This window comes from Ascaphus truei, chromosome 5, assembly GCF_040206685.1.
Source record: "Ascaphus truei isolate aAscTru1 chromosome 5, aAscTru1.hap1, whole genome shotgun sequence".
NCBI lineage: Eukaryota > Metazoa > Chordata > Amphibia > Anura > Ascaphidae > Ascaphus > Ascaphus truei.
In genome coordinates, this window is record NC_134487.1 from 158,738,932 (window position 1) to 158,811,020 (window position 72,089).

A 72,089-nucleotide genomic window follows, 5' to 3' on the forward strand; every position below is an offset into this window, starting at 1 on the left:
TTCATTTCAACCACTTCCACTATAGTTCAGTGCAATGGGACAAGTGCTGTACCCGTAGTAAATTAAACCCCTTAACTGTGATGGTCCGCCTATGCGTTTCTGGTCGGACCGGCTGGGTGGGCCCGAGTACTCACGGTTGCTGTGGGGTCGAGTTCGGCATCCGGGGGTGAGGTCGGGGAGACCTTCAGGTGCCGGGAACCGTTGAGGCGCTCATTAGGTACGTGGGTCCCCTTTCTCTCACCTTATTACGGCAGGGCACTTGACTTAAGGGGAAAAGGCCGATCAGCAGCAACGAGGGGGGAAGGAGAGGGGGGAGGCGAAAACCGAGCGCTCACCCTTCCTCCCTTCTATGGGGCCCCCGTTCATGGGGTCAAATCCTCCCGCCCCCCTCCCCCCCTGTTCAAAAAGCAGCGATCCTCTGGTTTCCTCACGGGGGTTCTCTAGGCGGCTGAGCATGGTTGGCATGGAGGGTTTGGGTGCGTCGTTCCTCCATCTGACAGCTCCCTTCCTCGCGGCGATGTTCTGATGGTGACTGCAGTCAGGTTTGTTTCTTTTGCTTCTCCTGCGCCGTCTCTGTAAACGATGGGGCTGTTCTTTAACTTGAGGGTTCCAACTTCAACTGGGTGTGGGGTGAAGCTCCAGAAACGTGTGGGACAGCATTTTTATATATTTCCTTTGCTGTCTCTGGCCCGCCAGTCATTCTGAGGCCCTGATCGGTGGCTCCTCTGTGTCAGTTCCTTGTGATCTGGGGGGGTCAGATTTCCAGCTACAGGGTGGGTTGAGTCCCAGTGCCCGGGCAAATTGCTCCATGTCCTCAGGGTGTCTAATGGTCAGGAACTTGCCATTTCTCTGGACCAGGAGTTTGAATGGGAACCCCCACTTGTATTTGACTTCGTTGTCACGTAGAAGGAGGGTTAAGGGCCTCAATTCCTTGCGGCGATTGACTGTGACTTTTGACAGGTCATTAAAGATTTGCAAGGGATCATCCTTAAATTTAAGGGGTTCTTTGGCTCGGCAGGCCTCCATTATTTTCTCCTTTATGGAGTATCTGTGTAGGCGGACAATTACATCCCGCGTCCTGTTAGGATCATCAGACCGAGGTCCCAGCGCACGGTGTTCTCTGTCCATCTCTAAATCTTTGTGGTCCAGATCTCCACAGATTGAGACAAAGAAGTCGAGCAGGTAAGTTTTTATTTGGCCTGGGGGGACTGATTCCGGAATGCCACGTATTCTAATATTTTGCCGCCGGTCGCGGTTCTCGTGGTCTTCCAGGGTGTCACGGAGACTGTTAATTTCTGCCCCTAGTCGGTAGATCTCTGTGTCTGCCGCTTCTTGGGCTTGCTGGGCGTCTGCCATTTGGTTCTCCAGGGCTGATGTCCACTCTGTGAGGCCTGTGATTTCTTGCTTAAGCTCCGTGACTGCAGCTCTCAGGTCTGCTTGGAGCGATGCATGGAGCTTATCCAGCATTGAGGCCATGAGCTCTTGCATGTATTCTCTCGTTACACCGGTTTCAGGGGGCAAGGGCTCGTCTGATCGATCCCGATCTGTCGCTGTGCTTTTGGCGCCACGTGCGCTGCTCATGCCGGCGCCATCTTGGCACCTTGAGGTTGCCTCTGTGCTCCGCGGCGAGGGGGAAAAATATTTCGTGACCCCATGGGTCTGTTGGGCCTTCGGTCTGCCCGTCATTGCTCCAGGGATTGTGGGTTAAGGGGAGAGTGTTTGGGGAGTGGAATTTGGGGGGGAAATGCGTCTTTGCACTGTTTCTATGCAGGGGTCTGAGGAGCTCCTCTCTCACTCAACCATCTCCGTCGGCGTCCTGGCCACGCCCCCCATATAACTATATTTTTATTCATTTATTTTTTAATTCTTATGTTTAAATGTTGTTATTAATATATGTACTTGTGTTGATATGTTTATATATCTATACGTGTACTGCTATGCAATTGAGGTTTTTTTCCACTATATCCTCCTCATTATTGTTATTATTGATGACTCAGGTGTCATTTGTATGTTTATTGGCTGCTGGAATTTTCTATATCATTTATATCAGTAATTTTATTATTTTGGTTTTATTTTGTAATTTCTATGGTCTTATTTTAGTAGTTTATCCTTCCTATTATGTGCCTTCTATTACTTTTATCTGTTTACCTGTGCCAGTGATTACCTAATTCACCTAATATGGGACCTTTAGTCTCAGCTAGAATTTAACAGGTTAATATATCCTTCGTCAATTATGGGTTGCTAGGCAACCAACTGGCTATAAGTATACAGATTCTCTGTCCATTCACAATCAGACCTTTGAGAAAGTCGCCCTCTTGTGACGAAACGCGTCTGGGAATCCGATTGCGCCATTACGTCATCACGACGCTGCGCACGCGCACGAGGCCGCACTGAGCGCGGGACTATTCTGCGGCCATTCAAGTTTAAGAGGCAATCTCTGGGACCTTCATAGACTGATTTCCAGTCGGCGAACTACACCTCTGGCCTCCTGTGAACAGTACCATCTTCACGTAGCCCTGAGGGAGCTTTCATTTGCGGACGTTTGCAGTTTAGAGACCGGATGGTGGTGATTTATTCACAAATTGCTTTATTGAATTTTACTCTTGTGAGTGCATTTCTTTCCCCCCTCCCTTCCCTCCCTTTTAACATTAAATGTACCATTTTACGCTATGGGGCGTGCGCTCTCTCTTCTTTTTCTCCTCTAGGTATCCCTTGGATGTGGTTCATCCAATCTGAGAGCAGCCGGAGACCCCCATACCAGCACCAATTATCTAATATATTCATGGACTAAATCAAAAGGACTGGTTGGACCTTTTACCTCTTTTTCACATTTTTTGCACTTACACACCTTTTTTTCATTATTTTGCATTATGCATTTTTGTTAATATTGATTGTGCATTATAGATATAGTTATACTTCGCATATTTTACACAGTTTAGTTCATTCATTCACTTTAGTCACCATTAGGGTTTATTATAATCATTACTCTGGCGCTACAATTTCTGTTTCCTTTTTATATATATATATATATATAAGGCAATATGTTGATTACCATCTTCAACCTTTTGCAGCAAAGCTCAGGTCTCATATTAGGGACACGCTCCACGTCATCGATTCCACCTCGAGTCTAAAATGGAAATCCACCTATCTATGGGCCACATGTGATGTGGTCTCGTTGTATACTTGCATTGACCATTTCAGGGGTATTGAAGCATTAAAATACTGGTTGGACAAGGATTTGTGTATCCCGAGGAAACATAAAAATTTCATTTTGGATAGTGTTAGATTTATTTTAAATCATAATTATTTTTTGTTTGAAGATTTGTATTATTTATAGATCTGTGGAACGGCCATGGGCTAGAGGTTCGCCCCCAGCTACGCAAATCTTTTCATGGGTTTTTGGGAGGAGAGGTTTGTGTGGCAAAATGAACAACTTGGGGCGGGCCTCGTGTACTATGGTCGTTTCATAGATGACATTGTATTAATTTGGGATGGAGAGGAGGCTGACTTATTCAATATTTTGAACTCATTTGATAATAATCCTTTAGGATTTAAATTTACATTTAAAATAGATGCAGTTTCTATTGTTTTTCTGGATCTTTTGCTTGCTTTTGATGCAGATTCAAATATTGTGACATCCACCCATTTTAAAGTTTCTATTAATAATTATGTACACGCGTCAAGTAACCATCATCAACTATGGTTGCACAATATTCCTCTGGGACAGTTCCACCGTATTAGGAGGAACTGTACCAGAGATAATGACTTTGTTCAGCAGTCGGAACGGCTTAGCCTTAAATTTCAATATAAAGGTTATAGTGAATCTTTGGTTTCTGAGTCTTATAGGAAAGTAAGTTCCTTGGATAGGTCCAAATTACTCTCTAGATCAAGGAATAATCGGAAGGGGTGACGTCTGGGGTATAGCTCTCCGGCTATTATGGGAAATACTGATGGTTGCCATTTAAGATTTGTAACCACCTGCAACCAGTCTTTTAGAGCTATTCAAAGAATTATTAGCAACCATTGGGGAGTTCTCAGATGTGATCCCCATTTGAAAGGCATCCTTCCGGACAGGGCCTCGGTTGTCTGCAGGAAAGCTAGAAATATGAAGAGTATTTTGGCGCCTACTAGACTTAGAACAGTGGATGTGTCCGCTTCGTCCGTTGCCATTGGTCCTAATGGTAACCATAGGTGCGGACGTAGTCGGTGCATCACCTGTAGACACCTGGAGACCAGGTCCGACTTTAGTTCTCCCAATAGAGATACTACAGTATCTATCAGGTAAAGAATTATATAAATTGTCAGAGTTCTTTCATAGTGTACTGCATCCAGTGTGGTTGCGGTCTACGTTATATAGGCCGCCCCACGCGTCGTCTCTGCACTCGCTTCATGGAGCAAAGGAGAAGTGTTATAAAAGGAACCATTTCTAATAGCATTTCTCGTCATTTCAAATCTGCACACAAGGATCCAAGTAATAGGTCTAGAACACATTTCTCCTTGTGCTCTGGGGGGCGATCGTTTTAAGATCTTATGCCGATAGGAAACTTTTTGAATCCACCAGTTTGGAACTTTAACCCCTGGTGGACTCAATGAGTGTCTGGATGTTAGTACACTGGTTTGACTTCTTTCTTTCTTTGACTCTCCTCGCTCTATAGGGATGTTGTTTCTGTTTCTGTTAGTCCCTTCCCCTTTTCCCTTATAGTATCCATTCCCCACCCTTACATTCCCTTTTCCCTCCATTCCTTCCCTATTCTTCCCTTCCCCTTCCCTTTTCCCCCTTCCCCTCCCCTCCCCCATCCCCATCATCTATATATAGTATGCTGTTATGTAATGCAGCCTAAATATAAAGGATATGTCTATATCAGCTTTATTTCATCTATATTTTAGTATACAATGTTTTTTATACATATATTCCCCATATTGGGGTCTATTTCATCCTATATGTGTCTGTCATTAGTGGAGACTTCTTCTCTCTCTCTTTCTCAAACTCTTGGCCTCTTTGATAAATCAATATATTAGGGCTTTTTTGGTGTATATACACATTTTTTGCCAAATTATTGAAAAAATGTTTGTTTTTTGGACTGTCTTGGGATAGTTATATGCATGTGTATGTGCATATATTTGTGTATATATTTTTTTAATATGTGTTCATATATACAGGTAATTCCGTTATAACGCAACCCGTTATAACGCGAATCGGTTATAACGCGGTTTTCACGTGGTTCCCGTGTTTTTTTGCACACTGCACACACTGCACACTCTCACTGCACACACTGCACACACTGCTCACTAATCACTGCACACACTGTTCACTGCACACACTCTCACTGCACACACTCACTGCACACACTCTCACTGCACACACTGCACACACTGCATACACTGCACACACACTGCTCACAGCACACTGCACACACTCCCAGCACTCACTGCACACACTCCCAGCACTCACTCTACACTGCACACACAGCACACACTCTACACTGCACGCACACACTCTACACTGCACGCACACACTCTACACTGCACGCACACACTCTACACTGCACGCACACACTCCCACTGCACGCACACACTCCCACTGCACGCACACACTCCCACTGCACGCACACACTCCCACTGCACGCACACACTCCCACTGCACGCACACACTCCCACTGCACGCACACAGTCCCACTGCACGCACACAGTCCCACTCCCACTGCACACAGTCCCACTCCCACTGCACACAGTCCCACTCCCACTGCACACTCCCACTGCACACTCCCCCACTGCACACTCCCCCACTGCACACTCCCCCACTGCACACACTCCCACTGCACACACTCCCACTGCACACACTCCCACTGCACACACTCCCACTGCACACACTCCCACTGCACACTGCACACACCAGACACTCCCAGCATGCACTGCACACACTCTCACTGCACACACTCTCACTGCGCACACTCTCACTGCACACACTCTCACTGCACACACTCTCACTGCACACACTCTCACTGCTCACAGCACACAGCTCTCACAGCACTCAGCTCTCACAATACACTCACATGTCAGCAGCCCACCCCTCCCCTCACATGTCAGCAGCCCACCCCCCTCACATGTCAGCAGCCCACCCCCCCCTCACATGTCAGCAGCCCACCCCCCCTCACATGTCAGCAGCCCACCCCCCCCTCACATGTCAGCAGACCACCCCTCCCTCACATGTCAGCAGCCCACCCCCCTCACATGTCAGCAGCAAACCCCCCCTCACATGTCAGCAGCCCACCCCCCCCTCACATGTCAGCAGCCCACCCCCCCTCACATGTCAGCAGCCCACCCCCGCCTAACATGTCAGCAGCCCACCCCCCCCTCACATGTCAGCAGCCCACCCCCCCTCACATGTCAGCAGCCCACCCCCCCTCACATGTCAGCAGCCCACCCCCCCTCACATGTCAGCAGCCCACCCCCCCTCACATGTCAGCAGCCCACCCCCCTCACATGTCAGCAGCCCCCCCCTCACATGTCAGCAGCCCACCCCCCCCCTCACATGTCAGCAGCCCACCCCCCACCAGCCCGTTTTTCTCTCTCTCTCTTACACACACACACACACACACACACACACACACACACACACACACACACACACACACACACACACACACACACACACACACACACACACACACACACACACACACACACACACACACACACACACACACACACACACACACACACACACACACACCCTACCTTAGATCAGTTCAGCACATCCTCTCTCCCCGGTACTAAGCCTAAGCCCCGCCCCCTCATGCTCTGACCTCTCTGGAAGAAGAAAAAAACACACGGCTGCTGGGAGGGAGAGGGAGGGGGCTGGGAGGGAGAGGGAGGGGGCTGGGAGGGAGGGAGGAGGGATGAATCGCCACCGTTTTTTTAAACTTTTTTTTTTAAATTTATTTAATTAACTGGCACCCGGCCAGAGTCATCGCGGGCCCCACAGAGAGGCCAGATGGGCCGCATGTTGTGCAGGCCTCTTCCTTCCTTCCCTCCTCACTCCCTCCCTCCCGATCAGGCGCGCGGCGGCCATTTTTTTTTAAATTAGCGCAACCCCATTACTAACGCGGTGGTTTCGGGGTGGACCCCGAGGACCGCGTTATAACGGGGTTTACCTGTATATATATATATATATATATTATTTTTACTTTATGATATTTATTATTTATTGTTTTTGTATATATATATCTGTTTCTTTATATATATATTTGTTTTTTACATTTTTCATGAATCATGATGATTATCACTTTGTAGGGATATACATATATATATGTATATATATATATATATGCAGGTACACATGTGATCTATGAGAATTGCTTTTTATAGGTGGTTTTGATCAGTTTATAAAACATTTGTGCACTTCTTTCTTTTGCCTTATATATAGTATATGTTTATTAATCGTCTATTATACTGGTCCATTTAAGGCGTTTATATAGTGTAAAATAGGTATATATAATGTTATATTCAATTAATTGGTGTCCATGTATAGTGAGTTTATTTATATTTCATTATACAAGTGTTGTTTATATATCTTTATTTTCTTATATTTTATATATATATTATTGAAAATTGGTATTTATGAGTTTAAATGTCATCACATATACTCCTATGTTATCTTAATGTTTCCTTATCTTATAGTTTTAGTTTATTGATGACATGTGGAATTTATTGGTTTATGGACTGTTTAGTTGTATTGTTTATATTTTTATACATATATATCCTTAATCAATTACTATGCTCTTAATTTTCCTTATGTCTAGTCCTTTGTGGTCCTCTGTTAGTTGCTATTTTCTTTTTTTCCTGTTTTTATATTATGATCTCGTATTATTGAGCCAGCAATTACTACTTTATAATACTTCCTCATGGGGCCTTTTGGTCTCCGTTATTATCTAACTATTTAATGGGTCAATTTATTTGTTTTCATTATACACGGGTTGCTTAGCAACCAATCAGCTTTAAATACCAGGAACTTTGTCCATTCAGTATCAGCCCTTTGAAAAAGTCGCCCTCTGGTGACAAAACACGTCAGGGAATCCACTTTGCGCAATTACGTCATCGCGACACTGCGCATGCGCACGAGGCAGCTTTGGAGCGCTCGATTGATCCAGCAGCCATTGAAGTAAAGGAGGCGTTTTTTTGACACACATGGACTGAAATCTCTCGGCGATTTATACCCCGGTTCTCCTGTGAGCAGTATCATCCCCATACAGCCCTGAGGGAGCCAAGAATTGTGGATGCTTGCGGTGCAGAACCGGATGGTGGTGATTAATTCACACAATGATTTATACTCTTGTGAGTGTTATTCTTCCTCCTCCCTCCCCTCCCTTCCTTTTTATTAAATCTACAGTATTATGCTATGGGCGTGCGCTCTCTCTTCTTTTTCTTTTTTATATATATATATATATATATATATATATACTGTATCACAAACACAGAAAGCACAAGAACCCCCACAAACAGCACTCAGACATATCACATGAATAGTTCCAAAATAATTTTAATCAATAAACAAACCCAAATAATACAAACATCTAATAAATCAATCTAAAATAACACACATGGAAACTGACTGGAAACCCCCCTGAAAAAATAAAATAAAACAAGGACAAATCATATGGACTAAACTCACATAAAGAAGAAGAGAGAGTAGGAACCTAGGAAAAATAATGAGTCACACTGGGACAAAGTACCCAGAGTGATCACAACCGGCCAGTTAGATACAAATAGCTAACCTAAAATCCCGTACTCCTCTGATAGCAATAGTACTGCTACTATATATGAACCCAATCCCATGCAAAGGGACCCCTACAATAGAGCAGAAAACAAACCCCAGGTGTCTGCAAAAGGGATACAAAATGACATGTGTCTACAATGCCTGTACCTTAACAATCTATAGCTTGCAATGTTACCCCATGTATAAGAATGCAAAAATGAGGCTGAGATTAATGGCATCAAAATAGTCCTGATATGCACAACCTCATATAGAGTCCGTTATGGGGTGCCGGTATCTCCTATGCATTTAAATGTCTGTGTCACGTGACCGTGGGAATAAAATGCATTGGAGATAGTGGAAACCCATAACGGGGCCTGTATCTCGGGAAGTAGGGGGTCTCCGAGGCTGAAACCAATGTGGTTCAATTCAGGAGACCCCCTGCTGATCTAAACTACAGCTCAACCCCCTTATAACGTTGTGCTTGGTCCAAAGAATCAAATCGCGTTATAAGCGGATCGCGTTAGAAATAATGTACAATTGTATGCATTGTACAATAAAGTATTTAAGATACCAATAATTGTGTAAAGTATTCATAAATATGAAAATTGGGAGCCACGCTTGCATCGTGATATAAGCGGATTCGCGTTGTAACGGATCACGTTATAACGGGGTTGAGCTGTATTAACAAAATTTTAATTTCTACACATACATTTAGGGCAAGATTTGCACAGGGAGAGACAGCACTCTCAGAGCAGCTTTCTCTGCAGCAGATACAACTCGCTGGGTAAGGCCTTTTCAGAGGGTCGTTCATCAGATCACTGGCTAATCGCCCGTTTTGTGAATTTAGCTTTGACAGGCAATCAATGCTTTCTGAATACCGTGATAGCAACGCTCATAAAAACAGTGATTTAAATGGCCCGGTGATTTTTTTAATGAATGTTTAATGAACGTTTAGTACATAGGCCCCTTTGTCTTTTGTTCTATACATGAGGCCACAATCCTAGAAGCACTCTTTTTGACACATGATGTGGTGGATTTGGGTTCTGAGCTTACAGGGGCTGTGTGTGTTTATCACCCCCAAAATGATCAGTAATGTAGTACTCTTGTTTGTACAAAGTAGCTTGAAAGATGGTGACAAATATGTTTTATCTCTGACACTATGTCACCCCAAGAATTGGAACAGCAGTAAATGAATGTAACTTGAAAGATGGCACAAAGTGTGAAATATATATACTCTGTATTATCTCTTATACCTCTTGGGTAAAGTAATGCACAGTATAACTAAATCACCCAAATAAATTATATCAGTAATATCATAAAGTTTGAAAAAAATACTTAAAATAAGAATAAAACTATTTAATAAAAAATTGAACTGAAAAACGAAATAATCAGCTCCCCAAGTTTTCAACAACAAGGGACTACTCATTAAAAATATCATCATGGTCATCTTGCAGACCATCTGTGTTTTACGATCATCATCAGCCTCACTTGAAATGATAAGATCAACTCCACTGGAATTGTAATCCTCTTTAAATTGTTTATTTATTTATTTTTGTGCCACCTTCATCAAAAAGGATATGGTTCCTTTTAATAAATAGAAACTTCTTATTTTATAACATAATATTTAGCTAACATTGCTAAATATTCTTGCAGAGTAGACACTAGAAGCTGAACAACTTAAACATTTAGCGGCAACTCTGAAAAGAGGAATCCGTATACAGGTACAATACTGTAGTCCTTTTTTCAACCCGGTATGTATAAGGACTGTCTATGTATGTACAGTATGTATAAGAACCAGCACTATTGTCTGCATTTCCTCAAAGATTGAACAGATGTAGTCTGATGTAACAATGTCAATATGTGAGGATCAGCGCAAGGCCCCACCCCCGTCACGCATCTCGCAACGTCACCAGTGACACTCGCCTGCCACAACCTGCAACCAGGCACCGCCCTGCTGGAAGGCCAGATACTGCAGACACCGTTCCCTGGCTCCGCCCCCGTGATGCATCCCGTGACGTCACAGGTGACGCATGTCAGCCACAGCATGCGCGCAGGTGACGCCCCCGCTAGGAAGACTGACACCACGGGGACCGCCTCCAGGTCCCGCCTCCATGATGACAGGGGCAGAGTGCAGTGCATACAGAATACGTGCAGACGCCGCGCAGACAAGGGCACTCAAGGGGTTAACGGGATCACTTATTCCACAGCTGCTATGGGCTCCACCCCTGCCAATCACTATACAGCATACTGATGATGCTCATTCCCTGCAGCCTTCCCATTGGCTCTCTCACCTTTATATGCTCAGCCAGCCCCTTGGCAAATTGGCTGAGCATAAACTTTTCTCTTGTGTGCTTACCTCCTTGCTTCCTGTTGCCTTGCCTTGTTGTTCCTTGTATTTTTGACCACATCTTGCACCCGGACTCCCGACTTCTCTGACCCCTGGACCACGGCTATGGACTCGACTATTCTTCTCTCTCTACCCCTGGACTCTGGCACCGCATCAACGACTATCCGATCTCTCCTCTCCTTGATCACGGCAAGTACCTAGACCACTCTGATCTCTCCTTTCCTACACGACAACCACTCTGCACTCCGGACATGCATGCTCGGTTGTAGGTCGGTGGCTATCAATAACCCCACCTCGGCCTCGCGGTCCCGCCTTGTTTGTAGTGAGCACTCGTGACACACTACTTTTAAAATAGAAAGGCTTTTTAGCTTGTTGCTAACTGGCAGAAGAAGACGGAGTATAAAAAGTTGTAGCAGCTAGAGAAGTATAAGGTTTCAACAAGCATTGCATTTTATCAGATACTAGGTTGAAAAGTCATTCTTTATAGGCGTTAATGTCTGTGCCTCATAAGAGAGAGGACAGCAGCTTGTTGTTAAATCATGGATCTACTTTAGCATTGTAGCTACTGTAAAATATAGTGTTAAGATTTATTAATGCATGTGACCCTTGGGTCCTCATAAAGAGCAGCAGTGGATGAGGCTGACAAATCATATAGATTCCTGCTTCTCTAGCTATTTGTCCGTGACAGGATGAGGGGTAGGAATTGACTCAGGGTAGTGTTTTCGCAACTTGAAAGGTTGCAATATTTCACACATATTGGTCATGAGATTCCAATACACTGATGAAGAAATTAAAACTGTTCTCCCTTTGGCTACTTCATGAGATGCCATGTAGCTAGATATTGCTAGCTTATAAAACATAGAGAGTTGAATTCCCCCTAATTACAGCGTCTTGCTTGATCTGTTGGCAGGGCAAAGGACGGGCCTGTGTCATTTACCTTTTGAGCATGATGTGGCAGAATGATGGAAATGGACACATGTTTTAGGTGTTCATTGTTCTTTATAATATCAAAATGTGTCCACTTAGATACATTTACTGTTTTTTGCTAACTCAATATGATTTTGTTGATATCTATGATATCTGAATGTCAATGACAGTCCATATGGCTGATGATATCCCAGTAAGGAACAGTAAACCCCCACTAGAGAATGTCCCTTCCAATGGTGATGTGGGTGTGCTGGTGACAGACCTGGTCATTGATATTCACCACTGCTGGCCTTTCCCCATGATATCTTGCTTCCTTGCTCCACATCCCCTTCCATATGTCACTTGCTAATTGCTGCTATCTGCTTGTACTAGACATAATATTGCTTTTTAATCACACCAGTTTACTACTAGTCCTTTTGACTACATTGGTAATTTAATAAAATTGACACATATTTATTTTCAACCATACGGAACTGGCGCTTCTTTTTCTCCTGTTTTATATATATATATATATATATATATATATATATATATATATATATATATATATAAATATATATATAAAATGAATATTTACCAGATGTTGGTCCGGGAAAGAGAGACAGCACACAGCCAGGTAAGTACAAAAAAACTGTATTCACATAAGAAGTACATGGCACTGCATCCAACGTTTCGGTCTGCAGAATGTGACCTTCCTCAGGGATGTGCAGTGAATGAGTGCCAGTGAAACACCATATATACCCAAACCAATCAATAACAAATTACCCTCACCAGTGTGGGAACCCTCAGAGCCCACGAAAACCGCGTGTATGTGTTGCCTGTGACCCACAGCCCAGTCCTGGAATGCACCGCCATCTTGGAAATGCCTGCCCTTCCTCCAAATTACCATACCGTCACTTCCTTACTGATGCGGAAATCTGAGTCCATACAATGTATCAGCGCCGCCAGATAGCGCTTTCTACTGCGCCTGACACAATCTATCAGGCACCGCTGCCACTATGCATAATGTGCTATAGCAACCCCAGGACGCTAGTGGCCACATTATGCATAGTAATTGTGTAAACAGGTGAACAAAGAGGCGCGAACAGCTTAATAAGGAGTGAATAAATAATATTAAAAATGATGAAATTAAATAAATGTGATGACCAAAAACCCCCAGCTCAAACCTCACTGGTGGGACCTGTTTCACGGGTTCCAAAGTTTAGAAGTATCTCAGAACATCCAGGGGGAGCATATACTGCTGCGGCCGAGTTTATTCGAGCATTTGCCCGTTCTCGGCCGCAGCAGTAACCTGGCGCGCGCCGGAGGGTGCCGGGCGCGCGCCGAAGCAGCGGAAGAGCGCCCTCCGATCGGGGCGCTCTCCCTCCCGCTGCCGGGTCCCCCGGAACCCCCTGCCGCCGTCTCCCACATCGCGGGACACCAGGGCTCCCTCGGGGAGCCCTGGACGCGCGTGCAGGGGGCGCTGGCACCCGATGACGCGTGACCGCGCATCGGTGACGCGCGGCACGCCGAGGGAGTGGGGCTAGCAAGCCGGGGCATCCCCCGGCTTGCGGAACTAGCCCTGCTCGGATTAAGTGTGTCGGTAGTGTAGTGGGTTGAGAAAACAAAACAAAACAAGATACACAAATAAGTGCAGACGTAATACAATCAGTGGATAAATGTGGCAGTGTCTTGGCTCATAAAAGCATTTGTCACAAATATCCACGATCGGAGCCTCCCTCTGTGCGCTCGTCTGGTCCTCTGACTCCAGGAGTATATACTCCTGACGAAGCCGAGAACAGTTCCTGGTAGTTGGGCGAAACGCGTTGAGTAAACCAGCAGACCTATTTTGGTCTTGGAGGCGACCCGTAGCTGAACCAACCCTGCAGCCGTGACGTCAGAGGACCAGACGAGCGCACAGAGGGAGGCTCTGATCGTGGATACAGTGCCGTGGCATCCAGCCTGATGACCCAGGGAGATGGTGAGCTGCTCGGGACATCTCCTATTCACAATTTGTGACAAATGCTTTTATTCTATTAGCACATTGTAAGTGCGCATTTTTTACCCATTCATTTTTTATAAAGTTTATATATTGATCGCACTATGTAGTTTTCTCTCTCTTTACACATGCGGTATATGCTGACGGAGTATCGATAGGGGGTCCGGTGCCTAAATACCTTCAAGGGCGGCAACCCTATTTGCCAACTGCTTATATATACCCTTTAGTCCTGTGAGTAGAACAGCTATATGAGCCAAGACACTGCCACATTTATCCACTGATTGTATTACGTCTGCACTTATATTTGTGTATCTTATTTTGTTTTCTCAACTCACTATATGCTCCCCCTGGATGTTCTGAGACATATTACTGTATGCATAGTGGCAGCGAACTGAAGGAAGACCTGCTGCAGGTACACTGGTTAAAGTGGGGAAAGAGTTTAGTTCTCCCACGACTAGTTAGGGACTAAGCAGTATTAGTCAGTACTCCTGGAAGGAGTTTGGGTCTTTTGTTTCTGTTTTGTGTTATGAGTTAACCCTGTACCTGCTTTGTACCCTGTAAATAAACCCCTGCTTAGAAAGTACAGTGTTTCCTGCCTTTGATCTGGACAAAAGATCCAACGTTGGGACTGAGACGTCACAATTAGTGGAGTTTAACGCGGGCAGTCCACAAGGCAGTGAAAGTGGAAAATGGAGGAATTTCTGACCTCGCTTCAGTACAAACAAACAGAAAATTCTGCTATTTTAATGCGGGGTTTGCAGCAATTGGAAAAGACCCAAGAGGAGATGTTAAAATCCTATAATGAGAGTTTACAACAGATGACAAAGTCACAAACAAAGTACGGCGGCGTTAGTACAGCAGATGGCGCTGTCCCTACATCAGACACTAAAAGAAGAGCAAAACGAGGCGCAACTTCGCCTACACCAGGAGCTCCGAGTGTTGGGAAAGAAAATTACCGCCCAGCCTAGAGTGGCCCTACAGGTCGCTCACCAGGTAAAAATGTACCTCATTCAGAAAATTACGATGGACGATGACGTTGAGGCATACCTGTCAATCTTCGAGCGCACCGCAGTACGCGAAGGGTGGCCAGCTGAGGAGTGGGCGGGAATAATTGCTCCCTTCCTGGTGGGTGACTCACAACAAGCTTATTATGACTTAGAGCCTGAGCAAGCTAAAGACTATGACACCCTGAAGGCGGAGATTAAGGCACGGCGTTATAATATAGACAAGACACCCCGCTCTCAACTCTATAACCTTATACACTCTGCAAGGAAGTGGCTCCAGACAGAGGTATGTTCCATCGCTGCAGTTGTCGAAAGAGTCGTTATAGACCGGTTCCTGAAGGGTCTCCCCCGCACCATCCAGAAGTGGGTGAGCCAGAGTGACCCCAAAGACGCCGAACAGTTGGTCGCTTTAGTTGAATGTTACTTGACTGCCGAGGAGATGTCCAAGAGTTCAAGTCCAGATGAGTGCTCCGGTTCTCGCTTTCTGCGCTCCAGGAGGTCCGATAAGACTGTTCATCCGAATAGGAATCCCCAAGGACTCATTGACTTGCGTAAAGGCGTAGGAAGTCCCACAGCACCTAGGAGTGACTTTGGTCTCGTTGTTCCCAGTAGACTGGAGACAAAACACCGACCCAGTTTTGAAGGTATATAGAGTGCTACAGATGCCATGAACTTGGACATGTGGCCGCAGTTTGCCCTCGGATTGCGGAACCAATGGAATGTAACTTTTCTGTGGGGCATGGTTCGCGCTGGGTTTCTACGGTTCAGCACAGTTCTTGCAGTTCAGAAGAGGACGACGAGGACTCCTATGTCACCCCGTGTAAAGGATAACTTCAATGTGCAACAGAAGCTGCAGGAAAAGTTTACCCCGTGGCATCAGAAAAGACCAGAGGTGGACTACAACACAGAGCGCTTGGCGCAATCGTCACAGGAGTGACTACTAGCCTTGGTATGACAAAGGCTACCGATACCGCCATAAGCAGAAATCCAAGTGAGTCAGACCAAAAGAGTGTTGACTGGAAACGGTTCTATGAGGTGTCCCAACAAGATGTTCAACGCTTCATCGGCAAGCTAGAAGTTTCTCCACGAGAGGTCTGCACGTTAAAAACAGAGCTGGGTAAAGTAAAGCAGCAAGTGCTACAGGAGCGACTGAGTACCCAGTGGGTCCCTGCCGAGCAGCATATGAGCTGAAGGCCACCCTGAGCCTTAACCGAGCATCACTGGAAGCAGAATACGAAAAAACTAAAAATGTCCAAACCTTTAGAATCTGAAAAACTGAAGTTGGATAAAAGGCTTCTAGAGCTAAAGCAGATAACTGAACACACGTCCCAGCAACTCACAGCTATAAAGGAGGACAACCTCAAGCTGGAGGAAGAGCTGGAGAAGCAGAGAGCCTGCTCCATCACCAAAAATCAGTACACCCAGGAGAAAGAGGCATGGAAAACAGAAGCAGCAGCAATCATAGCGACAAAAACTACAGAGATCCAAAATCTGAAGGATGCGCTGACACAAACCCAGAGCAAGCACCGGGAAGAGATGAAGGCCCTGAGAGGAATTGAATTGGCAGCTGCCTTGAGCCAGAAAAGAAGTATAGAAGGACAGCTTCAAGACCTGAGGAAGGACCTGGAGTTTGAGCGTGCTGGCCGCAAGAAGGCAGAGAAACAACAGCGTGACCTAGGCGAAGAGCTCGAAGCTCTGAAGACTGAGTGGGACACTACGCTGGACTCTATTACTGCTCAGCAGGAGGTCTAATGAAGAAAACCTTTAAGAAGAGGTGGATGTCAGACATGTCTGACAAAGAGGTTGGTGCACGGGATAGTGCACGGGCCGCTCACAGGACAGTGTTCCGCTGCGGGGAGGGATATGTGATGCCGTCACTGCCCTCTAAGGGCTAGAATGGGGCAGTTGTGGGACTTTACAGCTCTCATAGAGTTAATCATTCTGGAAAGGTCTGTTCAGCTGTGAGTTAATGAGCTAATTAGCCTAGCCTGTATAGTCAGGAAGTGATACAGAGATTCCCCCCCCCCATGCTGCCAGACACACACTGCTTATAGTTATACAGAGAGGGTGAGAGACGCTGCTGCTATTCAGATCTGATGGCACACACAGACAGCCCTGTGAGAGACTGAAAGGAGACCTGCTGCAGGTACACTGGGTAAAGTGGGGAAAGAGTTTAGTTCTCCCACGACTAGTTAGGGACTAAGCAGTATTAGTCAGTACTCCAGGAAGGAGTTAGGTCTTTTGTTTCTGTTTTGTGTTATGAGTTAACCCTGTACCTGCTTTGTACCCTGTAAATAAACCCCTGCTTAGAAAGTACAGTGTTTCCTGCCTTTGATCTGGACAAAAGGTCAGACGCTGGGACTGAGACGTCACAACATATATATTTAGGCACTGTACCGTGTATAAGTTTCACTGGATGTGCACTGAGCTCTGTCTGTGTTTCATGTTCTGTCTCTGGTTTTAAATATATATTTCCATGCTCAGTAGCACTCCTCTGTGACACTTATATGCTTATATATATGTTGTGGTTATTTTGGGGGTTCCATATGAGCTTGTAGGTGTCCTGTATGTTTTACAATTCTTGTTCAGCTGGTCTTAGCTGATTGGAGGGTGGCAACCTCCTACCTACTGTAAGTGAAGCTCACCCCTTCCCACATTTAAATGGTTAAAAGCTCACTCCATAGCATCTCCCACTCTCAGGGCAACTTGCTTGCTTGCAGTATGATTGTGACAAATCTAATACAGAGTGCTTTTCCTGGTAATGTACAGGTTAAAAAAAGCTTCAATCAGACTTAGAACTATGCAACTAATTTTGACAGATTTATTATAAATCATTCTTCCTGGCAATGCACAGGTTATTAAGAATTGATATTAGTGTTAGGGACCCTTGAGATGTGGTCTGCCGTGTAGTGGCTCAGGGGCTTACAACACTTTGGCCAAAATGTTAAACTAAAAGACCATTTTATTTAATAGATATCTATACATATATATTTAGGCACTGTACCATATATAAGTTTCACTGGATGTGCACTGATCTCTGTCTGTGTTTCATGTTCTGTCTCTGGTTTTATCTATGGATGTTACCTCCCTCTATACAATAATATATATATACAGGGAAAAATATCTAAATATGGGTATAAATATATATATATATATATATATATTTTTTTTTTTTTTTTTTCATTGCTCTAAATTGTGGTCATATAGCAAGGCCACTAATTGCTTATCTTTGATTGGATGTACAATTTTTCAGTCAACCTATTGGAGCATAGGCACAGGTATATATGTGTATATATATATATATGTGTATATATATATATATATATATATATATATATATATATATATATATATTATATTTTTATACCCCTGATTAAGTCTGCATATAGACAAAATGCGTAGGGTTGTAAGGAGATATACCTGTTATCTGTACATGGTACTCACTGACTTCACCCTTTTAATACAATTTCTACGATATTGGAGTGTCTACAGTTTGTTTTCCTTTCCACCACGTCCCCTATTCCCCATTCCAGTCATCCGGTAATTAAGGCTTGCCCTGAGCATTCTCACTCTCTGCACAGCTGATAATCAGAGTGCAGGTGCAGTACCATTCGTGGGACGTGCAGCCATTTGGACTGTTGAGAGGTTGACTGAAATATCCAGCTGAGTACCTAAGGGGGAGAGTTACACATTTATAGTGGAACCTGTGAGGAGAAGTATCACACCAGCTGTGGGATGTGCAGCCAGGCAGCCATCGGAGGACGGAGCTGTGGAAAGATTGCATCTGATCTAAGAGAACCAGAAATCGTCCGGCGGTACACCAGAGAAGAAACAAGCAGTTTGAGACCAATTAGGCTTCGGTGAAAGATCCGTTTGGGAGGCGCCGAGTAAGATGAACCACCACACTCTATTGGGAGAGCGGCAACTACAGATCCCTGCTGGTGAGACGCCCGGTGAGATACTTAGTGAGACGCACATACCTGCATTTTAAGTGGAAAACACTGCATCCTGTGAGAAACTTTCAGTATATACAGTATGTCATACACTAGCTTTGGGACTCTAAGCCAAAGGTATTTAACCACTGTTGTATTACCATTGTGATATAGAAAGAAAAACACAGAGACATGACACGCTGTTTTAATATATTGGCTCTCTCTCAGTACTGTGGGACACCATTGACTTTTGATTCTACTGGGTGCAATTTCTATGTACTGCTATTTAGATTAACATCTACCCATGTTTTGTTTATCTAACTCTATTCTGGAACCAGGGTCACGTATTGGATGTGAATGAGGCCAGATAGCTTAACTCATCCCTCTTCGAAAGCACAACAAGTCATTATGTATTTCTTGACTTTATTGGGAAAGCATCAGACATATAAAGGCAGATGTAGATGTTGTGGAGTGGTAAGAGAGTGCTTCTCTATGTGGAGTTCCTTGTATCAAAAGAAGGTAAAAACGGAATGCCCTTGCCAGGGGGTAGATAGCATGAGAGGTACTCACTCAGCCTGCTTAGGATGGAAAAGGAAGTGAGTAATCTTTGTCACATAGGAATAGTAACAGGACTATGCTACCTGTGAATACAGACAAAGGAGTATGGAAAAGTCCACTTAGCCAGGGGGATTAAAGAGGTCGACAAGGCAACCAGCTACTGGCAGTGTAAAGAAAGGAATGTGTAACAATAATGTGTCGATTACACAGGCACTGTCAGTTTTCAGATCAGGGAAAACATGCAACTAAAATATAAAGGGCTAGCAGGCAGAGCTGCAAGGGGGGGGGGAGACAAAAATGAACAATCCTGTTCCAGGACAAACTCAGTATCTACACCTCATTAGCCCCTATATTATTGAATATCTGAAACATGTTTACAGCAGTTTCCTTTTGCGCCGAATGCATTGTTTATCATAGATAATTGGGTTTTTATGTTAAAACCAGCATTGAGGCTGCACATACATTAACTAATTTACCCTAAAGTATCTGCGCACTTGAAATAGTATTAACAATTGAATGAACACGTGACACAGTCACAAGAACATTCACAGAAGTACATTTGGGGTGCACATCACACTAGTAATTTTTAATTTTATAAATAGATATAGTGAAAAACCAAGGTGAAAAAGTAAAAATAAAAATAAAATATTATTAAAACACGTTGAGCTGATGTTAATGATCCCAAAACAACAACACTAATGAAAGGTGACTGCACAATAACTGCCAGGTACTGAGACTATAATGTGCTAATCACTGAGTAAACCTCCTGCTAGATGTACATGAATCAAGTTCCAAACCTGCCAATCAATGCGAAGTCACAAATACAAGATATAGAGGAGCGTCAACACACATATATTACATGTGCCATAGTTAAACATAAACTTAGCAGGCTGTGCACTACTACAAGATTAGCAGTCCGTTAGAGCAATAATAAATCCAAAAAGTCGAGTTGCACAGTTAGTAAGGGGATTCCCTAATTGGCTAAACTAGCATATGAATGCTACTTGCTTTCAAATATCACAGCTCCAACATCGCTGTCAACATGTACTGGGAGTCCCTGTGACTAGTGACAGACCATGTAAGGATTAATAGACAACTGCAAACCCAACTTGAAGTAAAGTATCCAAATTCAAAGCGTGATTCTTAGCTAAATAGCCGCTATCCTCTGCTCCATAACGGGACATAGCACTGCTAGGGCGCTCCCGCTGTAGACCGGTTGTTTGGGATCAGCTGCTCAACGTGATGTGACGTCTCCACGCCACAGTGTCCACGCCCTACGCGTTTCTCTCCAGGCGGAGCTTCGAGCCCTGCCCTGCCGCACTTAAATAGCAATTGACAAATGCAATGATTGGTACAATTAAACATTGGCTGCCAATCAGTAATGCACTAGGCATATGTAAATCATAGCGCAAGTATGTAAGTACCCGATTGATGTCACACTATACCTACTAGGCAACATTAGTACTTTGGTAAAACCAATATGATGTTAACAATGTTTAAATTAGTGAAACAATAGTAGCAAACCGCACTGCTGTTGAGTAACAGTATAATACTGCAACTGATAGCCATTGTCGAGCAAGTGGTTCACCGCAAGGGAGAACAAGGCAACTCCTATAGATATATTATTTACAAATACTCATGGACCTATCATTCGGAGTAAAATGCACAGCTAGTATTTACAATATATACAGAAGGGGAAAAGAATCCAACCAAGTATACAAAAGATATAGTATGAATATAACCATGGCACAATTGACAAACAGCTGGTCCCAGGGGATAGTCAGATTGATTAAATAAAAGGGGTGAATGTAATGCCCTCATTGAGGCCCAGTGGATATAAGGTTTTTAAACGATATATCCACTCAGCTTCTCTTTGCAGAAGTCTACGATCAATGTCACCTCCTCTTATAGTGTTCCTAATACGATCAATCCCTATAAACTGAAGATAACCTGGGTCACCATTGTGTCTTGAATTAACATGGCGTGCTACTGGTGTGTCAGCTTTGTTTAGAACAGAATTTATATGTTCTAACACGCGTCTACGCAGCTCGCGTATTGTTTTGCCTACATATCTGTAGCCACAATCACAATTGATAAGATAAATGACATTAAAGCTTTTACAATTCACAAAGTGTCTTATTTCGAATTGTTTGGATTTATCATCACTATCAAAGGTTTTTGTGGTAAGCAGATATTGGCACGCCTTACAGCTGCCGCATCGAAAGCAGCCTTTGGTGGATTAGGTAGCCATGTTTTAGAAGTCTTATGTTGGTGATGACTATGTATCAAGTCATCCTTCAGATTTTTGGACCTCCTACTGGTGATACTAGGAGTGTCATTAAGTACAGAGGCTAGATCGCTATCAGATTTTAATATATGCCAGTGTCTAGAGAATATCTGTTTAACATCATCCCATCTTTGGCTATAGGTGCCAATACATCTTATTACGGTATCTGTTGCTTTCACATTAGGAACAAGTGGAGTGTCCCTATCACATTGCAGTGCCCTATTGTATGCCCTTTGTAAATTCTTCAAGGGATACCCTCTGTCCAGAAACCTACTTTTAAGATCTTGTGATTGTAACTTAAAGTCCTGTAGGGTTGAGCAATTGCGTCTTAAGCGCAAATACTGCCCTGTTGGTATTCCTCGAATTAGAGAGTCTGGATGTTGACTCTTGGCCAATAACAAATTATTTGTGGAGGTAGCTTTTCTAAACACTGTGGTTTGGATTCGGTGATAAGGATCTATAGTTATATTCAGATCCAAAAACGTAATCTTGGTTTGGCTATACTCAGAAGTTAAGCGTAAATTTAGAGTATTGATATTAAGCCGCCTGATAAAGTCAATCAACATATCTTTGGGACCACTCCAAATCAGCATAATATCGTCGATAAATCTGAGCCATAAATCTATGTACTCAGTAAATATCGCGTTCTCCTCTGTGAAGACAATGGTGGCCTCCCACCAGCCCAGGTACAAGTTTGCATAGGTTGGGGCGCAAGACATCCCCATGGCTGTACCCTGGGTCTGGTGGTAGAATAGGCCATCAAATAAAAAATAGTTATGTGTCAACACAAAGCTCAGGAGGTTCAGCACAAACTTATTATGTTCCACATATCCACAGTGTCTGGTCGACAGAAAGTAATTACATGCTGTCAGACCACTTGTATGCAGAATACTTGTATACAGTGATTCTACATCAAGTGTTACCAGCCAGGTGTCCTTGTCAGTTGTAATCCCATTAAGTCTTAGCAGAGCGTCCTTTGTGTCTTTAATATAAGACGGTAATGCTAAGACAAAAGGCCTCAAAATGTTATCAAGGTACTTGCTGGTGTTTTCTGTCAAATTGTTGTTACCAGACACTATTGGTCTCCCTGGTGGTCTTTCCTGATTTTTGTGGATTTTTGGGAGTGTGTAGAACGTGGCTATGGTGGGTATTTTTATGTGCATAAACTCATATTCTTTTTTCACAATGAGCTTGTGATCCAGACCTTCCCTAAGAATTGCATATAGCTCCAACTTAAATTTATTGGTTGGGTCCCTATCCAAAACTTGATATGTACTGTATGCTTGTCTTTCAAAATACGTTTGTTCTCATTAACATAATCACTCGTATTTAAAACCACAATGTTGCCTCCTTTATCTGAAGGTTTTATTGTTATCTGATCATTTGTCATCAATTCCTTCAGTGCTTTTTTCTCTCCATTAGTGATATTCCCTTTACGTGGATGACGTGGTTTCAGTTTTTCCAAATCTTTGGTCACTAAATCAGTGAAAACTTCTATTTGAGGGCATACACTCATTAGGGGTGTAAATCTACTGCGCGGTCTTAAGTCTGTGAAGGGACCTTCTACAGATGTGTTCACTTGTTCATTGTCATTCAAGAGTGTAACTAAATCTTCCAAGTGAGTTTGCTCCTGAATAGTCATGTCTCTATGTTCTAATTGTCTTCTCTTGTTTTTTAATGTGAAATTTGTGCAACAGTAATTTCCGGGAAAAAAAGATTTAGCTCTTTTATCCGTTCAAAGAGCTTAAAATCACTCGAAGGTAAGAATGATAAGCCCTTTTCCAAAATTGATACTGTATATGCATGGGAGATAAATCTAGATCTGACAAATTAAATATCTTCAGTTTGTTGGAGCCTAATGGTATGGATTTCGTGATTTGCCTCTTCTCTCCCTTAGTTTTCTTTTTTCCCCTTCTTGTAGATTTTTTGATTTCGTTCCTTCAAAAAAAATAATAATAATATATGGGACCACTCCCAGTAGAAGGCATCTGGCCGAAACACGTAGGAGTGGGTGGTGTAGGCAGGATCCCTTGGTTTGCCCCCCTCTAGGGGCACATAATTATGGTTTGAGCTTTCTTGCTCCTTGGTCCTTGCTTCCTCCATTACAGGCATACCCCGCATTAACGTACGCAATGGGACCGGAGCATGTATGTAAAGCGAAAATGTACTTAAAGTGAAGCACTACCTTTTCCCCACTTATCGAAGCATGTACTGTACTGCAATCGTTATATACGTGCTTAACTGATGTAAATAACGCATTTGTAACAGGCTCTATAGTCTCCCCGCTTGCGCACAGCTTCGGTACAGGTATTGCTGTTCAGGACGTGATGACAGGCGCATGTGCGAGCTGCCGTTTGCCTATTGGGCGATATGTACTTACTCGCGAGTGTACTTAAAGTGAGTGTCCTTAAAGCGGGGTATGCCTGTATTTTGCTGTGTGTCTGACGCTTAGGTGCTTTATGACCTAGAGCATACAGGCTTTTGAAGTGTGCCTTTCCATGCCTTATACTCTGGTTCCATCATATACTGATGCATTGTGTCACTAGAGACTATCCCAGAGACTTCTTAGGGAAAGCATGCTTTGATATTTTGTGATTTGAACCTTTGGCCACGGCCACTTCATTTTGTCTTAGCCTTTTTGTATGTATTATATCACATCACCTTGTCAGGGACACTTGAGTGTACTATCTGTGTTATCTGACAGGGGTTTTTTTCAACTTTGGAATTGACCATTGGAGGCTTTTTGTTAAGATTTACATACTAGGGATCCATGCCTTGTTTTAACTATTCTCTGCTTTCTTTTATATTTCTTGTTTTGAAACAGCTATTTAATAAAGATTTTTTGTACATATACTTTGAATCGGTATACTAGAGTGTTTTTGTGTGGGGCTTTTCTGTTCTCTCTCTCTTACTATATAACTTGGCCCATATACAGTAGCACCACTGACTTATTATTTAATATTTATTTTGAAGTCGGTATTTAGTTACATTTATTCATCTGGTGGACGTGGGGTCCGTTCTTTCTCTTGTTTTATATATATATATATATATATATATATATATATGAGACCCAAAAGGTCAAAACATTCTGTCTGTGAGTGGGTTCACTGGCTTTGCATCTCATCCCAGGATATGTTTAAAAGCCAGAGATGTACTGTAGAAAAGGTAGGGGGAGAAAGTGGTGTTTGAAGACATTGGAAGGGTAATAAAATGGTGACAAGCAACAGCATGGAGGGGGAAGGGGATGCTGTGGGGAGTTGGGAGGTGTGGATACAAACATTGGCAGAGAGGCAGGCAGGAAAGCTTGTCCTATGACATAAAGTGTTTGTCCAAATAAAAAAAGGTATCACCTAATAGTATGTGTATATCTATCTCTCTATCTCTATCTATCTATTACTATCTATCTATTACTATCTATATCTATCAAATGGAAATATTACTGTATGCTCATTTGCATGTCTTAGACAGGTCTGTAACCCCGCCTTTCACCATTATCACCCAGCACACAGTGCTTCCACTGCAGCAAGGGATTCTGGGAAATGACATGCAAATGAGCACACAGTGCCACCTTTTGCTTCAAAACCATATAAAATGGTCCCCTGTAAGCTTATGCTCGCTGCATTTCACTGCTTTTTTTTTGTATCAATCTTTTTATTGGTAACGTTCACATACAGGTATACATACAGTAATGTCATGAGCCCATGACATTATAACATGACGCGACCATGTGGTGACCAATAACATTTTTCCATAGAAAGAAAGAGGGGGAGAGTGGGGGAGGGAGGGGAAGGGGGCGAGACAAACAGGCGGGGAGGGGTATGGGGGGTTTACTCTGAGGCTTCCGGTTTCTGTTCCCGACCATTTAGGCACCCTGGGGGGCCGAGGGGGAGAGGGCTTTATGGCCTTATCTCTCTATCCAAGGGTCCCATGTGTTCCAAAACTGTGGCATTTTTTTTTGAAGCATGGCTGTGAGCTTCTCCATGGTCATGACCTCATTGATCCTTCTAATTACTGTGTTTCTCGAAGGGGCGTTGATCTGTTTCCATGCCGCCACGATCGAGCATTTCACTGCTTTTGAGCACAGCCTGGGTTAAGATGCATAGCCAGTAAACCCACCCACAGACAGCCGTTTCGACCATAATGGGTCTCATCAGTGTGGGGTTGGTTATACTGGCTTTGCAAAGTGAAGTATATATACAGTATGTAGGCATGACAAAAAGAAAAAGTAAATTGAATAGCAGAACACAAGGGGACCATAAAAAGTAATCATGTAAAATAATCAATAGCAAAATACTTTATACAGTACATGAGGGACGTTGATAAGGCGCATTTCTTTTTCTTCTGCGCTACAGAAAGCACAGATTGGTAAGTATGACCCTTGGAGTCTATTAATTAAGGTCTCCAGGCAACACAACTGTCACAATACCAGTGCTAAACTCATCACCATATTTATCAAAGAAAATTAAATTTATGCAAGGGAACTCTTTCCTTTCATAAATCGGGTGGCACTCTTGTGTGCCCATTTTGCTCCAGTTTGCCCTTTGTGGCATATGTATCAAGACAACATTGGTGCAACTCTGGGGCAAAACCATAGCTCCATATCTATCAAAGAAAAAATCCCATTGCAATCAATAGGAGTTCTTTCTTGGATACATGTTGTGCAATTGTTTTGCTTAAGAATTGATCAGCTTTTACTCCACTTTTGCCTTGATACACACAGTATGCCCCTTTGAGAGCTAGTTTGTTGGTATGTTTATTTAGTATCACTTTCAAGTAATAATGAGTGACTGTCTTTGTGGATATTTAGGATATACAGGGGTGTTATAAGAAAAATTATTCCCATAGAAACCAATTGATTTTTCTTCTTTTGTCATTTTTGCACCAGTTTTGCCCTATTTCTTTAGCTTGGAGACTTTGATTAAAGACCACCAAATACTATAAAAATACACTATATTTGGTACTCAGCCAGCTGTTTTTTCTTTATATTCAACTTTTGTTTTTGATAAAAAAAAGAACAAAGCTAAAGGTGTACAAATGTTGCTACAAAATATTTTTTTGTGGTAAGAAGTGTATTAAATTAACCCAATTTAAATTTAATTCCTAGAAAAATCTACCCCCCCCCCCCCCCTCCCAAAAAATAAGAAAGGACATATGAGACATATGTGCCAGGAATACTTGTGCGGATTTCACTTTTAAGTCATTCCATTCAAGCAGCACAGGATAGAGTAGGCTGTGGCAATCCCCACCCTTCACACTGTTGGGAAATTGCAGTGAGTAGTTTAGTTGCTATGCATATTAATGACTTTGTACCCAGGGTAGTAGGAGCTGTTTTAAAAGAGGACAAGCAGGAAAGCAAAGCTCAGACTGGAGGTGAAACTGAAGCAAGGCAGCAGGGGCAGGATTGCTGCACAAAACTCAGTGCATACAGCACCAGCCACCAGTCAGTTTAGAGGCACGGGACAAGGAGATTTAAACAGATCACCAGTCACAAGCTTCATTGAAATCCAACCATGAAACCCACGATTGCAGCTCTTATTTTGCTGCTTGTTGCTGTTTGTACAGTTCACGTGGAAGGTGAGCTTTGTTGATTTTATTTTGTTTTATTTTTTTGAGAAAATATGTTAGAGTATGAATGCTATTTAGAATGAACCTGGAAACCTAGATGGATCTACAGTATACTGTCTCTTTTCTGACTTCCAAGTCCTGACTATTTATTTTTATCTTCTAAAGTAGATCTATGCATTACTAATATTGGCATCAGAATACAATTATGTACTGTATGCATTATGTTATTAGGTATGATTTGTCTGAACAAAGTGGTTGAAAATGTATTCTATTACAAATAATATCCATAAAGTTTACTTTATTATGAATTGTAAATCATGCTGTGTTGTTGAAAACATTTGGAGTGTTGCTTTTAACTTTTTAGCTGTTAAACTGCATGCACAGTACAAAAGTGTAATAAATACTTTGTAATTATGTAAGAATCATCAGCATGTATTAATCAAAAGTGTGTTCATGTATTATTTTAATGCGTATCTTTAATATTATATCATGCACACATAAAGTTGCATGCATGCCTTATAAACAATTTTTCTATCTTAACTTTTTAAAATGTGCATTTAAAATCAGCAGCAGTATGTGCATATTTCAATATTATTTTGTTACATAAATCAGTTTTATTGAATGTCTTAATTATTTTCCTCCAGGATCAAAATGCAAATGTTCAAGAAAGGGACCAAAAATAAGATTTACAGATGTACAGAAAATGGAAATTAAACCAAAGTATCCGTATTGTGAGGAAAAGATGATAATGTATGTAATTTTTTCTTCTTCGATTTTCTAAACCATTTACTTTGATATTTAGCAATACATATATAATTGTGGGACATTATTTCCTTGGAGGAAAGAAGATGAGTCACTATATGTGATTGTTTACATTGACTTTCTCTGGTGTTACTACATACAGTATATCAGATATTTATCTACATGAGGTCTAGTGATTAATATCTTGTCAGCCCATTCTATAGATATATGACCTAATTTTTTCTTCCTCGTGTGTGATATCTTGTTGGTCCGAATGCACTGTTTTCCACAAACATATTGGGTTATAATTGTGACAACCAGCATTAGGGATGCATATAGCTTTACTACCTTTTGTATATTGCGCACTTGATTTAGTATTATATATATACACACACACACACACACACACACACACACACACACACACACACACACACACACACACGGTGGTGCTTGGTACACACAACAGCAAAATATATGTTTGTATATTTTGATATATATATATATATATTAATGTAATATACAAAATATATTTTGCTGTTATGTGCACCAAGCACCACCTTTTTTCTGTATGTATGTATGTTTGTATGTATAAATATATTTTTTACGCAGGAACAGTGAGAAAAAACAGAGCACTACTCATAATAAGAATATAATGGAACAAATAATAAGAAAAAATAGAGAATGCGTAATTCATAAAAATGAATTGAATTTATTGGTCATGAAGACAGGTAAGCGAAGGTGTCGCCCCACCAACGCTTTTACAGGCGGTAACACCTGTTAACTCAGACATTTATTTAACCTTCTTGAAGATCATTTATTTTCCTTTATTGTATTCGTAAACCAGATATTTATTTTTCCATATTGAAGCTTAGAATAATAATGATGAATATTCCAACAGAAAGTACAATGTTGATGTAATGGGTTGGGTGATTTATATAGTTTTCCACTTCCAAAAAGGATGCATGTCTGTAATTGTTAGATAAGGAAAACCAAGACGTATGTTCCTTATATACGTAGAATATTTCTCGGTTTTGCTTTTTTGCTACACTGTGGGAACAGACCACCAAATCTATCAATCAAAAATGTCCATTTCCTTTTAGTGGGAAATAATTTCTCAGAGAAAGTCATCCTGGAGAGTCATTCTCCCGGTGGAGCAAAACAGAAGCAGTATTTTTGCTAAGTATAAACTGATCTGGACAGAACTGGACTTCAGAATTATGTCATTCTAAACATTAGATTTAACCTTTTCAAACCCACATCCTCCTGCAAACTTTAATATGCAGTATATTTAGCATTTTCATTCCTCAATTTTGCCTTTTAAATACTGGAAATATCCAGGAAAATGTTATCAAACCAAACTTTAGGACAACTAGCAATATTTCATGATAATTAGTGCATATCCCATTTTATACTAGCAATGTGTTTGTAAAATTATATGGAATTATTAAAACTTGCATTCCTGGGAATTAGTTTCAGACACAGTTGAATAAGACACGGTCAGTGCATGCACAGAAGAGACACATCCAAATACTGACAACATTCTTGCATTAGGAGAACATGGATATTGAATTGACTTGCCCAAGGTCATTTTGAAACAAGGCCTTGAACACAGAGGAATTGCTACTATGTAAAATAGTTGAGAGATCCCTTTGTGACGCATAGTCTACTTATTGTCTTGCCCAAACATTTGCATTAGACTAGATACAAGTAGTGTTTTATAATGTTGTTTATACCTTCAGGGCACCAGTAGCAAATATGAAGGGAGTTGGGAGAAAAAACATCTGCTTTTATGTTCTGACTTTGCTAGATGCAACTGTGGAATAGATGAAGATAATAAGAATATATTAAACATATATCATGACAAAATTGTGAATTTTCCCTGCACAGAGATTAGGCAAATCATATAATTTTCCAGAATATTCTAAACACAAAAAAGTAGAAAGTATGCTACAGCTTCTGCCAAAAATGTGTCGGCTTCTGATTTTGCTTTCATTCATGGAAGTGCTGTATTATGGAAATGTTTTCTCTGTATCAAGAGTTGCATATTTTAAATTTTGCCTGTGCAACACTGGGTTGAATGTGTTAAAGAGTTTGTTATGCAAAGCTGTACAATAATCAAGCCACAGAACACCACTGCACATGTGATAGCTCCTGTTTAGACTCTTGCTAAACTTTACCTAATCTATTGGTGTAGCAGCAACAACAACAACAAATATATATATATATATATATATATATATATATATATATATATATATATATATATATATATATATATATATATATATATATATATATATATATATATATATACGTTTTATATATATATAAAACGGAAATAGCCGTGTTAGTCCAGTTGCGATAGTGCAGAATAAATGAGTTCTTCAGTTTTAGTATATCATGTAGTATATTATGTATATCAGTATCGCTGACCTGAAAAAGAGAGGAAATCTCTTGAAAGCTTGTCCTATGTCATAAATTGTTAGTCCAAATAAAAAAGGTATCACCTAATATTGAAGAACACACATATACTGTGTATATATAGATATAGATATATATGTGTGTGTGTGTGTGTGTGTGTGTTTATAGAAAAAATTATGGTAATCAGAGCTTTCAAAACTTTGCAGTCCTCTTCTTCATGTATGCTGTTGAGTTAACAACAATACCATGGATTATACAATTCTGTGCATACTGCTCTTATTATAGACTTGTTATACAGTATGATGTATTTGCAACGTTGTAGCAATAAGAGATTTGTTATGAAGCACATCTATGAAAATTCAATAGCAATTTGTAAGAGGCTTAACGGTCTTATCTCTTTCAAAGTACTAACATTGATAACATAGATAGTAGATAATACTTGTGTGTGTGCACGCAAATATTGCTCACCCCATTAGACATTTATTTTACCACAGACCATTGTTTTAATTTTGGAACACTATCAAAGCCTTTGATGTATCATATACTGTAGGAGTAATATACACTTAACATTGGTTGCTTGTTTACACAAAGACATAAAATGTGAGTATTACATACCAAATGTGGTTAAAAAAAAGTACAAACCACAAACCAACACAAAAGGATAATTAGCACAAAAAAATCATCACTGTAACAACAGTGGAATCTTTAATACCTAACCTTGTGATTCGTAATCAGCTGTAGAATAGCATCTTCATCAGCACAACCTGCACATGGCCATTTATCATAGTCTTGTTTACTTAATAAAATGTGTTCACAGAATTTGTATTGGTGCCAAGTCTTCCAAATTTTAGCTACAAATGACCTACATTTCTTCTCAAGGCACAGCTGGTTTTCTTGCTCACTTGTTATTTTAGTACACTGGAAATTATTTTCCAAGTAAACCTTTGGGAATACATAGAATGCAAGGAGTTGGAATAATGTTTTTAAACCAAAAAATTACATTGTATTGTCTGAAGAATCCATCATTACCTGATAAAATAATATATATATATACCCCCCTTTAAAGCAGCAATCCCCCTCAAACTGAATTTTATTTTGCAACTTACCTGAGCTGGTAGCAATCTTTTGGAGCAATGCTCATTATAAGAGAAAATATGATCTAATGTTACGTTGTTGGCCTTTGAAGATATGAGGTAAAAATTAAGAAGACATTAACTTACAGTAGGTAATTGGCATGTTGAGTCACTTAAAGGAGCTTTGTGGATCAGGGCCTTAATGTTTCAAATACGTATATCTCCTGAACATACCATCAGATTTAAAAATAAATAAATAAAATGCAACACAAAATGGTGATCAGCGCCGACTGCTGCTGAAATAACCATGTTATACTTCATTAGATATAGATTAAAGTGAAACAAAACAGTATTACCTTCTTCCATTAATACATTTCAGGTCCCCACTTTATGTCACTGCCCTGGATAATGCTTGTGTGGATGAGGAACAACACAATACAATATTCTAGGCCGGTTTTGTTAGAAGGTGCTGCATGTGCCATAAGCATTATAGAAATGAGTATTTTACTACTAATTCATTACCCATGGAGACTGTGATGGCAGATACAAGATTCTGTATCTTTAAGAAAAGGTTAGACATCTGTATAGAAAGGAAAGGTATACAGGGATATATACTATATAAGTAAACATTGGAAGAATGTTGATCCAGGGAGAAATCTGCAATTACTGGCATCAGGAAGGAAACTATTTTTTCCCGTATGAGACATAGGATAATGTTTCACTGTTTTTTTTTTTACCTTCCTCTGGATAAATATATTGTAAATACAAATATAGGATGTGTATCAGTTATCTACATTGTACATACAGTAGGTTGGACTCGATGGACATTTGTCATTTTTTCAACCTCATCTACTATATAGTTATATTATTGCTTCGATCCTTACATGGTTCTCATGGCTGTAGTTGTGTAAACGATGTACCTAGTTATTGTTACCAATTAAGAAAAAGGGTACAACATTAGGTATGGATATGAATATTTATCAATCATACCAAGTTGCAAAATCCAAGAATGTATGACTCAATCAACACCATAACATCAACTGTCAAATTGCTTCCTCTGGATCAATATACTGTAAATACAAATATAGGATGACTATCAGTCATCTACATTTTACATAAGTGGTACTCAATGGACATGTCTAATAATTTCAACCTCATGTACTATGGTCAAATCAGAAGGTTGCTAATTTTGTAACGTTCTGTTAATGTCAATTTAACGTATCCATATCCGTAATGCGTATCCCCAAAGGTGCTTTGTGATGTGATGTTCTGGCATTTTCCTTAAAAATAACGTATGAATAAATGCTAACAGACCTTAGGCTTTCTCATATGAAAATCATATGCTATGCACAGTTTACCTAACTATGGAGATCCTGAGACCTACATTAATGTTAGCAAATGATAATAACGCTACCATATTTAGCACCTTCCAAAGCTGCCCTTACTCAAATCCAGACAATGAGGAGCATTACGTTATTTATTGGAATAGCCTAAAAACAATGTAATGAGTATCGGACTTAATGCTGCAGTTCAGTCTTTTTTTTTTTTTAATTAATTTTTTTACTCCAATAGTTTCATGTGGGCAATCTCTAATTACCTAAAGAACTGCATAGCTGCCGGTCAATTCGTTCTCGTCTATTGATCGGCAAAGTTTGACGACATCTTTAAATATGGGGAATGTAAATCGTTGCTATAGGAACAAGCATGCTTGTTAAAATAGAATACAAGAAAATTGGTCATTCAAAGTTGTTTTTTTTAAAACAGAAAAAGCTAAAAGTATTTTTCTTACTACAGAACTGATTTATTAAAAAAACACACACATGCAGGATATTGCCTGAACTGCAGCATTAAAGCTTTCCTTATTAAAAGTTACGTGTCATATAAAGATATATAATAACTTTATATATATAATATTTCAAAGCAAGTATAAACCAACCTCACACTGATCATACCCATCAAGGTTGAAACATGTCTGTGAGTGGTTTGTACTTGCTTTGCTAGTCCCATGCTGTGCTTAAAAGCTGTGTAAACAGCGATGCATCAGCTTAAATGGGCTCCATGTGAATGGATATTCCAGGCAAAAGGTGACACATTGTGTGCTCATTTGCATGTCATTTCCCAGAATCCCTTGCTGCAGTGGGAGCACTGTATGCTAGGTGATAATGGTTGAAAACCAGGGTTGCAGACCTGTCTAAGACATGTGAATGTGTTCACAAGTGATATTCTACTGGCTATATGCTAACGGTGGAGGTTTTTTGTTGCTTTTTTCACCCACCATAACTTAAAATGTAATTTGGTGTGTGCGAGTGTGCGCGCGTGTGCGCGCGTGTGTGCGCGTGTGTATTATGGATAATATAAATGTCTGAAACATTATAAACTATAGAAAGTATATGGAATTAAAAGTACAGCAATAGAAATAAATAACTACTAAATGAAAGTGTGGTGCAGGGGAACAAAAGAGGGACCCTTATTCACTTTATATTGGAAATAAAGATCATAGAACATTTTCCCAGCACTCAATAGAAAATATCAATGTAAATGACAGATTAAAATGCAAAAAATTGTCAATTTTACTATATAGAAATAAGTACAAAGCTGTCACACAATTTGCAATAGACATTGATAATGTTCTAATTTATCAAATATGGCTACAAAGGATATCCAAATAACACACTAAGTGTATTGGCACTGTCCTTATTTTTGGATAGGGGTAAGGGAAGTACCAGGATCATCTTTGGTCTTTCGGAACGGGCAGAAGAAGGGACTAGGAGCCCTGAAACGTTGCCCCCCCCCCCTTATTCCCCTGTTTTTTTATTCCCTCACCCACTCCCCTCCTTATTTTCCCTACCTCCCCTCCCTCAATCTTTTTTTGCCTATTACACTTAGTGTGTTATTAAGGCTTCAAGACTGCAAGAGGTCAGACACCATTCAAAAGTCTGGGACCTATCCTGACAAACCCATGCATACGCTGTAATACCAACTGCAGTGGCTGCACAAATAAAGAATCATTTTTATATACTCCTGCCTAAGTAACAGTCTATTGGGTAGGAGTATGAGAGATGTCTGTCGTGGTGGGGACTGTCTCCCGGAACCCTGGAGCCTATTGTGACTGGAGGCGCTGATGACACCAAGATAAGAACATGAGGATCACCAAAAGCCTGTCCTGTTTCCCCTTACAATCGCGGACCCTCAGCATCTCCTGGAGTCTCACAGATAACAAGCACCACAACACCTGTAGCTTAGGCAAGATCTCCCAGGGGGGGGAGGGGAAGCAGCACTACAAATGGAGGCGCTGCTGAGATGCATAACAGGGCAGGCTTTTAGGACATTGGAGCAGTGCAGCTTTGCAACAAAGAGGCCAGGGTCGGACTCCTGATGCTTCACCATGGACCCTGGGCACACATTCGAGTTAAGGAAAGGGGGAACATCTCTCTGAGGCGACACCAGGGAGGGGGTTATCCAGGCCCTTACCAAAGAAAGACTATGTTGGGGCATACCCTGAGGGCATGATACCAGGGAGCATGAATACCCTTCATAAGAAGAAAGAGACAGTTGGGGCGTACCCTGAGGGCATGATACAGGGAGCGTGAACCCTTCATCTAATCCAGACCAGTGGTTGGGGCATACCATGTGGGACAGTGTCCAGTGAATGTGAACCCTTCTGGCTGTTTAAAAGAAAATATTAGGGACAGGGCCCTTTCAGTTGTTGCTGGGGACCTTAATTGTGCTTCTGGGGCACACCCTGTGGGAAATTGTTCAGGGAGTGTGTATCCTTCATCATACTCAAAATAGGGACAGGCCCCTTACAGTTGGTGCTGGGGGACCCTGTGTACCTTTTGTTCTATGGACTGTGCTGTGTTCTCAAAATGGAGTCTACCGCATGTTCCACGTTCTCAAAATGGCATTCCCACCAGAAATGCGGGACCGCATGGGTTTGCAAAATTAAATGCAAGATTTTCTGCAAACGTTAGTGCAGGATGCTCGGCGCCAAACAAACGCTCCACCCATCGGTGTGACTGGCTCAGCTGGAGCCAGGTCACTCCTTGTTCTGCTGTTCCCCTGCCCTATATTCCACCTAGGGGTGGGGGCAACATCTAAGAGCCAATCGGAGGTGGTTTCACACTCTGGGAGGAGTCAACCACACTCTGCCTTCAGTTCCACGGAGCTGAGCCAGGGATAGGAGCTACCTTGCCTTCTTGCTGTCTATCACCACTATCTCACTAAAGAAAGATCAGAAGAGAATGTCTGAATTGGAGCTAACCAATTATTACCTACCAGAAGGCTACCTGGTAGTCACCATACACGGCCAACATCGGCCGACATCACCTGCGCTGTATCTGCCCAAATTTCAGACTCCGTGGGGGTGATGCCAGCTCCACCGCATGGTGCCAGCACTGTGGTGCCCTGATCATGTGGCCTTCCAGCCCTGTGCCAACTCTGTGGCAATTCTGGCCGTCAGTCTCACGGTTATGAGTTCCCGTATGTACCAGAGCCGATCATGGAAGAAATTGAGAACAACCATCATGATTGGCTTAAACAGGCTGTCTTAGGGTATCTCAAGGCTAAAACTTCTGAGAAGATATTCATCAATGAATCCAAAATATGCTCCATTATGGAGGAATGGTTAGTGGATACATGCCTTTATAAGGACAGGGTGGAAGTTAGAGAGAGGCCTGGTTCGCGTAAGGTGTACTTCATCTGGACCAAGATGTTTGATGGACGGGTGGTAAAGAAACCAATCTCAAGTATTACAAATAGGGATTCTGTCATTTTCCCCGTTGGAAGCATTGTTATATCATCATCGCTGTAATCAGTGGATGATAAGGGTTAGGCTGCGCTTATAGTTCCGGCGACAGCGACGTGACATCATGTCAAAACAAATGCATTGCCGCCGTCGTGTAAGCTTATAGTAAGTGCGGCGCGACGGATGGACGGCTTGGTTGCGATCGCTGGAAGTCATCTCAATTTGATTTTTCCAGCGACCGCAGCCTGACGTCGCCGTCGGCGTCGTGGCACTATAAGTGTAGCCTTAGAAATGTCGGTGTACTGTGCTACCGGTTAATGTGGTAACATCTGCTGTAACCTGTTCTGTATTGCAGGGTCCAGGTTACTGGATGGTGCCCCTAATTTGATCCCAGTGAGGAAATGGGAATTTCACCTAAGGGGAGAGAATAGCCATGGCTGGTCCAAACTATCTTTCTGCCTTCCTGCCACAGTGACAGGCTATCTTGTGGGTTAACCCCCCCCCCCCCCCCCCTCCCTCATGCTTCTTCTCTGAGTGACAGGGGTGGAGTCTGTGTACAGCCAATCTGTGTACAGTCTCGGAGTCTGTATACAGTCAATCATGGTGCAGTCTCTGTGCCCTCCCTCTTTGTGCCTTAGGGAGAAAGTGTTCCAAATTGTATTCAGTCAAGGTCTCCCCCCTCCTGGGGTTGAGATGTGGAGTTGAACTCTTTCCCTCCTGGGGTAGAGACCTGCAGCCCAAGGCCTCAGGACTGCAAGAGGTCAGACACCATTCAGAAGTCTGGGACCCATCCTGACAAACCCATGCATACGCTGTAATACCAACTGCAGTGGCTGCACAAATAAAGAATAATTTTTATATACTCCTACCTAAGTAACAGTCTATTGGGTAGGAGTATGTGTGAAGTCTGATGACACCAAGATAAGAACATGAGGATCACCAAAAGCCTGTCCTGTCTCCCCTTACCATCGTGGACCCTCAACATCTCCTAGACCCTCACAGGTAACAAGCACCACAACACCTGTAGCTTAGGCAAGATCTCCCAGAGGGAAGGGGGGTGGGGGGGGGGGAGCAGTGCTACACTAATGATATTAGTGAAGCAACACTACACTAAAATAGCATCCATAACCCAAAGTAGTATTGTTTCGATAAGTGCAGTAGTGGGTACGTTAATAGCGCTGACGCATTAAGCAATACAATACGCATTAGGAACAATCTAACATAATTCCAATTAGCACACATGCGTTCATATCGTGTAACGTGTTACCTAAACGTAACACCCATGTACTGGCTAAAATTTAAATAAGTACCGTACACAGCACATAGTCATATTTGTAAGCCATTTTATATTAAGTAATTGAAATATGCTTTAGGCTATGTTATGTACTGCAAAGATTCACCTGTGAACAGGTGCATCACTTATACCTGAGGATATACAGTATTAGACTAACAGTGTTTTTATAAGTGTAACATTGATAATTCTTCATAGGCAATATGTTATCTAATATTCTTGGAAATAACGTTAGGATAATCATGGTCTGACTGTGATTAACGGCAAGTTTTAGTGTGACCTATTTATTGCAACGTTATTTCCCTGCGCTAACATTAATGGAGTTTAGCGGATCTGCGATGTTAGGCTAACGGGTTATTAGAATCTGATTTGCATATGAATTATCCTAACATCCGTAGGAATGTATCGATACATTATCTCAGTAGTTAACACTAGGTTATCGCAACGTTATTCTCGTTAGTGCATACTGTAGCTGTTATTATTAACATAACGTTTATTATGGTTAACGTTACATTAAATAGGCTAATGGAGGTTCAAGCATCTTGGCCTTAGATACCCAAAATAGACAGATATAGATTAAAAAAACATAACACAAAGGTAGCCTGAAAGTTATAGTAATAAAAGCGAATACAAAAAAAAAGTGATGTGGATACATGAAATTCATTACAGGGAGTGGAGTGATTAAGATTCACAATACACTGTAAGGTGGGATACATATCTTGGTGCAATTGTGAACATGACACACTTGTTGCTGAACTTGCAACACCAGAGGAATCATTTAATAAAGTCTATTTTCTACAAAACATCAATAGAAATGGAAAAAGAGGACTTTCTGTATCATAAAATAAATTTATTTAAAGCAACTAGGATTTTAAATTAATATACTACCCATTTTACATCAACTCTGCACAGGAAAACTAACAAATAGCGTCCTCAATTACCTATCTTTTTCATTGCATCTTTTTTTCAATAAACAACATGTATCAGATTCAAGACAGTCATACAGTACTATTGTTTTTTAGTCATATATCTTGCAGGCACTATACAATGTTACTTCATGCAAACATGAACACCCTTAAATCTCGTTTCTTGTAGAGCCCAAACATTGCAGACGTTTTGTATCAATATTGGTCCTAGCAAATACTAGATTATTTTCTGTTTGCAGACTTTTAAGCAACTTTCAAGATCTCTCATGTCTTATCTTGAGACCAAAGCAACCTGTTTGTATTGGTATCATTCTCTATAACACCTACATTTCCTTTATACTATAAATGCTGTATATTGGGTTTATTTACGCAAGTGTGATAGTCATTATCTCTTCATAAAGGACAGTCAGTTGAACGGCTATTCACAAGTGGAAATATCAATCTCACTTTAGCTAATTTACCCTCAACTATACTTAAATGAAAATAATGTACAGGCATACCCCGCATTAACGTACGCAATGGGACTGGAGCATGTATGTAAAGCGAAAATGTACTTAAAGTGAAGTACTACCTTTTCCCCACTTATCGCTGCATGTACTGTACTGCAAACGTTATATAGGTGCATAACTGATGTAAATAACGCATTTGTAACAGGCTCTATAGTCTCCCCGTTTGCGCACAGCTTCGGTACAGGTAGAGCCGGTATTGCTGTTCAGGATGTGCTGACAGGCGCATGCGTGAGCTGTCGTTTGCCTATTGGGCGATATGTCCTTACTCGCGAGTGTACTTAAAGTGAGTGTCCATAAACCAGGGTATGCCTGTATTTGTATTAAATGTCTATTAGATTGAAATATGTGAACGTGAACGTGTTTATTTTTTGTTTGCTACTATCCTTCCTTGTAATACTATGTCTTGTATTTTAGCGTAACCATGCAGAATGTTTCACGATTTAGAGGACAACAGTACTGCTTACACCCTAAACTCCACAGTACTAAAAAGTTCCTCAAATGGTACACAATATGGAAGGAAAAAAGCAGGTATGTATTACAAAATTAGCATGACACAGGGTGTATTGTGTAACCTGTTTATTATCATTTAAGTAGCATACCCAACAAAAATAAAAAATGAAGTTATAACAAATCCTGATGTTTCAGTTTGTGCTGATGCAATAGAAGTCCCAGGAGAGCGATATATCAAGTCAGAATTTGCCCTTAATTAAATACTAAGAAATGCTTATTAGACATGCATTTCTCAGCATCAAAATATCAAGCTATGTTATCCCTCTTTTACCCTACACCTGGGAGCAACAGGAGAGTGGAGTTACAGAGCGCACATAAGGAAGTGGATCACATTGTATCTTTTTAGGCAGTCTCTTCTTTTTTCCCCTTACGTGTGCACCAAAGCTCTCTGCCTAAGTTGGTGAAAATCTCAGTGTAAACATCTGCCTCTGCGGTAGTAAACTTGATTAACATATTTTTTACATTTCATGCTGCCGCCGAGGAGAAAAGAAAAATACAATGTGCATCTAGCACATATTTTCACAGAAATATTATACGTAGTCCATTTAGAGGGGAGATACGTGATGTACTGTACATATCACAATGGAATGTACCACATTCTTTGGTGTAAACATTCCTGGATAACCTGATTAACAAGTTTATTGCATTTGTCACAATTGCAAGCAGAAAAAAAATAAAAGTTTGACATGCAGTATGGCACTACTTTTTACATGTATTTATCTCTCTGTACATTCCCACGATTATTCTGTACAGTAGCTGCTCATGAATCTTCAGTTCTATTCAGTGCTAGGCTTCACCCAAACGCTTACATTATTTGGTAATATTTAGTTCCTCCTATACAAAAGTACCCTGAATATTATTTTGCAAATTAACTCTTGTAAAGAAAAATTCGTATCTTTATTTAAAATGTAAATCTTTTCTATATTATTTCGCGTCTTCTCATTTCTCGGAAAATAAATGAATGAGGAGCTATGAACAACAATGCGGTTGGAAAAAATAAATGAAAATACATTGCATAAATATCCCAATTGTTTCTGCATAACTGCTGTATAAACACATACCTGCTTCTTTAACTTTTGCCAGTCACTTCATGTTCTAACCTTGTCAAGAATGTGATAATGAGATCCAATTGACATCTATTATTAGAACCTCAGAGTGGAGTTTCCGCTTCAGGGCAGTGAGCTCTGATTAGACTAGAAAATTCACAGCAATTATTTTATTTGAAAGCATTTGTCAGTCCATCATTGAGAAGCCTCAGCTGTGGGCAGTGAGATTTCCCATGAGAACCTAGACGAGCTACAAAACCAGCCACTAAAAGTAAAAACAATCAGTGAAAGACCGTTTTAGTGTCACTTAGCTAAAGCTTGAAAGTTTTCCTTTCTCTATTTTACTTGAATACTTTGTAGGCTGTTTATTTATATATTAATATATACTTTACAAACTGTGTATGCAGTGCGTTACGGAAGAGACAATACAGTACAGGGAATTATAATACAATAAGTGCAACAAAGATAAATTCAGACAATAGGAAAGAAAATCCCTGCCCCGGAGAGCTTAATATTTTTCTGGCTGTGTTGTAGCAGTTGTCATTCATCAAGGTTAATGTCTTTCAAATGTTAATATATTTCTGTTTGCGCAATTTTTGTTACACTTGATATGTGTGTCACACAGCATTGCAGCGTTTGCATTAAATGATGCACTTGTAGAGTACATCCGTGAACCTGTAACAAATGTGCTTGATACGTACACCATATTTGCCTACTGATAGCAGGTCACCTGTATTATACAGATTATGATCACCTCTGTACAGTATATCTTACTCTATTATGCCAAAATGGTCAAAAGACTAGCAAATGTGAATTCAAGGCTAGAAACATAGGTGTAACACTACAATAAAAAAGATGATTGTATTTTAGTAATTACTTTAGTGCTTGATAATTGATTTTTTTGAGCTGGACGGTGTAGAATAGCTTCACGTAGTAAATTTGGGCCAAAGTGCTAAGCCCAAGCAGTTGGTAATACTGTATATTCAAACACATTTTCCTGCTTTAAAATCAGGACCATTAGTCCTTTCCTTAACTCTTGAAGGTGAGAACTATATATAAAGCTAGACATGCATATCCTAAACATGAATAAAGCTAGCTAGGAAAATTGCAACACTACTGTAGGTGAGCGAAGTGGTGTTAATGTTCAAACAATTTTAATGTCACAATGTTTGGTCTTTTTAGAAATGCATAAACATGCAGTTTGCATGGAATCCATTTATTTCCAAGACATGCAAGCAGACCTCTTATTATTTAATTTATTTCCAGATTTTTTAAACTTGATTTCTATTGCTTTAAGTATAGTTACTGACCAACTTTAGCTAGTTTAATGATTGAAGTTCAATGGGAGTGCTGATCTACAGTACTCTAAGTCCAAGTACTCCCAATGTACCTGGGTTTGAAAATAGATGCATTGATGCTGCATTTAATATATATATATATATATATATATATATATATATATATATATATATATAAAAAGAAAAGAAAGAACACTAGCGCATCAAAACTGAAATGTAACTCAATATTTAAATAATAAAACACAATCAATTATGCAACACAATAATAAACTACCTATCCCTTATCTTAAATGCTGCCAGTTAGGTCCACGGCCCCACCAACACCGAAAGAGAAATTTGGGTGAAGATGACCTAAGCGCAAAAAATGGAGAGGGAGAAAAAAAAATATTATTATATAAAGTGAAATTGACACATTGTGACATATTTTTTTGCGCCTAGGTCATCTTCACCCATATATATAGATATATATATATACACATACACATACACATATATATATATATATATATATATTTTTTTTTTTATATATATACAGTATATGTATATATATATTTTTTTTTAAATGCAGCATCAATGCCAGTTACCCTGCTGGTGGTTGAAACAAATGAATCTGAAGAACAAGCAGCAAGGAGCTTCGACTCTTTGGCCCATTAGTACTTTGCAATGTAACTAGAGCATTAGATACATTGCTTACATGTATTTCAAGGTTCTGTTTGTAAAACAACTAAGGGACTTATTAAAGCTGCAGTTCAGTCTTTTTTTTTTCATTTCTTTTTTTACTTCAATAGTTTCATGTGGGCAATCTCTAATTACCTAAAGAACTGCATAGCTGCCGGTCAATTCGTTCTCCGTCTATTGATCGGCAAAGTTTGGCAACATCTTTAAATATGGGGAATGTAAATTGTTGCTATAGGAACAAGCATGCTTGTTAAAATAGAATACAAGAAAATTGGCCTTTCAAAGTTGTTTTTTTTAAAACAGAAAATGCTAAAAGTATTTTTTGTTACTACAGAACTGATTTATTAAAAAAACACACATGCAGGATATTGCCTGAACTGCAGCTTCAAAAGTGGAATTGTGACTGCTTGTACCACTGTTTTTTCCTGAAGATCCTCTGAAAGAAAACAAAATGAAGAGCAAAATCCATACAGTTTGTCTCTAAACCATATGCCCAGTATATATAGATTGCAGCCCATATTTACTAAGCGGTGATATCCTAAAAGACACATTCAGTAGCTGGAAGGGGTTTTGTGGGATGCACCACTTAGTAAATATGGCCTTCAGCGTGTTGTCTGGCTTTATGAAGATTTAACTCAGCTATCTTGTGGCATGTGTTAGAGCTTGTGTGGGTAGTTAGTGGATAGTAATAGGACCTATCAGCTAAAGACAATATTTTGAAAACATAGATACCAATCAGGTAATTTGAGAACCAGATAAAAACATAGCACAATTAAAGTTAATCTGTAATACTTTCTAATCCCTCTGCCTTTGTTTGCTTTTATTTTTCAGTATCTTGCAGTTTTTCTCTCTGATATCTCTTTACCTCTTTCTCTTACCCAGTTGTTTCTATTTGTTTAGTTTATCAATCTCTGTCTCCACCATTGTTTCTCTCCTGTACATCTGTATTACAGTTTCACTTTGTCTATGGGGCGTATTCATTAAACTGTAATAGTAGCAGGTCAAAATCTCTAAAGAAAGAGCATTAATAGCTGTGTTCAATATGAATTATGTCTCCTAAAACAACTGTCCTACAAAAAAACACAATTACATTCACTTTTTGTGACAAAATAGATACGGTTCTGAGACGTGATACGATTTCTAATATTTAGGGCTTTGGGAATCACTCTGAAAATTGCAGGCTCACTAGATAGAGATGTGAATATGTTTACAGGCTAAAAAGTATATGTTTGATGCTTAATAAAAAATAGATTAGCGTATTAATTTTAACATGCTTTTTTCATATTTTTACTGTAAATGTTGAAATATGGATAACTTAATGTTAACATAGGGTTACTGTCAATTATTATGTAGGTAAAAAAAATCAAAAGTCAAAATGATTTTATGAAGTCACCGATCACCTAGCTTTAATCTATTAAATATATAATTGACATTTGTTCAATGTGTTCATGTATGATACTGCACCTTGAACCGCTCCTGTTCAACATTGATTCTACGTCCTTTTTCTACGTCATTAGCCCCTTCTCCCATTATATACATAGGAATACCTTCAATCTTGTCTGCCTGAAATAGGTGATAGAAATCGGAGGTTTTTTCTGTTAGTTCCTATTTTTCAGTATATGGATTACCACGTGAGTACTTAATTTTGTAGTTTTGCTTGTTTCCAAATCAAATTGGCATTTCACAGATTTGAAAAGTTAAAATTAATTTGCTACCTAACAAACACCTATCACATAGTTCAGTGTTTAATTTATACAGCAAGATCAGTTTCAAGTGATATTGCCCTTAAACATTTCAAAGTTTAATGAATAGGTCTCTATAAGTATCCCTTGATGTCTCTGTCACATACTACTTATGTGCATCAATGTTAAGAAAGGGCAAATAGAAGTTTCTTTTGACACTCTTTTTCTTTACCATTCTCTGCCTCTCTATAACCGCTCTCTTTTTTTCTTAAGTAGCCCCCCTCCTAATGTGTTACTAGAAGGTTGAAGTGTTGCCATGGGACCATGACGTCACAGAGAGTATGTCAGAGAAGGTGAAGGTTTGAGACGGTTAGGTTCCCAAAGATTAAGAGGAGCCACAGGGAGAGTAGATAAGTAATGTTTATAAAGTAGTAGCACAAACCAAGCCTCCCCCTCCCCTATTTATTATGTTGCATATGGGGATAGTACTCTTTAATTTAGGATCCAGAAAAGAAGGAATTGAGTCCTGAATAGTTAAAGAAAAGGAATACGGCAGCCACAGAGGGCCTCGGGAAGGAGGACTACCGGATGTTGGCGGATCAGCTCTAACCGCGGATCTGCAGTAATAGTATTCATCAGACTGTATGGAAGGGGCAGTTCCCAAACTGACCAAAGTTATTGGGTCAAGTAATAAAGACCCACCTGGATTACCGTAGGCGTCTAGAGTAATCAGACTAATACAGATTATGATCAAGAAACAACAAGGGGGTCTGGGTCCCACACTTACATAGAGCAACTAAGTCAATGTACATTCTTACGAGTGTTAAGAGTGGGCACTGATGGAAAAATCATATTTATTTATGTCTGATATAAAATACAGTGCAACATTGTCACAGGGACCTGTGTTTGTGGGCAGGAGTAAATGACACTTGTACTACAAAAGTTCCTGGCACCCATTTTATACATTCTTGCCACCTCATCGCTCAGCGGCCTGAATCCAGGACCCTGAGCCAAGGTAATTCATGTTGAATAGTCAACCTTTGCACAACGATGTAAACTCCCTAGGAGCCAGACAGGGAAGGTTACACGTATATACCCTATCTCTGTCTTGTTTTCTTCTGTTGCCAATCCATCCCTTTTCATAGAACGCCAAAGACAGGAATGTATCGGCAGTGAGAAGAGCATCAGCTAATTATTTAGCACCTCCTCTCCCTAGGTCACTGATTAATATTACTGCGCTGACACCCTCTGTGTAAGGTGTTAAGGGAAAACTAGCTTATCACAGCTTCGAAAGGGAAGGAGATGCATTTCTAATTACAGCAGCTGTTTACTTTTCTGTTGTAGTCTGCACCTCACAAACACATTGACTGCCCATGTGCGATCTAATCACCCACTGGGCATGATATGACTTGTCAGCCCCATCACTTTGAATTTGAGAAATAATTCATTCACAACCACGGCAGACACATTTGTAGTCCCATTTCTTCTCTCTGAATTAATATGTTCATTTGTAATATGCTGAAGATTGAAAATTGATAGAGAAACATTTTCTGTGTCTACCATCACACTCCTTTTCTTCGTGGTCCTAAACATTGTCCCCCTAAATACTGTAGCCTAGTAAAATAGGTGTGCACTCACTCAAAATTACTTAAAATGTTACTTAACACTGTTTACACTTCAGAATTGCATAGTACAATACTTAGTACAATAGTGTGGAAAGCAGAATAGTGTTATATTTCTGTATTCACATTTTATTTTTAGTATTATATTAAAATGCCGTAACTAAATATAACATGTGTTTTTAGAAAATAATAATGCATTCGATAGGGAAATAATTAAACTAAAAAAAAACAGAACATGACACTTGAAACATGAACAGGCATATCAATTGAAATTCAAATGAAGCAATATAATAGAGAGGTTAGCAATTGAGCTTTTAATGGTTAGAATACCCTTGCGTCACCAAGTCCTTACTATCATATTGACGTCTGACTCTAGAGTCAGGTGTTCATGCCTTTATGTTGGTGTGAATTTATATTGATCTTATCATAAATTACTTAAAGTAGTTCAAATGCAATGTAATTGAATGAACATTTGAATCCTTCTGACATATCATTTTTATTATATTTATAATAGTGTAAAACACATGTTTGCATTTCAAGAAGTCTAATTCTTGTTAATTTAACAAAGAAAGAGCCCTTCAGGATTTATTTACTAAAGTCTTCCTGCTGGGGCAAAGTCAAGGCAAAAATGAACATTGTGGGTGTTATTTACTAAAGTCTCCTGGCTGACTGCAAAACGTACAAAAATTGTATCAGATTTATCAAAGGAAAACACCCCATTGCTTTCAATGGAATTCCTTTACTTTTATGACTATAACTTGTTTTTTCCATTGATTTTGTCCTATTTTTGCAACCAGGAGACTTTAGAAAATAGGCCCCTTCCGTTATCCCCTCAATTTGGAGTGTACCAGATTTTGTTTTCCACGTAAACAAATCTAACACTGAAGTATGTTTAACAAAAACATTTTTCAGTCGTCAACACTTTACGGTTATTGAGAGTTATTTTGTGAAACCACCAATTTGTACATTTCCAATAAAGTTAATAATAATAATAATAACATGTTCTTGTATAGCATGGCTAGTTTTATGTAGCACTTTACAGAGACATTTTGCAGGCACAGGTCCCTGCCCCGTGGAGCTTACAATCTATGTTTTTGGTGGCTTTTACAAATTGTGCCAGAATTGAATGAAAATGGCCCTAAATGGCAGTACATAAATAGTCATTGACTTTTAATGTTTGGCGAAGTTTAGCAAAACTTGCCATTTTTTGCAAAAATGTTCACAATAAAAGAATCACATGTAGCTGGGTTTGCGAGCTTTGGTGAACATTTCCCTTATCTCTATTTGCCAGTGCTTATTTAGCATTACATGAGATCTATACCTTTGTCTATTCCATGTCCTTAAAATTGGGGCTTTCAATGACCCTCATTCAGATCTTAGTGTAATACCCCTAAAATTGTTGCAAAAATAGTTAAAGGGAAAAAACACTCTTTGATACAAGATACATGCCCACTTAAAACAATGTGAGATGTATTTAGGTCCATATTTACTAAGTGGTGGTATGCCATATAACAGCGTATAGTGCCAGAAGACACCTTACATACAGTATCATTCACTTGAATTGAATGCAAGGTGTCTTCCAGCCCATGAATGTGTATAATGGCATACAGTACCTGTAGCACCTGTAGCACAGCTCAGCACATATGGACCTCAACCGTAAAGCTTAATTTAGGAAAGACCAAGGATGCTGTTTCCGAAGTTCCAATTGTATTTTATTTCTATTAAATCATTTCTAAAATTGTGATTTGAATCTCTAAATTTGGATTTGAATCTCTTACTGCACCCATCTTCATTAGAATGCTATTTGGAGGGTGCATACATATATGGAGGTGTTTCCAGTGCTGTAGTCATAAAAAAAAATGGTATACCGTACTACGCTAGCTGAAGGTTCAACATTTTTTAAAGGCCCCCCACGGGTTCCCCGTGTTAGCGATCTTTCGAGCACACCCCCTCTCTCAAACACCTCCTTACTCTACCCAGTCCTCCCTAGATTTCTCTCTCCCTTCTCACACTACCCCTCTCATTCTCTCCCTCCCCCATTTATTTCTCTCCCCCTGCCACCCCTTTATTCTCTTACACAAAGACCTTAAACTTTAGAAAGGCAGATTTTAATCAATTGAGGACTAATCTACAAGTAATACATCTGCCCAACTCCCAAGCAACTGCCCTGCCTTCCCCCTGTTCTGGGAGAACAGGGTAATCCTGCAGCACACTTTTCATCCTCTCATAGAAACTCAGGGCAGGGCCTTGGAACCCCGGTTGGGAATCAATGCATAGGGTATACCCTCTACCTTACTATAAAGCAGATTTATGTAGCGGTGCGCAAACTGGAGGGTGTGAGATTTTCTTAGAGGAGGGGCGCAGCGCTTACAGAGGCTCCTCGCTCTTCCTTACAACATTTAAAATAAATGCCGGGGGAGCGCACAAGGCCTCTATAACTCCCTCTTACCTGCTCTCAGCCAGCTTCTGGCATCACGTCGCCATGACAACTCGGCGTCAAATGGCAACAACGCAACATCACATAACATTGTGACGTCAAATGACGACACTGATGCCAGAGAGAAGGTAAGAGGCGGGAGGGGGAGGGGGAGGGGGGTGCGATCAGAGGGGGGAGAGCAGGCATGGGGATGCAAATAAAAAAAGTTTGTGCACCCCTACCCTAAGGGTTAGAAAATAACAGGGGGCATATGGGGTATACTACTGTATATCCTCCAGTACATTACTGAGTGTTTCTTGGTGCACACATGAAAATGTGATTACAGTAAATTGATTTGTATGTTTCTTTTCTGCATTGTTTGGGTATTAGTATACATACCCTGTCATGCTTTTATAAATATAAATCTGACTAAATACTGTATGCATATGTTTTGCATTGCTCTAATTTATGTGCTAAATATACATGTTTATCAAAAAAACAAGTAGACTTAACGTGATTTGTAACCGGCGCTAACCACACCCAATCTGTGATGAAATAGTGCACAAAAATATAAATAAAAATAAAATACTCTGTGTAAAGGTGATCTCTAGTAAATGTCTCAACCTTCCAGGAATGTGTACAGATTCCTTTCAATGATAGCTTGTCCAGGGTGGAAAGGGAGCGAAGATAGCAGGGATACACCATAAAAAATAAAGAACATATAATAGTGCAGCAAATTTACACAATCTGGATAGAACTTATGAATCTTGGCACTGTAGCAGTGCCTACTTACAGCAGGTCAGATAATAAATCGCATTGATCTACACAACTGGTAGAAAAGGATCAGGATCTTCAATAACAGCCGTGGTTTACAGCATGGGTTGTAGGCAAATCAGCTCAAACGTCAGGAGATGTAGTAGGATCAAAGGCTTGCAAAACAAAGGCAGACCATGGTGCAGATCACACATACAATTTATATATAAAACAACAATAAAAACTTTAGGAATCGTACTCACAATAGGTACATATTCAATGTTCACGTAAGATTTTACTTGAGGCAAAGGGAGTGCCGGCCCAGTGTGGAACAGCTCACAGTTGGTCTTCTCCTTGGCTCACAGCAGACCGGGTGGAAGATGCGTCTGACGTCACATCCGCTGTGCGAGTGACGGCGTCCGGTCTTGGAGCTATGGAGGGGAGCGGTGGGGGAACTCGGCAGCTCAGGAGCCTTCAGTTGAAAGAGCAGCTGCAGCAACTGTAAAAGGCTCTACGCGTTTCGTTGTGATTAACAACTTCCTCAGGAGAACGAATAGTCCTCTAATGGGTTCTTTAGGGTTTATATAGGGTAAATAATTAACTAATCACTCAATTTAATAGATAGTTTAATTTAAAAGGCACGCTGGTTCTCCGATTATAGCCGGTACATAACTCAACGGTCAAAAAACGGCGCAGCATTATACAATTATATTGGGTTTTTGGGAGGACCATACCATCTGGCCCAATGGCATGCTGGGGGAGGGTGTTGTCCTATGGCGGCGCTACATTGAGCTGCCGAGTTCCCCCACCGCTCCCCTCCATAGCTCCAAGACCGGACGCCGTCACTCGCACAGCGGATGTGACGTCAGACGCATCTTCCACCCGGTCTGCTGTGAGCCAAGGAGAAGACCAACTGTGAGCTGTTCCACACTGGGCCGGCACTCCCTTTGCCTCAAGTAAAATCTTACGTGAACATTGAATATGTACCTATTGTGAGTACGATTCCTAAAGTTTTTATTGTTGTTTTATATATAAATTGTATGTGTGATCTGCACCATGGTCTGCCTTTGTTTTGCATGCCTTTGATCCTACTACATCTCCTGACGTTTGAGCTGATTTGCCTACAACCCATGCTGTAAACCACGGCTGTTATTGAAGATCCTGATCCTTTTCTACCAGTTGTGTAGATCAAAGCGATTTATTATCTGACCTGCTGTAAGTAGGCACTGCTACAGTGCCAAGATTCATAAGTTCTATCCAGATTGTGTAAATTTGCTGCACTATTATATGTTCTTTATTTTTTATGGTGTATCCCTGCTACCTTCGCTCCCTTCCCACCCTGGACAAGCTATCAAAAAAAACAAAACAGAATCAGTTTTAAGCAGAGTACATGTTTTTAACTTAGTTGCCTGAAAATTACAGTTGCAGACTGGTACAATTTTGTAATTGTTAACCCCTCTGCTTCTAGCACTTAACAATACATACCACTAGCTAATGGTCAGATCTTTTTTCTATACCTTGTGTTTTTAATCTTTCAATATCTATTCTATTAATCAAGAGCCTGTTTCCACAGTTCAGTTCACAAATACCTTATATATTTTTGCCAAGTTTAGCATATACTGAGCTTCCAACATTTTCCAATGTTACACAAAAGGACAGAACTCAAACCAGAACATAAACACTGTTGCCTGCAATATTAGAGTAAGTTTGTGAGAAGGTTAAGGTTGCAATACTATTTAGAACCAACAATTATCTAATGAATGATATGTTTATTGGGTAATATTCATAAAAATCTTTAAAATAGATGCTATTAAAAATTAGACATAAGTATTTGTAATTTTTTTCATCTCAAATGCTTCTTTGTAAAAAGGGAAAAGGGTTGTGATAAAGCCAATCAAGATAAGAGAGCATTGAAAAAGAAAGGACAGTAACATGGGAAGTTAAACGTACCTTAATTGTCATGTTAAATGTTTACAAACCTTTCAGGGGTAACCTTTTAGAAATACGTATACTTCATTTTCTTAGGTCTTAAATTGAACTGCACTTTCAAATATTGGAACTTGGTTGATTTTATATATTTTATAAATGTATTTTGAACGTAGAATATTAACATATGAATGAAACAGCTTTGTCAAATGTAAAAAAAAATGTTGTCACTAAAATGCACTATTTTCTTCTTTTGTAGAGTTTATGAAGATTAAAGGAAAACTATGACTTCAAATAAATGACCACAGTAGCAGTATGACTTGAAGAGAATTTGCAGAAAACAACTTATTTCCTGGTCGTCAGACACAAATCATATGTTATTTTAAAGCAGTCTATAATAAGGATCAGTTTTTACATTTTTTAGCCATATACAAAAATACTTTTAGAGCTCAAAGTCTTACACACTTCAGATTTTATAATTGTCTGCATATTTCTGAAAAGGAAAGACTTTGTGCTATTACTTTATAAAATACTTAGTGTGTTTGATTTGCAGATTAGTAGAAGTACATATGAGCTTTATAAGCTCATGAAATAAACAAGAGATTAGTGAGAGGAGGGAATAACCACATCTGTTTTGTGTTCTTGAGTTTCCTCTTCAGACTCCTACTCTTGTTCATTATGGCAGTCACCATGTTTTCACGTCTACTGGTCCCTATTTTGGATATAAATGGATAGGTCTGGTTTAATTTAAGTTGCCAGGTCCTTCAAAAGATAATGGCATTTAAAAAGGGAAAATTTATTAAAATCATTAACTCTCAACTTCTGTGTTTGCACTTACAACATGTTTGTTTGTAGCGATAATAAGCAATGTTGTGTCGTTGTATACCACCTTCAGTTTAAAATATCCCATTGCCATGTACAGTATGCCTTTTCTTTTTGGAGTCCAGTAGAACGTGCCCACTGTCTAGTGGTGAAAGTCACAGTTCACAAATCTGGAGTAGTTTTAGATGAACAGAAAAATGACCATAAATACTGAAGAATTTGGCACATTGTTTAAAGAAAGCACCTTGTTCTTAAAAATGTTTATACAAAAATTAGATATTTAAGCTACATATTTCATTTATGAGATATGTTTGATTTTTAAGCCCACACAGTTTTCCAAACCAAATGTCTATCACAGTTTTTGGCATTTGAATGAAAGCCTAAAATTAAATTTTTTAATTCACCACTTTCCTTTTGAATCACTAATATTAATTTAATTATGGGCAAAAATGAACTTGAAGACCATCTATACATTGTATAAGCTCATTCTCTAACAGTGGAGTTTGAAGGCACTGTGGGAATAAGATAAGCTCATGAAGTAATTTCAACCCATAATATATCATGGACTTTTAATGTACTCTAAAGGTATTCAATAAGCTAACATAATTTTACCCACCTTAAATACAATTTGATCTTGATAAAATACAGTGAAATGGTGTGACCTGAAACCCGTGTTATGGAATTAAGAGTATGTCATCATATTTTAAAACCTTTAATATCTAGTATGTACCCTGGAAGAACCATTTTAATTGTAGGTTATTTTTCCTTTTTCACAGGTAGTACATGCAAATCCATAAGTGTCAGTATTTAATTCAATGTTAAACAATATGCTCCTCATTAAAAAAAAAGATGGTTATATAACAACTTTATAATTTGTAAATAAACTACAATGAAAACGTCATATAAATACTGTAAGTGTATATTATCTATACATGTAATGTACTCTATTGTACTGCTAAATTATGTTATTTAAGTACTTTCATTATGTAGAAAGTTGCATGCAGGTTTCTTATTCTTTTTTCAAATAAACTGGGGAAAAACAATCTTCATAATCTTTTTTGGATTTTTTTTCTATCTACGAATTGATCACGATCAGCCAGCAATATGCTAACTAAGTTAAACTATTAGAGGATCATTCTATATAGTCCAAATTAGCTGTCATACCACGTTTGGCCGTAGACCCTATTTATTTCAATAGGGCTACAGGGTTTATTTAATAAGTCCCTTAACTCTTGGGGTGCCCTCTGAACATAGCTACTATGTCATGGGGTCTGGCACTCATGTTTTTGCTTGTTTTTCTAGGAGAGATCGCGTTCTGCACAGAACGCGATCTATGTGGAGGAGGATGTGATCACGAGTGCCAGAGGGACCCTTGCACTATGGTGCCATGGTGCCATGGCCCTTCCGGCTCTCAAATGGTTAAGATTTATCCAGAGTTACTCCAATAGGCAGCATTAGCTATTGTAAATGAAGAGAAGGTTTGCACGTTTGAATGAAACTTTGCACATCTCTACTTAACAGCCATGTTAAGTTCTGGCATATTTTATCAGGCGTAAAATACACAGTTTAAAAATCAGTGAACAGGGAAAACTGTGAAACTACTGTACAATATAGAGAAGTTTTTTTTCTTTAAAACATGCAGGGCTTCCTCTGTTGCTCGACTGCTAAAACTCCGACTCAGGTCCTCATTCTCTCCTGTCTCGATTACAGTAAACCCCTGCTGTCCGGCCTTCCTGCCTCTCCTCTCTCTTCCCTACAATATATCCTAAACGCTGCTGCCAGAATCACTCTACTCTTTCCCAAATCTGTCGCAGAATCTCCCTGCTGAAATCAGTCTCCTGGCTTCCTATTAAATCCTGCATCTTGCACTCAATTCTCCTCATCACTTTTAAAGCTTTACACTCTTCTGTCCCTCCCTACATCTCAGCCCTAATTTCTCGCTATGCACCATCCTAATTCTTGCGTTCTTCTCAAGGGTGTCTTCTTTCTACCCCCTTTGTATCTAAAGCCCTCATCCACCTTAAACCTTTCTCACCGACTGCCCCACACCTCTGGAATGCCCTTCCCCTCAATACCGACTAGCACCCTCTCTATCCACCTTTAAGACCCATCTTAAGAAACACTTGCTTAAAGAAGGCTATGAGTAACACTGTGGCTAATACTATACACATGATACATAAAGCTTGACCCCCTGCAGACGCACTTACCTGAATGCCCTCCTACTGTCTCTGTACGTTCTTCCTACCAATTAGATTATAAATTCTTCGGAGCAGGGACTCCTCTTCCGAAATGTTACTTTTATGTCTGAAGCACTTATTCCCATCATCTGTTATTTGTATTATTTGTTATTTATATGATTGTCACATGTATTACTACTGTGAAGCGCTGTGTACATTAATGGTGCTATATAAATAAAAACATACAGGGGTAACTGCACCTTTTAACATTAAGGGTCATATTTACAAACTCTGCTATTTCACGAGATACGTGCCAGTGCTGGGGCAGAACAAGAGAACAGCGGCAACAAAATTCAGTCTCCCACTCTTGTCTGCCTACTAAGAAGACTGTTGAGTAAATATGGCAGTCTATGACACTCATAAGGGTCTATTTACTGTAGTTTCCCGGCTGCAAAAATAGTTAAAAACATTGCAAAAAATAGTTATATTCATCAATTAAAAGGAATCCAATTGAAAGCAATGGGAGTTATTCCTTTGATACGGTAAATCTGGTGCAATTCTTTTGCACAGACTTTGACCCAGTTTTGCAGCTAGGAATTTTTAGTAAACATCCCCCATGGAATAGATAGTGTTTTATAGCACAGCACTGTTTAATAAATATGGACCAAAGTAATTTCTAAAGAAATGAATTACTTGAATGTATTACTTTATATGTGGCCTTGAGCCTGTTTCCCTGTTCTTCACAGTATATTACTTTTCCGATATCACTGCCTTAAATTTGGCAGTACTATTTGACCTCATGAGTTCTCCATCACATCCCTTGTACAAATTGAATGTGTCATAAATTACTTGCAAAAAATCTTCCTATTATTCCTACATTTCTCCACAATAATGTACTTATATAAAAAGTGTTCCTTCCACATATGTGTGGTTTCTAGGGTTTGCAAGTTTTTGTTTTTTAGCAGAAACCATGAGAGGAGGATCGTTTACGTTTACTTGCCATTTGTACATGGGGACAATTGTTCCAATGATTCCTGATGGACTTCTCTAGTGGCAGCAGAAAGTGCTGTCATTGTGGAATTCAGCATCTTGGGTCTAATTATGATGTTTTATTACAGGAATAGATAAAGAATTGACTCCATTGCAAATTAAAATAAACAGTAAAAAGACTGTGGCGGCCACTGCACTCAAACCCTGTCATAGTCCATTAAGTAAATACAAAGCAGAACCACATACTGTACTGCTTATTTTCATTATGAGATCAACACTGATGTAATTTATAGAGTATACAAATGGAAGAAATTATACTGGAGGATCTGAAGGATGGATTGCTTCAGAGACGATGTTAGTGTTGATCCACGTGCATATCAAGATTTGAAGAGAAGAGGGAGTATGTTCCTGGAGAAAAGCAAGCGGCCATTCCAGTGTTTTTGAGAGTGAGCCCTACAGGCACCACTGCCAACATCCTCCAGCAGGCTACCCCTCTGTGACAGGCACCTCTACGAATACCCTACTGCAGGTCCCCAACTACATCTCCCGCATTCACAACATGCCTGCCAAGCACATCAATTCATATGGAATGCTCTTGCTCCTAATACCAAGGAGGACCAAAACAGATGAGGGGGAGTCGAGTGTGCCTACCTACTGCCTTGGAGGATTGAGGGGGCCTGCTGGAGGGTGTCCATGGAGGTGCTTGTCAGAGGGCCCTCCTTTCCATTGGCCTATAGGCACCACTGCCAACACCCTCCAGCAGGCCCCCTCTGTGACAGGCACCTCTATGAACACCCTCTAGCAGGTCCCCTCTGCTCTGACAGCACCTCTACTGATATGGCACTATGTTAGGGTTGCCAGCAGGGGGTCAGGCCCCTTGACTCGCTGGGTCTAGGACAGGAGTACTGGATGTGGTCCCCCCCCCCTGTCGGCTGCCCTGGGTCCAATAGTTCTTCCAATTTACACCTTATTCACATGGTTTTTCATCATCAATTATATATTTCTCGCTCAATCACGATGCAAATGTGCATAATTGTAGGGCTGTTATGTAGATTAACACTATGGGCCTCATGCAGTAAGCAGCGATAAGCCCTTTATCACCAGCTTATCGTCAAAAAGCCTACAGCGATTCAGTAAGCCCGGATAAGCTGGCGATAAGAGCGAAAATCGCCGTTCCCCCCCCCAAAAAAAATCGCCAACCGTTTGGCGATATGCCACTTTTCGCCGCTCATCATTGATGCCGGAGTCTCTGGAGCTGAAATCCAATAATATCAGCACTGGAGACCCCCAGCATTAATTAGATGCCTGAAAAATGCATTTAACGCCCACTTCATTGCCTTAGGGGCTAACCGCGAAGGCAATGACGGGGTTAACCACCAGTGCCATGCTTATTGTGGGTAGCGGGGGTGGGTGAAGGTGGCATTTGACCCTTGGTGGGTGTTTAGGCCTTGTGGGGGGGTTGTGGGTAGAGTTAACCCTTTCATTAACTTAACGGTTAATACCGTTAACCCCTCACACTACCCACTCGGTAGTTATAAAAACCTACCAAGGACCAAATGCCAACTTCACCCATCCCCGTGTCAATGTTTGAAAACTCACAAATACATGTTCGTGGATAATAAGTAGTTTATTGCATGTATAGATTCAGAGTATGATCATCATAATAATAATAATAATAATAATAATAATAATAATAATAATAATAATAATAACATGTTCTTGTATAGCGCTGCTATTTATATGCAGCGCTTTACAGAGACATTTTTGCAGGCACAGGTGCCCTCACCGTGGAGCTTACAATCTATGTTTTTGATGCCTGAGGCACAGGGAGATAAAGTGAGTTGCCCAAGGTCACAAGGAGCCGACACCGGGAATTGAACCAGGCTCCCCTGCAACAATCTCAGTGTCAGTCAGTGTCTTTACTCACTGAGCCATTCCTTCTCCTTATCATACACACAAAAGGCAAATGAAACTCTCTGCCAGGGGAGGGCCCAAGCAGTCTTAATACCGCTACGGTAATAAAGGGGTTAACCCCTCCTGCTACCCACCCAGTAGACAAAAACACCCATCCTTGGGGCTACTAACCCCTTCACCCACCCCCGCTACCCATAATAGACACAAATACACACAACAGCCCCACTACCCAACTCCTAGGCCCCCAATAAATATTACAATATCTAATACACAACAATACACAACCCACCAACCCCCCTGTGCTCCCCATAAAACCATTATTTATTTTTTCACAAAAAGAATTAATCCCACAGGCCGGCGGGGGTCCCCAGATGGTACGACCGGTGTCCGCAGGCCCCATAGTGCACCCCGGGAGTACACATGGGTATCTGGGGGCCTTCGGGTGGTCCCCTCTAGGCTCCATGGGCCTCAAGGTGATCCATGCAGATCCCTGTGGTCCCCAATGGGGCCCACAGGTGGTCCCCAATGGGGCCCACAGGTGGTCCCCTTGAGTGTCTGGGGGTCCCTGTGTTGTCCCCATGGGTCTCTGGTGGCCCTCGGGTGGTTCCCACAGGGGTCAGGGAGCTCGCAGGTGGTTCTCATGGGGGTCTGGGGGCCCTCATGAGGTCCCCATAGTCCCCGGGGACCACCCTGGTTTCTCCCTGCAGGTGTCCGTGGGCCCTCAGCTGGTCCCCATGGGCATCCGTGGGTCCTTGGTTGGTCCCCATGGCATCTGGGGGTCCTTGGGTGGTCCCCGTGGGTCCCAGCTGGCCTCCAGTACAATTCCTGTATTTAAAAAAACAAAAAAAGGCCTACATTTCAATAAATACACCTCCCCCCAGCACATACAGTATATTAATGGGCAAAATAACAATGATCTAGATATGGATAATATATTATTTGCCCATTATTAAACACAAAATTAGCCATTCAGTATAAATAAAGTTAATAAAACCGTTCTACTTACCCCTGCCAATATGAAGGGCATCCTCGTCAGCTTACTGCAGGGCCATGTCCTCCGTTACCAGAAAAAAAAATAGCAAGATACATTCTAATGGCTCCTAACCCCTTAATCACTTAGCGGTTAATAACCGATAAATTAAGGGGTTAAATTAATAAAACAACTTGGCAGCACAAAATGAATTAATTGAACCACTAACCAACAAAGCAATTAATTAATAAAAAAAAACTATGCAACACAACCATTAAAAGCAGGACCCAACACAAGACAGCATTAATTAAAAACAAAAATCAATCGCACAAAAAAATTAAACTAAGGCAGTAAAATTACAAACAATTATATCCACAGAATAAACACAAATAAAAAAAATCACACAATACAAAGCAAGCAATTAAAAACAAATGCTTTGGCTAATAATGTATTGCTCTGTACCCTAAAGGGGTACAGTTAATACATTATCAGTCAAATGGACAATGAAAAAAAATAAAAAAATACACATCCAATCGAAAAACCTGTAAAAAAAATACATTTACATACATTCAATATTTTACTTACTTTTAGAAGCGTTGGCCCTCCGACTCCCATGGAATCAGGAAGCTCACGAACCGAAAAAGCCTAAAACGCTATTCGATGCCATCCACCATGAAGATTTGAATCAGGTACCCAATTCTTCTTTCTTTTCACTCAGCTTCTTCTATCTTCTTCTGTAATTATTTCTTAATTTTCTTAATCTTCTGTCTTCTTCTGTCAATCCAAAAACCCAATGGTAGATCCACAACACAATGTTGTCTCGTCATCTTCTTGGGCTCAAATGAGATGTCACGGCCTTAAATATTTCATGTGACGTCCCATTTGGGAGGGAAATGGTTCAACAGCCATCTGATTGGCTGTTATAACCATGTGTTTTTTTTTTCAATTACGTAATTTAAAGGAAATTAAGCCAGCCAATCAGAATGGCTGTGTTTCATTTCCCTTTAACATGATGTCACTAAATCCAAGATGGCCGGCGTCACATGGTATTTCAGCCAATCAGATTGTGGGAACTAAATCCCCAATCTGATGTTATAGTAGACCATAAATACTAGTGTATATGAGAAGGGGGTCTCCGGAGCAGAACCGCATTGATTTGAGGTCGGGGGTCCCCCTACTTCCAGAGATACAGACCCGTTATGGGATGCCGGTATCTCCTATGCATTTAAATGTCCCGCGTCACGTGACCATGGGAATCCAAAGCATAGGCGATACCGGCACCCCACTCGGGAAGGAGGCTCCTCCCTAACATTGGGATACTAGGAGATTAGAGCAGAGCTGGTGCACCTGTTGCTCCAAACACAGGAGGTGTGCTGACGCTGATGAGAGGAGGGAGGTTCCCAACATACTAAGTGTAACATTGAGGCTAGTTTGGAGCTTTAGCAGGTGTACAAACAGACAGAGTACAGAAGATGATTTAGGAGGGAGAGTCCCTGGTGCAGTGGAGTTTGGCGTGTAAAAGATCGGAGTGGAACCGGTTTACCTGCTTCCCGACGTGTTCAGGTCACGTGGTATAAGTGGTATAAGTGGGGACTTGGCGAAAGAACCGAGGTGCGGAGAAGCCGAAATCTATCGGCGTAGTGGACAAGCAGCGTGGTCCCATCTGCGTGAAGGTCCCCCTCACCACAGTGAACAGGAGCAGTGTCCAACGGTGGTAACATCCAATTCTCTTTCCAGCACAAGCCACGGACACCTGCTATATTTTCTAATATTGGAAATCAAACTCTAAGCAATAAGATACTTTGCAAATCTGCTCCAACACAGAGACACTGAAAAGACAGAGGAATTATCCTCTATTACTTTTTCCACTTTTTTCCATATCTGTCACATTGCCATTTGATTTTTAAAATTCTATCGATACCGTTTTTTTTCCAGATACATTGAGATATAATAGTGTCTAGTTCTGTGTCCTAATACAGTGACCCACTATCAGTACATTTTATATCCTGTTGTCTAATAGGTTCCATTCCCTTTGAGACCTGGTTATGTTTTTGCTCCAAATGCTCTTTTTTACATAGATTTCAGGGTCTTTGTGTTAAGACCAGCATTTAGGCAGCATTTACCCTAATTTACATTATTCACCCTTTTGTTTTTGTGCACTTGATATTCTTCTCATTTATATATATATATAAAAAATGTGGTGGGTTCTGGGTTAGTCTTTGCTGGATTGTGTGTTTATTGACTATTTAATATTCACAGATTATTATTTTTTGTGTATGGAAATTTGCACACTAAGCAATAATAGCATTGCATCTTTAATAGCAAGTATGCAGGGAATATTTGCCAGACATTGTATTCAGTGACAACGGTTATTAATGGACCACAATTTTCCAGTGCTGAATTTAGTCAGGGATTGGAAATTTTATCACAACATACAGTCTAAATTATCTTCAATAAAATGGATTGGTGGAAAGCTCAGTCAAGATAGTAAAGATCTGTATGAAAAATAACTTTTCAATGTGAGGGGGATTTATTAGTTTACCGATGCACACCACTGGACAATAGTTCTTCTCCAGACCACTGTTGAGAAATTAAACAACAGCAGTAAAGGAAACAAAAATATTACTTTGACCCAAAATCCCCCACAGCCTAACCCAGGAGATTGAGTTTGTCTGTGAAATCACATATTATATACATGAGGCCAGAGATGTACCATGAAGAAACAAGTGCAACCCATGTCCTGCAAGACAGACCAGGACGACAAATTTAGGAGAAACAGAAGGGACCTACTGTAAGAGTAATACATGAAAGTACAGATACACTGACAGCGAATGGGGACTTATCTATTAAAAGACCTGAAACAGATAATGAGGAAAAGGGCACTATTATTATTATCGTTTATTTGTTAAGCGCCAACATATTCTGCAGGCCGTTACAATGGGGTTACAGAGATTTAATCATTACGTAAACAGAGTTACATACAAATAAGGACAAACATACACAAACAGATACAGAGAGGTAATGAGGGTCCCACTCGTGAGAGCTTACATTCTAGAGTAGGGGTGTGCAAAATTCTTGAGCTGCGCCCCCCTGCCTGGGAACCGCAGCGTTCGCGCCCCCCTCTCCAAAGACTCGGCGTCAAATTATGTCGCTGGTCATGTGAACAGGTCAGTGAGTTACAGTGAGTCGCGGCAGAGAACAGGTCAGTGAGTTACAGAGGCCTCACAACTTCCCGGCATTTAATTTAAATGCCATGGGGAAGAGCGCGGGGCCTCTGTAACTGCCCCCCAATTTGCATACCGCTGGTCTAGAAGGAATGAGGGACAATGTTGAAACAGAAAGGAAAGTGACAGCTCATTGTGGGATGGAGTAAACCTCACATTGGAATATTGTCCAGCCCGACACCTAATCCCACTAAGGGCATTGAACAAGATGATCATTCAGATTCAGCTATTGGGTCAACACTGAGAAAATCAGCAAAAACCATTGAGGGAGATGTATCATTGTGAAAAAAGTGTTTCTTACATTTAACGCAAATTGTTAACCAGAAAAGTTTACACCATCTCAGACCTGACTGATTTTTTTTAAAAGCATAAAGAAATAAAAAAAAATTATGAACACATACACACTGTTTGATACATCTCAATCTCATTATAATCCTCCATGACCCCTCCTAGATACAATCCCCAATTCACAAGATGACACATACAGTATGGTCCCTAACATGAAGCAAAGACCTGGACACATTGACACAAGGAGACGCAAGATGAAAATTACTGTATGCAGTTTGTATAAAGTTTGTTCCAAATTTGCCTTGATACATCACCCCCATTGAGACTTGTTAATTTATACAAGGCAGTTTGAAAATGAAAGAAGAAACAGCAGTTACAGTAAATACAGTGACAAATGTTCTGCATGGTCGTTTGTGTTTCTTAAAGGGTTATTAATAAGGGAATTTAGAGAAATAATTAGACGTGAGACAGGGGGAGTTGTCATGTGCTGCAACTAGAAATAATCTCTACTAGACAAGATAGCTGTTTCTTGTTAATAAAAAAGTTTGTCTGTGATTACTGCTTTAAATTATCAACGCACAAACATTCTTACAATCCAGACTCCAGTTTGTATCCCACAAGGACGCTGGCACAAGGTCTATAACTGACCTCCTCTGAAGGAAAGAATGTATAGGATTGTTTAATTTATGTTGTTTTTGCTGCTTATATGATTAAACAGTGAAATATGTGGGAGGGAGAAAGAGAGATAGGAGATAGAGAAAAAGGGACAGTGAAAGGGAGGGGAGATAGGGGATAGGGAGGGTGAGGGGAAGGAGAGGGAGGGGAAGGGAGAGAGTGGGGTGCAAGGGTACATTTGCACCCCCAAGAATTGGTATCGCCAGGGCCGCCAACAGAGGTGGAGAGCCGGGACAAGTGTCTCGGGCTCGGTGGCTGCGGGGGGGCCCGGCAGCAGGACAAAGCAGTTGAGCCTGACCTATCGTTGCTGCCAGGCCTGGCTCTTCCCAGCTGCGGGCCTCCCTCACTGACCATCCCATGCCGAGCTTCTGATGCTGGCGCATGCTATGTCTCTCTGACGTCGGCGCGCGACAGAAACAAGCTGGGCTCAGCTTCCGGCGTGCACTTGCATGAGAGGGAGGCCCGATGCGCACCGACATCAGAAACTCGGCCTTCTGGGACAGTAAGTGAGGGAAACCTACAGCTGGGGCAGATAGGCCAGGCCAGTGGCCTGAGACCATTCCAAGGTAAGCCTGTATGTGTATATGTATTTGGGGGAGGAAGTTTATATGTATTTGGGGGGGTTTAATATTTTTTGGGAAAATCGGAGAAAAGGCTGATCACAGCAAGTGATAGGGCTGGAGGCAGATAACCAATAAAAATGATTTATTAATGAAACAGCATGAAAACAGACAGATGCAGGTTAAAGCGCCTGTCGGGCGAGAAATGCATCAGAGGACCCTGCATCTGTCTGTTTTCATGCTGTTTCATTAATAAATCATTTTTATTGGTTATCTGCCTCCAGCCCTATCACTTGCTGTGATCAGCCTTTTCTCCGATTTTTGCTATACTTACCTGGACTGAAGCACGCTCCTATGGGATCCAGCAGACTCCACTTCTGTGAGTTTATTTATTTATTTCTACGGAACTTCCACCTGTTGCCAGTGTGCTTCTCACATCCCTCCAGCCTTCCAGACCGCCGGGTAGAGGCATGTGCTTTCATCTTGGGTGAGTGTTTGGTTTCCCTTCATGGTTTCCCTTCACTTACCCTTGTAAGCACAGTTAGACCCCCCTCATTGGTCTTATCTTATGGGGCTTTAATAACAGTGAGATTGACTTCATTAATACACCTTACTGTGCACCTGGATAGAATTGTGTTTCATACTTGGATCCTGGATTTACCTTATACATTGTATACCACACAGTGACGTTTTTTGTAGCACCAGTTAGGGGACTGTTCCCCATTCCCCTATGCTTTAATATTTTTTGGGTGTGTTTTTTTGTATATGTATTTGGGTGGTGTTTTTTTTTTTTTTTTAAATGTATTTGGGGGATGTTTTTTTTTATGTATTTGGTGGGTGTGGTCGTTTTTATATGTATTATGTTTTGGGGGATTTTTTATATGTATTTTTTGGGCGTCTACAGTACGTATGATCCATTAAAGCTATTATATTTTTATTGAATACCCTCTCTGGATCCTTTATTTTGCGCTCAGATAGTGCTCCGTTTTTTCCCTTCTCCCTTATTGTACTACTACAGCGGATAGCACATCGCAGGACCTCTAAAGGATGGAGCAGGATTTCTAAAGTGAGTTCCTTTCTCCTATTTTCTCTGGACATGTGCCTTTATTTATGTAGCATGTGACAGGCTTTCAATGACGTCATATCCGTTCTTCCTCAAGCCTCTGTCACATGGTCTACTAGAGCCAATCAGAGTTGGGATAGACTTCCCACGCTCTGATTGGCTACCGTACCATGTGAGGCCGGCCATGTTTCTTTTAATGACGTCATCTTAAAGGCAATTGAAGCAAAGCCATTCTGATTGGCTGTGCTTTCATTGCCTTTAAGTGACGTCATCATTTTTTTTGGCATCGGCCAAAACACATGGTTTTCACGGCCCAATCAGGGCCGTGGGAACCATGACGAAAATGTGACATCATAGGCCTTTAAAAGCCTATGTCGTCTCATTTTGAAGCCAGACGCCGAGGAGGAAGGACCTCCGGAGAAGATAGAAGACCAGGGCGTGGCAGCAGACGGGAAGAAGACCCCGGAAGAAGATAGAAGAATACAGATGAAGATGGATTACAATTAGAAGACCCCTGGATTGTCGTGTTTTATTATTTTAATGTTTATTATTTTCTGGTTTATTATTTTATGGGTTCCTGTTCGTGGATTGGTTCGTGAGTAAGCTGATCAACGGGAGTCGGTGAGTGGGTCAAGTAATGGTAAGTTAACTAAAGAAATGTATTTAATGTAACTGTGTTTTTTTTTCCTTTTTTCATGTGTATAATTTTTTTATTGTACATCATTTCTTGCCACTGTATGTATGTATGTATGTCTAGAGAGATATATACATACAGGGTAAGAAATGATAGTGTTGTAAAAGCTTTCTTTGCACTATTGTAATGTGATATTGGCTATGCTGCTATGCATAGATGTGTGTTAAATGTATTTTATAATTAGATAGATGTAATTTTTGGGCTTCTATGCTGTACTTTAGGTCATGGTGAGGCTTGCTTTTCTATATTGTAATTGTTGGTATCCTATTTTGTATGATGGTAACTTGTTCTCTTTAACGGTTGCTTTAGTTAATTGTGTAATTGGTATGGATGCTACTTTAATTGTTTGGGGATGTAATTAATGTATGCTAATTGATTGATGGTGACTTTATTGGATTACATTGTATACTTCTTTTGATATAATGCTATTTTAGTTGGAATATTGTATTGTTAACATTGATTTGCAGCGTCTACATGTAGCTTACATTATATGCAGCATGTATACAATGTAAATGCAATGTTTTAAATGGCATTTGAGATTTTGGATTGGCATTTGATGCTTTAGATTGAATGATTACATTTGATTAGTGTACGAAATAGCATTGTATTTCATTGAGGATGTTATGGATAAGTGGTATTTTTATTGGAGCATGTTTTTGTTAACCCGGAGACATTTATTTGTATATTGGTTCATCATGTGTGTATATATATATATATATGGCGCCACAGTATGCCAATCTGTTCTGCGCAAAACTGGAAAGTGACTTTCTGTCCACCTGTCACTTGAAACCCCTTACATACCTTCGCTACATCGATGACATCCTCCTGATTTGGACCTCTGGCGAACAGGACCTCCTACAGTTCTATGACAACTTCAATACTTTCCACCCGACCATCAACCTCAAACTCACCCATTCCCCGGATGAAGTACATTTTCTAGACACCACCATTACTATAAAGAACAACCAACTACAGACTTCTGTATACCGCAAACCTACAGACAGAGCCAGCTATTTGAGGGACAACAGCTTCCACCCGACACACACCAAACATGCAACCATCTACAGTCAAGCCATACGATACAACCGGATATGCTCCGACACAGCAGACAGAGACCAGCGGATTAAAGCCTTGAGATCAGACTTTATAAACCGTGGAAATAACCACAGAATTGTAGACCAGCAAATTCACAAAGCCACCAGAATACCAAGAAGTGATCTCCTTGAATACAAACAGAAGGAGACAAGCGACAGGGTTCCTTTGGTGGTCACATATAACCCACACCTAGGAGACCTACGCAAGATCGCCAGGAAACTACAACCCATCCTCCAGGAAGATACAAGACTGCAACAGGTCTTCCCTGAAGCACCCTTATTATCATACAGACAACCCCATAATCTCAAGAATATTATGGTGAGGAGTAAAGTATTCAGCAGTACAACTGAATGCGGGACAAAACCATGCCAGGACCCAAGATGCAAAACCTGCGCAATGCTCTACACAGCGGACACAATACAAATACCACACAAGAATCGGGAATACAAAATCAGAGGAGAGTTCACCTGTTCCTCCAGCAATGTCGTGTACCTCATCATGTGCATGAAATGCCCAGGGGGCTGCTACTACATAGGTGAGACAGGACAGGGGCTAAACAAGAGAATGAACCTGCATCGCCACAGCATCACACGCGGTACAAGAGACAGTCCTGTTGGCGAACATTTCTCTGACTCTGGCCATAAGATGAACGATCTGAGGGTTGCCATACTCAAAGGTAATCTTAAAACCCCGAAAGAGAGACGGTTGCATGAATACAAATTTATGCAACTGTTCGGGACACTTAGCAGTGGCCTAAATAGAGATCGAAATTTTATGAGTCATTACTGACACTAGCGAACTCTCTTCCCATGAGCGCTAAAGGCCATGTCTGTACATACTGTGCTATATGTATGCACACACAGCTGTCTCTCACACATACTAATACTCCTTATTTTTCCATCCATATACACCAATAGGGACCACATAGTACCCACACACACTTTTAGTTGTGCTACAAACTCTCACATTTCCACACCTACCCACACCATTTATATCCCTCTCACTCCACACACACCTTGTGTAGAGCACTGTTTATACTGTGGGCTCTCCATTCATTTTTATTCACACTGATACACATACACACTCTTTCTTCACTTGCTTTCAGTTACCCTTTGACACCTCTAGCCATAAAACACATCCACACCGGGGGAAGGAGAAGCACAGATAACATTCCAAGAGACACTGTTTTTAAGTTATCCTTGCTTCATTCATTGTAACATCGCCGGAAGAAGAGATCAGTGTATCTCGAAAGCTCGCACAAATAAAAGCATTTCGTTAGCCACAGAACGGTATCATCTATTTATTTTTTGATTATCTTTATATATATATATATATTTTTTGTTTCTTTTATTTTTATTGTATTTTTTCATGATGAAGCCACTGTACAAAGGAATGTGTGAAGGGTGGGTATGTGGCCAGGATGGCTTAACCCCTTCATTACCTTTGCGGTTAGTATTCTATAAGGTGATTAAGGGGTTCATTGATATGTGAATGTCATTGCAATGTATTGACTATGTTTTATTTTGGCAACGGACCACAAGGATGATGCTGGCGATGGGGCCTACTTATTGATGAGGTCAGTAGAATTTTCTTTATTTTACTATGCTAGTTAATGTGTTTAATAATGGCCAAATAATGTATTATCCCTACGTGGATAATAGTTATTTGGCACATTATTGTACTGTATGTGTTGGGGTGGGGGGAGGGGGTATTGGCCCCAAGGGTATGTGGTAGGACTCCCTTGTGGGTAGTGGGTGAGGGTGGTTAGGCCTCAGGGGGTGGGGGGTAGTGGGGTAGGGTATGTGGGTGACGGTGGGTTAACCTCTTAATGACTGTAGCGATTAATAACCGCAATGGTGATTAAGGGGTTAGGGGACATTACATTGGATGTTTTTATTCTTGTGTCTGTTTTGCAGAAGCGGATGGGGCATTAGCAGGATGAAGATGAGGATGGCCTTCATCGTGGCAGCGGACATGGGTGAGTGCTACATGTATTTAATGTCTTTATTGTTCTGTATGTATTTTAAATGGGCATGCACTATTATCCATTTGTGGATAATAGTCATTGTGCCCATTACTATACTGTATGTTAGGGGGGAAAAGGTTTTGTTGGTGTAATATATATATATATATATATATATATATATATATATATATATATATATATATATATATATATATATTTCTTTAGTTAGTGTGGGGCTGTTGTGTGTGTTTTGTTTTTATTGTGGGTAGCGGGGGTGGGTGAAGGGGGTATTAGCCCCAACGGTGGTTTGTTTAGGGTTTGCGGGTGGGTAGCGGGAGGGTTTAACACCTTTATGATCGTAGCGGTATTAACTGCTACGGTCGTGAAGGGGTTAAGCGCACCCGCAACCCCCCCGCAAGCCCTAAACAAACAACAAGGGCCAAATACCTCCTTCACCCACCCCCGCTACCCACAATAAACCTGGCATTTTAACCCCTTCATTGCCTTAGCGGTTAGCCGCTAGGGTAATGAAGTGGCCTTTAAATGCATTTTTCCTGCCTCGGATGCATGCCGGGGGGGTCCGGTGCTGGTATTATTGGTATCAGCTCCAGAGACAACCGGCATCAATCCCAGCCAGGAAAAAGGCCGATCCGCCACTCATCAGCAACATCTCACCATCAACTTGCCAACTTTTTCTTGCGTAGCTGATTCACCAGAGAAACGCCATTCTAGAGTGGCGAATAACTCCGCTAAGCTACTCGCCACTACTAGAATACAGCGTGGCGAAAATGTTTCTATTTTAGGCGGAAAGTGCCTTCTCGTCTCGCCACCGGCGGGGAAAAAAAAACCGCCAACCAAACTGGGGTTTTTTTTGATTCTCGACACTTTCTCGCCCCTTACTGAATAGGGGTAGCCATTTTTGGCTGGAAAGTGGCGAGAATTGCCTTTCCGCTGCTTACTGCATGATGCTCTTGGTTGGATACGGAGGAAGCACAGGCTAATTGCTTGTGTATGTTGTACTGTATGTAACAAGAAAAGAACGAAGCAAGCAAATGAAATAGTAATTTAATAACAAACATGTTGTGTTTACAGGTTGAGTTGTGCAACAAGAACATTTTTGGAAATAAATGAGATGTGAAGGAAGAAAGACATGAAAAGATAAAATGGTCAATCAACAGCTGTAAACTTGTATTAACCCTCAAAAAAGGAAAGACAACAAAAAGTAAACTTAGGGGAAGCACGAAATCCCCCAATATCGCCTTCACTGCTCGTTTGTAATTTCTCTAATGCAGGAATTCCCATTTTCTTCATTTGTTCTTCTATGCTTGATGCACACATGCATATACTGTATAGCTGCACTGATACGGTTGGTACTACAGTATATACGAAAACATATACAGTACGCACAGTAATATATTTGTGCTTTCTCACACAGCCAAAAGGATTGCAGAAAGAATGAAACACTGTAAATAGATCAAAAATATGTGCAAGGAAACTCAGATTTTCATTATTAGCCTTCTGTACCTGCTGAGCTATAGTTTGGCTGTAAAATGCTTCATACAAAGCATACATGTATGCATGTGATCTCACAATATAATTAATTGTTCATTTTTTTAATTGTCATTCTGTACAGAATGCAATAATTTTTACTTGTCATCAGCTAATTTGAAAGCTATATATTGTCTGGGGAAGAACTAATTCCAGACCTGGCTTTCTGTTTACTCTTCAGCAAACTAATCAATGTCATCTGGATCCTATTTTACTTTATATCAAATTGAAATATCACTTGCAAGCACATTCACATGTCTCAGAGAAGTCTTCAACCCTGTTTTTCACCATTATCTCTTAGCATACAGTGCTTCCATGGTAGCCAGGGATTCTGGGAAATGACATGCAAATGATCACACAGTACAAAATTCCAGGTGCTCCTCAGCCTTGTTTTAGCATATTTTGTAAACCACTCTCTGATCTTACTAATATTGGCCTGTAGATACTGTGGTGGGGGAGAGTAATACCAAAGTTGTCTAATTCAATAAACGGTTACCAATATTTAACACAGTTTGCTCAAAACTATTTAGGGAATCTGCTTGCAATATAAATTCATGATTAATGGGCTCATGTACATTACATATTTCAAACCATGCATTGTTCTTACCTCTGCAAATAAACCATACTAACAATTTCAATTGTAAACTCTGGAACAATAAACCACCTGATCTGTGGATATCATGATATGGTTAAAATTGTATAGTTTCACTGTTTAGCACTGTAACAGGGGACTTATCCCTGTTCACAAATGTGCCTCTAATCCAGCAGTGTGGTGGTTAACTGCTGGTAGCAATAAACTAACACCACCTGCCTGATTAGATTGCTTAGAAAAGCCTGTCTTTTGAGACAGGAAGTGAGACTCCTTAGCTCACACCTGAGCTGAACTTTGGAGACAGAGCAGAGATTCCTTAGTCCACAATGGGGCTGAACCAAGGAAGGACAGATGTCTTGATCAACAAGCTGACTACAAGACAAAGGGGACAAGATTCTAAACTTGGAGCCTGACATTTTCTGTGCACACAAGGGTGCGGTTCCAGGAGAGCAGAGAAACTTCCCCTACAGCAGCCCAGCTAACAGATAAGACTTTTTCGTATAAGACTATTATCTATGTCTGTGTATTGATAAATGTCGCCATGATTTGGGGCTGGTAAATAGCTTAGCTAACCAACCCAGTCAGAGAGGGCTTAGCTACATGTATAGATAGTCTCCAAAGCAGACATAGGGGTTTTTGGTTGGCTCACTATTTCGCTTATGTTGATTTTTTTTGCTGTTTAAAGCGACAGGCACAATAAAGCCTTGTTATAATTTCACCTTACAACAGTCTCCATTGTGTACCTCTGCACATGTCCTCCTACAAGCACCTTTCCCCAAAATACTCCAGTAGTGTTAGAGACAGGTGGATATTCAAAAAAGCAGTAATATTTCTTTGAATTGCTTGTTAGATTTATGAAAAATTGCTGCAGACTCAGCCCCAACATTTGCATATCCTTAATATGCACACCAAATGTACTGCAAAAATAATATATATTTTTTAAAAATTTGTATTTTATTGTTCTTTTTTTTTACAAGTTATATTTAGGAAGGGGGGGGGAGGGGTATGAAAAATAGGTTGAGGATGGGGTGGGGGTACATTTTCATCTTATCTTTGTTTTCAGTACGAACATTTATACATTACTTCACATACATTTGTATATCAACTTGGTTCATATTACTGTTGCATATTTTTGAGTTAAAGAGAAAATGAATAAAAAGTCTTTAAACATTAGCTTCCCAGTAGATTATCCATGGTACCTATATTTTCAGATACCCTTCATATCTGTCCTGAATTAAACTGGTAAGTTTTTCCATTATCATTATATAATTTAATTTGTTTTTGGCCTCTGCTATTGTCGGTGGATCGTTCTGCTTCCAGTTTCTAGTTATAGCTGCTTTAGCTGAGGAAAGAATATGTACCATTAGTTTGTCTATGTTACTCTCTATATCCTATATTGGTTTTAGTATTAGTACTGTCTCCATATTCCATGGGCAGTCCAGTCCCATAATTCTCTTTATTAGCTTTTAAAATTTTCCCCAGAATAGAACTATCCTGGGGCAGGTCCACCAGATGTGCTTGTATGAGCCTATTTGGCCGTAGTTGCACCAGCATAAGGGGGACAAAGCTGGGAAGAACGAGTGGAGTCTAGCTGGGGTATGTCAGGAAGCAGGGCTCACGCAACACCTCCTTACCTGCCTCGGAGGTTGTTGCTGCTGCCCCTCACTCCCCACTGGTGTATCCCTGGTGTGGTGCCCGGCGATCCCACCCAGCGCTGGCTCTTGCGGCCGCCATCTTGTCGGGGCGCGCGCAGGAGGACCTTACACAGCGCGCGCCTCCGGCAGTAATTTATTCACCCCTCTAGGCTTCTGGCCACACCCCCCGTCTAAAGCTGCAGCCCCGCTACTGACTTTACGCTCCACAGCTGAACACAGGCAAGGATTACAGCCTGCACCAATCGCAAAGCGCTCCACGGCACACCCCTGCTCTGCCTCCTTTCCTGATTGGTTCTCCCACATATATTACCCCTGTTCTCCCTGGGAATCATTGATCTGCATAGCTTCTGCTAGTTGGGCTGGTGTTCGTTTGTGCTCTTGTTCTTTCGTGTACTTCAGGTTTGACCTGGCTTGGCTTTCGACTCTCTCTCTGGCTCTGGACCCCGGCTTACTCCTTACTACGCAGTCTCTCTCTGCCCCCGATCTCGGCTCTCTCCTCTACCTCCCGGACCTCTGGCACCCTCGACCACCGGCTACAGCAATCACCACGATTCTTCTATCTCCGGACACGACAAATACCTTTGGTTACCTTACTAAAGACTCATGGCCTGGCAACGAATCTACCACACTCCGGACATGCTCCTCTGCTGCGGGTGCGTGGTATTATACTTTCCACCTCAGTCTAGGGATGGGTCTGGTCTGTGGGCAGCACTACCGTGACAGGGTATAACTCCACCTGAGCAATATCTTAAGGTTGATTTTGCGGACTGCTGATCACCTAGATCTGGCACAACATACGGGAACACCTCCCAGCGGAGGAGGACACGATGCACCGCCGTAGTAATAAATGGAGTGAAGGCTGGT

General features: G+C 40.8%; 1 protein-coding gene across 2 annotated transcripts; it reads left to right on the forward strand.

The window, feature by feature from the left end:
- Positions 1-27,030: 27,030 nt before the first annotated feature.
- CXCL14 (C-X-C motif chemokine ligand 14) lies at positions 27,031-52,867 on the forward strand. 2 transcript variants are annotated; one of them, XM_075601130.1, is made up of 4 exons: positions 27,054-27,362; positions 27,998-28,103; positions 39,476-39,589; positions 51,252-52,867. In XM_075601130.1, the coding sequence occupies exons 1-4, from the start codon at positions 27,299-27,301 to the stop codon at positions 51,265-51,267; spliced, it is 300 nt and encodes a 99-aa protein (XP_075457245.1). In that variant the 5' UTR covers positions 27,054-27,298; the 3' UTR covers positions 51,268-52,867. The 2 variants fall into 2 exon arrangements, with proteins under 2 accessions (XP_075457244.1, XP_075457245.1); XM_075601129.1 differs by lacking the exon at positions 51,252-52,867 and having other exon boundaries at positions 27,031-27,362; positions 39,476-39,623.
- Positions 52,868-72,089: the final 19,222 nt, after the last annotated feature.

What these genes read in the sequence shown, in the direction of transcription:
- CXCL14 (XM_075601129.1), top strand. Translation starts at nt 27,299, where the DNA reads ATGAAACCCACGATTGCAGCTCTTATTTTGCTGCTTGTTGCTGTTTGT. An exon ending in TTGTACAGTTCACGTGGAAG is followed by an intron (nt 27,363 to 27,997) that starts GTGAGCTTTGTT and finishes ATTTTCCTCCAG; the next exon opens with GATCAAAATGCAAATGTTCA. An exon ending in TGTGAGGAAAAGATGATAAT is followed by an intron (nt 28,104 to 39,475) that starts GTATGTAATTTT and finishes CTTGTATTTTAG; the next exon opens with CGTAACCATGCAGAATGTTT.